The sequence below is a fragment of the Cynocephalus volans genome, chromosome 3 (assembly GCF_027409185.1).
Source record: "Cynocephalus volans isolate mCynVol1 chromosome 3, mCynVol1.pri, whole genome shotgun sequence".
Classification (NCBI taxonomy): Eukaryota; Metazoa; Chordata; class Mammalia; order Dermoptera; family Cynocephalidae; genus Cynocephalus; species Cynocephalus volans.
In genome coordinates, this window is record NC_084462.1 from 74,808,088 (window position 1) to 74,877,572 (window position 69,485).

The 69,485-nt window shown below is 50.6% G+C and overlaps 2 protein-coding genes and 1 non-coding gene across 3 annotated transcripts; 1 reads left to right on the top strand and 2 right to left on the bottom strand.

The window, feature by feature from the left end:
- Positions 1 to 9,679: 9,679 nt before the first annotated feature.
- PLEKHO2 (pleckstrin homology domain containing O2) lies at positions 9,680 to 32,925 on the bottom strand. Its single transcript, XM_063090624.1, has 6 exons — positions 32,825 to 32,925; positions 26,573 to 26,722; positions 22,227 to 22,343; positions 16,938 to 17,042; positions 15,371 to 15,469; positions 9,680 to 12,652 (listed from the first exon to the last, which is right to left on the bottom strand). The coding sequence occupies exons 1-6, from the start codon at positions 32,834 to 32,836 to the stop codon at positions 11,651 to 11,653; spliced, it is 1,485 nt and encodes a 494-aa protein (XP_062946694.1). The 5' UTR covers positions 32,837 to 32,925; the 3' UTR covers positions 9,680 to 11,650.
- An 8,779-nt stretch (positions 32,926 to 41,704) lies between these two features.
- Positions 41,705 to 49,440, top strand: PIF1 (PIF1 5'-to-3' DNA helicase). Its single transcript, XM_063091511.1, has 13 exons — positions 41,705 to 41,731; positions 42,432 to 43,020; positions 44,143 to 44,275; positions 44,359 to 44,484; positions 44,591 to 44,744; positions 44,840 to 44,954; positions 45,033 to 45,139; positions 46,540 to 46,679; positions 46,969 to 47,075; positions 47,933 to 48,020; positions 48,188 to 48,333; positions 48,980 to 49,171; positions 49,381 to 49,440. The coding sequence occupies exons 2-13, from the start codon at positions 42,463 to 42,465 to the stop codon at positions 49,438 to 49,440; spliced, it is 1,926 nt and encodes a 641-aa protein (XP_062947581.1). The 5' UTR covers positions 41,705 to 41,731; positions 42,432 to 42,462.
- Positions 49,441 to 51,559: 2,119 nt separating this feature from the next.
- Positions 51,560 to 51,685, bottom strand: LOC134374402 (small nucleolar RNA SNORA68). The gene has a single exon (XR_010023251.1). It is a non-coding gene; the product is annotated as a small nucleolar RNA SNORA68 (small nucleolar RNA).
- Positions 51,686 to 69,485: the final 17,800 nt, after the last annotated feature.

A 69,485-nucleotide genomic window follows, 5' to 3' on the forward strand; every position in this document is an offset into this window, starting at 1 on the left:
TTCTTTTTTTTTTTAAAGATGACCGGTAAGGGGATCTTAACCGTTGACTTGGTGTTGTCAGCACCACGCTCTCCCAAGTGAGCCACGGGCCGGTCCCAGAGTCTCATCTTGAATCTGGCTGGGAGTTTGAAATGAGCCACCCCAGCCCCAAACCCCACACAGGAAATTGACTGGAGAAGCATTGGGGCTCTTGGAGACTTGCTTCTGCTTTAGATGTGATTAACCAGTTTGTCTTAGCAACCATTGTGGAGTCAAGAGGGCAACAGCAGGATGAAACCTGTTTCTGAGGAGGAAAACCGGGAGAGGTGGATACCCTACTGCAGGGCAGAGGAGGGCACATTCAAACCATGGGCTGGCATGGAGGCCTGGAGTGTGTCCTGCTGCAGTCATGTGGGGTTTAACACCAGGAGACCTGGATTTCACACCTGGCCCTCCCTCACCCACACTGTGTGCCTGTGGGGAGGTCACTGGTCATCTCTGGGCCTACGTTTCCTGTCTGTAATAGGCCTGCAGTAATCCCCAGCTCAGCAGGGTCTTAGGAGGATTAGTGGGTTCACAGGACACAGAAAAGCCTGCAGTTGAGTTGGGGGTGGGGTGGGGTACCCAGCCTCTGTGCTGCCACCCAGCACTTGTGTAGGCTTCCTGCATGTCTACCTCCTGGTTGGACTAACTCCTGCAAGGAGAGCAGAGCCCTCCCACCTTGTACTCATGACACGGGGCGCCTGTGGGCGTTCACCATATGTACTGGCTGAATGGAAGGAGGGAGTGCAGTACACCTGTAATTATTATTCCAGAACTTGCACTGTGGCAGGGCCAGAAGCCCAGGGAGTTCCCTTTCTCCCTGTGAGGCTGTGATCCCACATCTGCATTTGTGTTGTTTTCAGATATTTCACTTAGCTTTCCCCTGTGAGGTCACAGAAAACTCCAGCCCCAGCCCGCAGCTGCCCCTGTGTCTGGGAGTGTTTCATCTGCCCCTTCCATCATCTGTAAAACAGAAATAATAATTCAACCGACGGCCTGGCAGATGTATGTTCAGCTTGACAAGAAAATGCCAAATTGTTTTCCAGAGTGGTCATGACAATTTTTAATCCCAACAGCTGTGTATAAGAGATCCCATGGTCCATACCATTCTCCACCTTTGTATTATCAAACTTTTAAACTTTTGCCAAGCAAATGGATAAAAAATGATATTCATTATGGTGCTTATTTGGATTTCCCTGAATGTTAATGAGGCTGAGCATGTCTTCACATTTGTTAGCTACATATGTTTTCCCCTCAGTGAAATGCCTATTCATATCTTTTGTTCATTTTTCTATTGTACTATCTTTCTGTTAATTTGATTTGTAGGAGTTTTCTCTCTATATATTTTTATATATTTTTTTTTAATACTAATTCTTTATATACTCTATTAAATAATCTTCTCCCAGTTTTAGCCTTGTCTTTTCACGCTATTCAAGTTCTTTTGATGGGAAGAAATTCTTAATTTTAATGAAGCAACAAATCAGAAAGATATTTGCCTAATTGTGTGTTTGTTCATTTGGGGGTTTTTTTTGGCAGCTGGCCAATATGGGGATCCAAACCCTTGACCTTGGCATTACCAGCATCATGCTCTAAACAAGTGAGCTAACAGGCCATCCCTATCTACCTCTTTTTCTAAAAGGATTTAACCTTTAACTTTTGAGTTATTGATCCATCTAGAGTTAATTTTTTATATATGGTGTGAGGTAAGGATTTCTTTCTTTTCTTTTCCATATGGATAACCAAATTTTCTGGCTCCATTTATTGAACAGTCTGAAGTTTTTTTTTTCTTTTTTTTTCCTTTTTCTTTTTCTTTCTTTCTTTTTTTTTGTTCTGGACCCAATCTTAACTGGATCTTGAGGGGCAGGGCAAAAATTTGAAGTTTGTCAGCACTACGCTCTCCCAAGTGAGCACAGGGATCCGAATCCATGGCCTTGGTGTTATCAAAAAATTTGAAGTTTGACTGACGCAGAATTCTCTATTAGCCTAACCAAGGACTTTCTGAGGGACTCACAACCAAAAAGGCTAGAGACAAAAGCAGCTCCAGCCTGCCTCTGAGCTCAGCATTGACTATTTTATTAATAGATGTAACATGTATACGAAGGGTCTTCAAAGCATTCATAGAAAGATTCGTATTACCTTTTAAATCTGTTTTTCCACAGACTTTTTGAAGTAACATTGTATGTATGTATATGCAAATAATAATCACATAGTACTGAAAAGTGTCAAATAAAAAGTTAAATTCTTCCACCTCCAGAACCACTGCCCAGAGGTAACCACTTTAATAGTGAATAATTTTTAGCTCTTATGAATCCTTTCCTTGCCTGCAAATAATACACTCATGCCTCTATTTCTTGATTTATCAATTCTAGAATAATTCTAGTTCCTTTTCTGCGAGAAAAGTTAGTTTTCTTACATCTGCCCCATCTCTCCTTCCTTTTTACCCATTCCCAATATTAGATCTTTTTTAAAAATTACCACTGAATATTCTGCCAAATCCTGAAGTTGCTGCTACAGCTGTACTTCAGGAAGTCCAGTCCTGTGAGGCTGCCACCCGCCCACCTCCCCCTCTCAAGCAGGGGGACGTCAGACAGGACACTTTCCATCACCCTGTTTCCTGATTCCAGGCATCAACATTGAGCTGGACAGGAGGAAAACAGCCTTTTGGTGTCTGGAGCTTTTCCCAACAACTGTGCAAATGACAGGACTGAACTTGTTTCCTGCATGGGAACAGGGTGGGAGAAGAATGCTTTCAGGGGATTCGGGCTTGTTAATGTCCTGCCACAGGCTCCCTGTGTGACCTTGGGCAAGTTCCTTCCCTTGTCTCTCCATCTGTAAAATGCAGGTTACTGAGATCCCTCCCACCTTAGACTTTCTGTGGTAAGAGTTACAGAGAGGGGACTCTAGGGAGAACTTTCTGGAAAAGAGTAGAAAAGGCTCTCCTGAGAGACCATGTGATAATCCAATGGTAATAATAATAATGATCCTATTTAATCCTCAAAGCATTTAACAGATGAGATAATTAAGGATCAGAGAGGATAGGCAACTTGGCAAAGTTCACAGGGCTGAAAGGTCTGTGTCACCAATCCAATCCAATCTGTTACCTAGTACTGTTGAAGAACTTGGCTATTTGAAAATGCTGGAAAACTCAAGGGTCCCTCTGGGCCTCTAGAAACAGGTTGGAAGTCAGGAGCTTAACCCTTCCTGAGCTCATGGAGACCCTGCCTCCCAGAGCCCCTACAGGGACTGACCCTGGCCCAGGCCCGATGGGTGATTCTGAGACAAGTTCCTCCCAGGGGTTTTTCCATAGCCTGGGAAGGTCAGGGGCTGTTTGGCCTCAGGAGACCTTTGTTCACCCACAGTGAGGACCCCAGACAGTTCAGAATGGTTTGGAAACTGTTTCTCTCCCAAGCCCTACCCAGAGACAGAGCTGTTCACATACTCCCGATCCCACTGACCAGCACACTCTCAGCCGCACCACACCCTGGGGACTCTGGGGACCCACAGGCCTCAGGCTCAGCATGGCCTGGCACTGGTCACAGCTAGGGCAGGCCTGCTTCCCTTCAGACCCAAGGCCACAGGCTGGGAAGGAAACGGAGGTGGGAGGGGCCCAGAAATGCTGACTGGGCTAGAGGGCTGCCTGGGAGGAGACAGAAAGGCCCAGCCAGGCTCCCTGGGCAAAGCCAGTAAAGCCACCAAGTCATCTCTGTGATTCAGGGCCCAAGGTCCTCACTTTGGCTTGTGGCCAGGAGGCTGGGGGGAGACTCCTGAATGGGTCACACTGTAGGCAAGGGACCAAACCAGAACCTGGCCTTGGCTGCCCGAGCTATAGGACTTTTTCCCTCACCAGCAGCCAAGGAGGTGTCTGGTGGGCAAAGAAATGCCTATATCTTAAACAAGCCTCTTCCCTGAAGCCCCAGACTGGGGCTCTGAGCTTCAGAGCTGAACATCAAGAAATGAGTAAAACAAAGGGACACAAACAAAACAAAGTCTCTTTGCTTTTGCATGAGGAAAGGAGCCCCACCAAGCTGGACAAATCTGCCTAGGTCTGAGCTGCAGTTGAACAATCCTGACAGTGTGGCCTACCAGGGACAGGTGTTTTGCATGTCCACTGTGACTAGTCCACTCATCCTATACCCTGTCCCAGTTGTGACAAAGAGACTATAAATTGTCCATCTAGGTCAGGGCTTCTCAACCTCCGCACTACCAACATTTGGGGCCAGATGTTGTGTGGGGCTGTCCTGTGCATTGCAGGATGTTTAGCAGCATTTCTGGCCTCCACCCACCAAACTCCAGTATCAACAGCCCCAGTCGTGACAAAAGAAAATATCTCCAGACACTGACAAATGTCCTCTGAAGGGCAGTATCACCCCCGGATGAGAACCACTGCTCTAGATCCATTCTTCCCTTTTTCTTTAGTGTTTTGGTTTTCAGCTGGAACATAGGCATCAGGAAAAAAGCCCAGCAAGCTGCAGGACATTTACGGCTAGGTGCGGCCCTGTGGCTAGGATCTAGCCAATGAGATGCAGGCAAGAGTGCACCCTCCGGGAAGCACTTTCTTTAAAGGGAAGGTGCACATCCTTATTCCCCTTCTCCCTTCCCACTGGTTACAGCAAAAGTGCATGGCCGGAGCTGAGTTACCTCATGGGTCAGGAAGTCGAAGTTAAGTGCTAATATGGCAGAACAGAAAGAGAGAAGGAGATCGGGTCACAGAAGACCATGGAGCTGCCATGATACAGATGCCTCTACTGCTGGACTTAATTCACACAAAAGAGAAATGAACTTGTGTCCCTCTTATCCCAGCCTAACTCCCCAGAGCCTAGGTTTAGCCTCTGATGACCTTTCCTGACACCATGGCATCTTGTCAGTCACAGTCGAATCTAATCCTGAGTAACATACAAGACATCACTCAGCTATGCTTGAGGCTTCAATCACCCCTCATCTAGAAGCCCATGACTGTCAGATTTGCCCCACTCAGCTCTGGCAGTTCTCTTAGACCCTTCCACATGGCCACCATCCTCTCCCCATCCTGCTCCTCCCCCAGGGCTCCTCATCTCAGGAAAGGGCACCCCACAGCCCAGAACTCTGTTAGTCATCTCTGACTTCCTTTCCTCCTACTCCATGTCTCCCACATCCACAATGCTCCCAAAGCCCCATTCTGCCCCCTAAATAGAATCTTCCTCTCTACTCCAGCCCCAATGCTACTGTCCCAGTTCAGATCCTCACCACTCCCCACCTGGCCCACTGTAACCACCTCCTAACTGGTCTCCCTGGCACTAGTCTCCACCCCACAGCCTGTGCCGCCCTCCTTAAAACTCTCCCAGAACTCCCCTTGGGCTCTAGGGCAAGGCCTGAGCCTTCTGGGTGAACATCACAACACTCTGCCTTCTCCCACCTTATTTTCTAGTCCCCCACCCCTTCTTTAGCACCTCCTCCTACAGGATGCTACACAAAGTATTTGCCACAGCTCTGGTAACACGCTGTTATTCTCTGTTCCCTCTGTCTCAAATATCCTGTGTGGTAAACTCTTACTCCTCCTTCAAGGTCCAGGCAAAGGTCACCTCCTCCATGAGGCCTTGACTGATTCCTCCAGCAAAAGCAGCCTGCTGATCTCTGCTCTGTGCTGCCACAGAACTTTCCTGCCTAACATAGAACTTGCCCCACTGTATTTACCGAGTCAGGGTGTCTGTCCCCTTGACTGGCAGTGAGAAACTTGGGGAAGAATTACATTTTATTGTACTTGGAATCCATGGCCCCTAATGTGATGTTGGCACAGAGTAGGTGTCCAACACACAACATGAGTATCACCCATTTACTAAGCCCTTACCACGTGCCAGGCTCTGTGCTGGACGCTTTGTCTAAATTATCTCATTTTATCCTCAAAATTCCCCTGCCAGTAGAGATTATCTCCCCTGAGAGATGAGACTGAGATTCAGAGAGGCTGAGCAGCTGCTCCAGGCCACACAGCTGATGCACAGCCGTGTCAGAGGCCAATTTTCTATATGCCACATCCGGTTCTCCCTTGGGATCTGGCCTCATGCACTGCCAACCCCAGACGTGGTCTCCAGCGAAGCACCAATCCCCAGAACTAACTAGACCTGGGCATGGAAAAAGCCCTTTGTCCTTCATTCAGCTAATAAGTTGGGATTTCTTAAAAAGGACTTTTAATAGGAAATCAAAGAAAAGCCCAACACATGTACACACATATATTTTTAACAAAACAGATGGTCAAGTTCAGGTTCTCCATCTCTGAGCTGTTACCTCCTCCTCTCTAAAACTAGCAGGTGAGAATAGATGGTCTCAAAGATCCTTATCAGTCCCATGTTTAGTTTTCAGATGGACAGTGGGCTAGTAAATTTTGTTGGGGAGGGCAGTACCATAGGGACACAGGCTCTGGGAGGAAGAGGACAGGGTGGTGCTGCAAGCTGACCAGCTGCCACCCAAGTCCCCTTTATGAACTTGATCTTAGAGGTCCAAAGGGAGAGAGGAAAGGCTTGCCTAAAAGCCTCCTTGTGCCTCCTCTCCCAGGCCCTCTGATGGCCCTGCCCAGTGTGAGCGTGGGGCTAGAGCCAGATAGGCCTACAAGACGGGAGTACAGACCTGCGTGCTTCGTGCTGAGTCATGAAGGGTCCTGTCCCCTCACTTGGCCTCAGTTTGTGCATCTTCCTTTCTGTGTGCCACCCCTCCTGGGCCCTGCCCAGCCCCTCCCTGTCCCTCCTGCCAGTGGGACTCTCTGGAAAGCCCCCGCTCAATGCCACTAACACAGGAAGACAAGTGGGGAGGCCTGGTGGGCAAGTTCCTGTGGAGGCTCAAACTCTCAGCTATAGCCCGTGGAGCCTGTCATTTCCCTTCCCCCCCCAGCGGGGGAGTTTCATCACAGCTGAGTTGTTGACCTTATAAGGGAAAGGCCTCTGAGCCTCTCCCTGGGGCCCTGGCTGGCTGGTGGAGAGCCAGGCCCAGCCAGGCCGCAGGGTATCCTCCAGGTGCCAGGAAAGGTGGGGATGCCCCAAGCACGAAATCCCTGGGTTAAGTCTCTATCTGAAGTCACAGACTCTCCAGAGAAATAGCAGGAAGCAGTCAGTTGTGGCCCCAGGCCAGGACCCTAGGGGGTCAAACTCAGGTCCTGACACTACACATTGGTCTACTAGGCAAGATGCTTAAGCCTCAGTTTTCTAATCCATAAAATGGAGCAAACATTATACCTTCTTCGTGAGGTCACTGTGATGACAAGGAGACCAACAGGCCTGGCAGGTAGTGGGTGCTCTGTGAAGCCAGGCTGCTGGAGCTTAGTGATCATTTTCTATGAGGCAGGCTGTGGGCTAAGTGTTCCACAGCAACCCTGTGAAGGAGAGCAAATCGGTCCATTTCACAGGAAAAACTGAGCTAGTTTGCCCAAGGTCACTCATGGGGTTTGAATCTAGGTGTTTCTGCCTCCAAGTCTAAGGTCATGTTTTTTCTACTTACACCCTGCTGTTTCCTCCAGGAATTTTGTTTTTTAATAAAATGATGACAACAGGGAGGAATTTCTGCCATCACTTCTCCACCCTCCGTGTTCCATCATAGAGTCTCCTCAGTCGCAAAACCTCCACTCGGGTGAGTTCATGTGGTCTTTCCTGACAGCCCATTTGCCTGGGACATGAGAGTAGGGGCAGGGGAGGCAGGAAAGAAGGACTTGGAGGGCACAAAACATAGGGGCTCCAGAGACACAGGATGCTTCCAGGACCCAGACAATCTGGGTGCCCCTTCTCTACCAGGCCCTCCCCCTCTGTCCTGGGTCCTTTCTGAAGGTGGCCACTTTGCGGTTTGCAAAACCCTGCACTATAACTACTCACAGGACTTTGGGCCACTGAGATAGCTCAGAGAAGGCAGGCTTGCCTTCTCTGCACAGGACTCCAACCTCCAAGACCAGAGGGAAAGAAACCTTACCACATCCTTCCTCTGCCCTGTGTCGGGCCACCAACACCATCTCAGCAGCTGTTCCCTTCGAAGTGGCCCTCCAGAGGGGACCTAGTTCTTGGGTTGGGGTTGAGGGGACACTCCCATCAACAGACTCCTCTCAGATGAACGGACCTGTGAAGGTGAAGTGATTTGCCTGAGGTCCCCAGCTTCTGCAGGCCACTCACTCAGTATGGCTGTCACATGCCAGGCCAATGGCAGGGGAATTCAGGAGGGACACAAGGGTCATAGCTACAATTGATAGGCCCTGGGTCAGGTGCTTCCTGTTGTGATGGCCACTGGGCCTGGCCAGTGACGCTCACAGAGGGGAGGAAGGGAGCCAGCCTTCGGTGAGCACTGCAGTGCTCTCCCACACAGGGGAGTGAGGGCACTGTTGTCCCCTTTTGTGGGTGAGGAGACAGAGGTTTCCTGAGACTGACACTCACCTGATGCCCGTAGGTGCAATTTGAACCTTGGCAGCCTGACTTGGAGCTCTGCCCACTTGCCTAGGGTCTTCCCAAGAGTGCTCAGAGAAGCCCCGGGGTTCTTCTGAGATGTGTCAGAGGGCCAGGCTCACTCCTAACTGGGACCAGGCTTTGAGGATAAAATAATGGCTGGAATCATCATTTCAGAGCCATTATAGGAAATGCCTGTACAGTAAGAACCATCAATGGGTACAAGTCTGGGGGAAATTGTGTTGAGGTGCAACATATTTGGGCATGGTGTTTAGATGTCTCCTACAGATTGATTAGTAGTTACAAGAGAAAAGAAAATTATGCAGTAGAAAAATCAGACCCCTTGCTCAGGTGATCAAAATGACCACCACCAATGAGGAGCACATGGATGTCGTATGTCTCCAGATGTGATACCCTGAGGAGGACCCAATGTCACCCATGCAGTTTTCTGGCTGAGAACCCATAACCTCAATTTAATCATGAGGAAACTTCAGACAAACCCCAAACAAGGAATGGTCTACTCGAAAAGAGGACTGTATTCTTAAAAAATGCCAATGTCATGAAAGAAAGGCTGTGGAAATGTTTCAGATTAAAGGAGACTAAGGAAAGATGACAACTGTATGCAATACCAAACCCTAACTGGAGGAAAATCACTAACGCACGTTATTGGGTCAAATGACTAAACCGGAATATGAATAAACCGCTGTATTGATGATAAATTTACTGATGTTGATAGATGTACTACGCTTACATGAGAGAAAGTTTTCATTGTCTTATCTTTTGAAAACTTTCTTTTTGCATGTACACATACATTTATTTCTGAATTATTGGAAAGTTAGTTATCATGGTCCCTTACCCCTAAATACGTCAGTGTGTATTTCCTAAAAATAAGTGTATATATGTGTTCTGTACTATTCTTATTCTTGCAACTTTTCTCTAAATTTGATATTATTTCCAAATAAAAAGTTTTCAAAAACTGTAAAGCATTTTTCCTTATGAGATCTCCCCAGCCTGCAGAAACACTGGAGGGCGGGGGGTGAAATTGGAAGGGTCTGGCTGAGTTTAGCAAGGATGGAGCACTGGGAACAGCCAATGCCCCCAGCCCAACCTATGGAAAGGGGGTCTAGGACCGAGTTTGGGGGACTGGTGATGCCACTGACCAGATGTCACCTACCCTCTGCTCCCTGGCGGCCAGCTTTGGAGCTGGCCTCCACACCAACAAACAGGCTTGGCACAATGAAGTTCCATAAAAAGGGATTTATTGCCAAACTTCAAGAAAGGCGCTTCATCAGCAGAAGACACTGAATGCCATCCTCCTCAAGGGGGCACGCAAGGCAGCCCCTGCCTATTCCCGTGCCCCTTTCCCCTCCCCTGAAGCCGGCTTCCCCCTTGGGGCCCAGGTTACTAAGGCCTGGGGATCCCATGGGAACCAATGGCATTTAGCCACATAAGTGGCCCCAGAACTACCTGCCCAGCCTGGTCACTTGAGAGAGGAAGAAACTGAGGCTCTAATTCCTGGAAGTAAGTGACCTGGCCAAAGCCCCAGACAGCCCTGGCAGCTGGTGGAGGAAGGCTGTTCCCTAAGGAAAGAGGGCAGGGATCATGTGGCTGTGGGTACCTGATGCCATTCTCGCTCTTGTACTGGAGACAGATGAAGGAAAAGGCAGACCGTGGCATGAGAACCCAGTTTGTCCAAGGAGTGTGGTCTGGGGAGACTGAGGGGTCCTCAGAAGCCATGGCATTGATGCTCACTACTGTCCCTGCCTGGTGCAGGCCAGAGCAGACATCTGCCCCTCCTGAACCCTGCCCACCACCCCCAAGAACAAAGTGACAGTACAGTAATGAAGGCATTGACCTGCACTGGCAGGCCTCAGTGGGCATGACTGGTGATTGGAAATGGGCACAATGGGCAGAAAGGCCAGGGCATGCTGCTGTGACCCTCCAGTCTCTTTCAGTAAACAAAAGTGCACATGCAGAAACCTCCTGGGCAGGTCCTGCTGGAGGCTGCTCCCACCCCCACAGGTCCCAGGGAGAATGTCTGGGTGTGGGGGCTCTGCCCTCAGTCCAGCTGCTGCAGCGGGGTGGACACTGGATGTGCTCCCAGAGCCAGGGACAATGGGGGACAGGAGGAGGAAAGAGGACCAGGGCACAGGAATGGACCAGGACAAGGAAAGGAAAAAATGCTCCTTCCTCTAGGAAGTTAAGGAGGAGCCACCCATCTGGGGCCCGAACCAGAGGGATGGAGGGAAGAGCAAAGTGGTTTCAGAACCCAACATACACCCATCAGCATTTGAAGAAATGATGGTGACACTGGACCTGTTTAGGCTGAAGAGGAACCACAGAGACCCAGCTAAATCCCACCTGGGAGACACAGAAGTTGGGGGGATTCTCTTCTGAAGGTTGATTTATCACAGGTTTTTCTGAGTTTGACACTCGGGCCACTCTGAGGTTTGCCTCTTCAGGAATGTGCAAGGCTGGACCCAAGGTGGTCCAGGGGCAGGTACAAGACTAGGAGACCCTTCGAGTCCCTCTTCTGCCCTGGAATCCTCCAGCTCTAAGCCCTCTAATCATAGCTCACCAGAGAGGAAGGGACTGCAGGAAATGCCCTGGTTTTGCAGAAAAGCAAACAGACCCAGAGAGGGGCCACAGAGCAGATGGCCTCCTCCCACAGATGCTTTCCATCTGCCTCAAGAGGCCCTAGCAGGGTCCAGGTTTCACCCAGCTGAGGTACGAACCTATAGCCTGGACCCAAGGCCTCTGCAGCTACTTGGAATAGGTGGGAGGGGGCTGGCTATGGGGCTGCCTCTGCCATGAGGCTCTCTGCTTGGGAATATCGGACGGAAATGGGGACTGTAGGGAGGCTCAGCTGTGCTCTATTCAGAAGTCAAGAATGTAAACTACTGGAGGTGGGGAGCAGAGATGATGCCACCCCCAGAAACCCCAAGTGCTGCACCAAAGCCCTGCAGCAGTTTGGAACAACCTCACAAGCACGTAGGTCCCAAGAGTGTGCTCCCAGACCAAGCCCAGAGCTCAGGGGATGGGCCAGAGAGCCAGACAATGGCCCTGGGTGGCACCTGGCACCACTGGCCAGGGCAGTGCAGGAAAAACACCAGGAGTCTCTTCAGGTCAAACCCTGACATGCCCAATGGTCCATCTACAGCCTGAGCAGAAGGACCTTTCTCAGCAGGGCTGGGCTTTGATGGACAGGTGGCCAGGAGGGACCTCACCCCATCCCAGCAGGCCTAGGGTGCACTTCTCCTGTAGAGGGTTGCCAGCTCCTTCCGCTTCTCCCTCAGCCCAGGTGCTTCCTGGCTCAGCTCTCCCAAATCTCGCATTTCCTGCAGGACCTGGGTGGCCTGCCTCAGCTGCTCCACAGCCTGGCTGAGCAAAGTCTTGGCACTCACAGGGGCCGGCTCACTGCTCAGCACCTTGTTCAACAGTTTCTCTGTCTGTTCTGAGGCCACCTTCACCTCCAGCTGAGCCCGATACAGCCGTTCCCTGGGCTGCCTTGGATGCCGGGGGCCTTCCCCAAACAGGTCTCCAAGGGAAGAGCAGCGCGGATGGAGCTGAGGTGGCAGTTCCCAGAGGGGCTGTGCTGAGGATGTGGCCACATCCTTTGGGGGAGTTCCTGGGATGCCTGCAGCTTGGGATAGCTTGGCAGGCTCAGGACTGTCATCGACGCCATTCACTGAAACCTGCGCTGAGCCTGGGGCAGAGGTCTCAGGGGCCCGAGGATTCTGGACTGGCCCAGAAGCCTCCATCCCACTCATGCAGGTTTTCAGTTTCTCTGATAAGATCTTAGGCGGAGGTGTAGGGGGCTTCCCACCCTCCCTGGGGACAGCCTCAGAAGTCTCCAAATGGGGTACCTGGGACGGTTCTGCTCTCTCTGGAGCAGAGGGCTCCTCGGGGCTGGGGTTTTCCCAGCTCACCTTCAGTCTGTCAGGCAGGATGCTGTTGGGGGGCTGCTCAGAACCACTGTCCTCCCCTGCTGGGGTCTCTGAGTCCCCTTGGCTCTCAGGGTGGGCCTCAGGGCTTGCTGAGACAGGGGTTGGGGTTCTCTGCATGCTGTCACCAAGGCTGGTTGTCTCGGGCACAGGGGAAGGCTTGGCAGGAGGCATGGGGGGCCGGGGTGTCTCCCGGGGCTGGGCTGCACTGACATCATTGCTTGGGGCAAACACGGGTGGCCCACTATCCGGAACATCGAGGTCCAGGCGCAGAAGCCCGTCAGAAGCCGCACTTGCGACCTGGTGGGGGGACAGCATATGGGTGTCATCTTGACTGACTGACCATTGGGTCAGGTGTGCCCACCTACAAGCATTCTCAAGCTCTCCTCGCCAGGCTGCCCAGGTCCCCAGTCCCCCGCCCCCTACATTCTCTGCTTTGGCTTCCAAGGCTACTGGATCTGAAGCTGGAGTATCCTGATGAATCCTCCCCTCTCCCTCACCCCAGAATTCCCTGTTTTGGAGTCATAGGCCAGGAAGTCAGAGCCAGGGTGTCCTCTCGGAGTCCCAGCCTGGTTTCTTCCAGCTGGTGAGAGAGACCACTCTTTTTAGTAGCAACTGTGATGGCTTGAGTGGCAGGGGACGTGGCTCCAGCCCTGTTTCTGACCCCTACCTAGCTGTATGGCCTTGGGAAGGTCGCTCCTCTGCAACCCACCCACCCCCAGCATGCCCAGGATCCCCACAGCCAAATGATGACAGGACAAGGAGTCAAATACAGGTCTCCCGAGTTGTCTCAAGCTCACTCGCTTCTGCTTGCCCTTCCTGGAGACCTGTCTGATCTGCCAGCCCCTCTCCAGCCCCTGCTCAGCTGCTCAGCAGCCTGTGCCTGCTCTCCTCGCATCATCAGATGTAGTCTCAGAGCACAGTTGACTGCCAGAGGAGAACAGCCACACCAAGCAGGCAACTGTCCCCCACCCCCGACAAGCTCCAGGCACCTGCGGGGACACCCAGCAGCCCCACAGTCATGGGGACCCTCCCAGACGCCCCGGAGCAGGACTGGGCAGGTGGCTTTTCCAAGATCTTTCAGATGGTTAGGGTCCTGGCTGGGATTCTCACTCCCTTTTACATGTACCAATGATCTGACATATGCTTCAGTCACTGGGGACCACCACAGAGACACCCCCCAACACACACACACGCACACACACACTGGGGACCACCACAGAGACACCCCTCCAACAGACACACACATGTACACGCACACACACACACACACACACACACGCACACACTGGGGACCACCACAGAGACACCCCCCGACACACACGCACACGTGCACACACACACACGCGCACACACACACACACGCACACACACTGGGGACCACCACAGAGACACCCCCCGACACACACACACACGCACACGTGCACACACACACGCGCGCACACACACACGCACACACACTGGGGACCACCACAGAGACACCCCCCGACACACACACACACGTGCACACACACACACACACACACACACACACACACACACACGCACACACTGGGGACCACCACAGAGACACCCCCCCAACAGACACACACAGAGCTCCCTCCCAGAACTCTCCTCACAGGGCCCTTCCCTCCAAGGCCGGCCCTGCCCCAGCCTCCGCCCTCAGGCATTCCTTTTCTCTCTGGCCACTTCGATCCTTCCCTCTGCAGGCTCCTTTCCCTCAGCTGACAGACAGGAACAGGCTGCCTCTTCTCAAAAACAAACCCTCTGATGACCTTGGGTCCTTCCCTCCCATGATACCCTCTTCCCTCCAGCTACCCCAGCTCTGCACCCCACGACAGCCCTGAGCTGACTCCTCTTAGAAAATCTGCTGCAAAGGTCACCACCTGCCTGTTCCTTAGTGTTGCCCTTGTGACTTGCGGCTGCCAAGCTGGCTGGTGGCCCCTGGGTCCTGTGCCCATCTCTCTCTGGCTTCCTCTTCCTTGGCTCCTTGCTGGCTGCCCCCCTCCAACCCTCACACACAGCATTTGCTGAGGTTCTTTCCTGACTTCCAAAACCTCTCCCCTCATCAGCTCTACTGGCCTGAAAAAGGCTCCTCCCTTCCCCCTCCCCCTTGCACATACCTCCTCCCAAACTCCCTGTGCTCAGAGCCTCCATTCGCCCAGCCTCCGGGCTTGGGCTCCTCTGACAGCCTTCCTTCTCTGTCCAGTCCCCATATTCAAACAGAATCCCAGGTGGCTCTTGCTTCCCAATGTCTCCCCATCCCCTTTTCATCCCCTCCTGGACCCTGGAAGGCCCGCCTCCCTCCTCTCCTTCTCCACCCCCCCCACCTTTCCCTCTCTCAACCCAACCCACCTTACCCAGGGCCTCACACTGACCGCCACGATGCTCCCTTCCATCCTGTTCCCAGCTCCTGACTTCAAGACCTCTACAATTTCCTCCCCCAAACCCCACCTTCCTAGACCAATCTCCCAAGCTCTCAGCACACCTTGAACCGTCCTGTCCCGTGACTCCACTCACACCATTCCCTCCACTGGGAATACCCCACTCCAAGTCTGCCAACAGAAATCTTTCCTGTCCTCCAAGGGTCAGTTCAGATGCCAGTGGCTCCTTGTGGTCCCTCTTGTCCTGACCTCCCAGGGCCCTCCTCTAGTACAAAAACTAGACACAGCTCTGCCTGGGACAGTGTGTGGACAGGTCTGTTCTCCAGCTGGAGATTGAGCTCTGAGGGACAGGGACTAGTCTCATGGTCCTCAGTTTCCCTCTGGCACCAACTCTGGCTAAGAACTGTTTGTGGAATCAATGAATGAAAAAGGCTACGTATGGGCTCAGGGACATCTACATCCTGAGCACATATAACACAGGTGCCTCCATCACACTTCCTGCATACCACTCAGGAAGCCCCAACACCCAGTGTCCTCAGGAAAGCAGTAGCCCCGAGCCTGGCTGCCACATTAAGGAGCTGGGGTCCCAGGCTCACCTGACCTCCCACTGTCTGAGCTGGGGAAAAGGCCTTACCTCCTTCAGGTGGACTCTCGTTGGTGGCCGGCGCCGTTGGCCCCCCCGCACCCGGTCCCGGGTCACATGCTCTAGGGCACAGCTCTTGTCTACCTTTACCTGAGAAGGAGAGGAAACCAGGTCAGCCCCCACTAGGCCTCAGAGAGAGAGAGAAATACACAGGCATCAACCTGACTCAGAGGCATGGTCAGCGCCCCACCATTCTCTCTCTTTGAGGAGTCTCCCTGGTTCTCTCCATGTCCCTGCACTGCCACTGGCGGTCTCTCTGCAGAGCCTGAGGCTCTCCCTCTCCCTGCAGCTGCCCTCCTTGCCTCAGTCTTCCTGGTCGAATATGGGTTATCAGTCCTTGCTCCTCAGTCTACTGCAAATATATAAGCAACCCTGAGGCAGCTTTGGGGCTCAGTGGGAGGAGGGGAGAGAAGATAGCCCACAATTCCCTGGCAGAAAAGGTCTGTCCTGGCCTCTGCCACTCTCCCAGGATCCCTGGGGATAGCCCAGGCAAGAGCAGGAACTTTGCCCTTGGGCCTGGGTGTCTGGAGGGCAGCATCTCCTCTCTGAGGGGAAGGAAAGGGAGTCAGGAGTAGCTGGGAAGCCCCAGAGTAAGACTCATATAGAAAATCTGGACTCTAAACCCTGGAGTGGCCTGTCCCTATGATGGGGAGTAGAGTCTCAGGCCCACCTGGGGGGCCAACTCTCTCTGCTCTTCAGTAGGAGTGGACCCTGCTCTGCCCAGACTGTGGGCTAAGGCCCAGCCACGGCTCCTGGCCTTCCCCAATCGCCACATTATGTCCCATCCTCCCTCTCCCGCAAAATGGGAACACTTTCCCTAGGTAGCGAAGGGCTGAGCATGACACCTTGTTACATAGGACACAACATAGGAGCCATGGGCTGGGAGTCAGGGAACCTGAGGGTTAAGAGGGAAGTTGCTTGGGAAGGTTCACTCCCCTCAAGCCTCAGTCTTCCGCAATCCAAGAAGACTCTCCAGGTGGCCCTCATGTCCATTTTAGCGCAAATAGCTAAAGATCCATGATGTCAAAAACAAATCCTTTCTAGGATATCCTGGCCCCATGGGACACCCTGCCTGCCCCAAGCCTGATCGTGGTCACTGTTGCTATAGTCACCACTACACACAGGGAGCTGAGATCTGCAGGGCCAAGGGTCACTGCAGACAGACAAGGAGGCCTAGGACTGGGAGTCAGCCTGGCTGGACTTGATGGGCAAACTGAAAAAGGAGCTCTCTACAGCCCTCTCCAGCCTGGACCCACAAGCTGTTGTCAGCTGAGGCTGGGGTGGAAACGATGCGCAGCTGCCACCAGTTAAATTCTACCCCGCCACTTACCTGCTTTTTAATTTAAGACAAGTTACTTAATTTCCTTATGCCTCAGTTTCATCTATAAAATGCAACGCCACCACCTACTTTGAGGGGCTATTGTGACAACAGCAGATGCCCCAACATTTGTAGCAGTGACATAATTGAGGGGTAATCAGGGACGAGGTGGGGCAGGGTCCTCTCCTAGTTCACACACGGTGGAGAAGGGGACATAGAGTCCACAGGACTGCACTGTACCTCATCAAAAGCCTTGTTCTTGCCTCGGTTGATCCCTTCATTGAGAGCTTTGATCCAGGATTCCTTCTCCTCCCCACTGGGAGCCTGAAATTTGATGTCACTGACCTGTGGAGGAGATAAGTGGGATGGACAGCATTAAGAGGGCTCATATTTGGGGTCTTACTTCCCACCCCAGATCCTAAAGTCAAACCAAAATGACCCCTAGAACAGGTCTGACACCAGGCTTAAGGGCAAGGGAGGAGAAAGATCCAGCAGAGAAGGGGCTCTGCCCCAGCATGCAGCTGCCAGAGGCTTGGATGAGAATCAGCCTTGCACTGTGGAAACAGCCCAGATCTGGTCCCACTCCACTGGACTCCTCCAGGTCAGCTGCCTGATCTCTGGGCTTCAGTTTTCTTAGTAAAGTAAGAACAGTCTCAGTCTACAGCCACACCAGGCTGAGTATAATGACAGAAGTGACAGACATGAGGGCCCACTGGACCCAGGGCCACCCTCAGCTCCCTACTGAGTCCCACGTCCAGCCCTGGCCCCAACTAAAAATATTTCTGGACTCCTAAAGCCCCAGGGTCTCCTTTCTGGCTTTCAATCATGGACTGTAAAAGAGAAAGGCATTGTGGGGGTCAATTCCAATCTCATTATACAGATGAAGAAACTGAGGCTCAGCAGATGGGATGGAATTCGGCCAAAGTGACCTATAGTACATCCCAGGACTCCTGACTCCCCACTCTACACCTGACCATCTCAGGCAGGAGCTCTGAGCTCCTATGTTAGAATCAGAGGGCAGCTCAGAGAGGCCTGTCCCCTCCAGGCCCAACAGACAGCCAGGAAATGAGAGGAAGGAGGAAGGCCATGCAAACTGAGGGGCTGCCTGGTGTGGCAGACAGAATAGCAGAGCTCTGAGCTGGACAGTCCACCACTGACAGCTGTCTGAGCCTCAGTTTCCTTATCTGTAAAGGAGAATACCTCCACAACCTGCCTCAAAGAGCCATGAAGATTAAAAAATAATGTATCCAATTTGTGTATCCATGTTTATAGCAGCATTATTCATAATAGCTAAAATGTGAAAGCAACCCAAGTGTCCATCGATGGATGAATGGATAAGCAAAAAGTGGAGTATGCATACAACAGAATATTACTACTCAGGGCTGGCCAGTTAGTGCACTTGGTTAGTGCATGGTGCTGATAACACCAAGGTCAAGGGTTCAGATCCCCATACTGGCCAGCCACCAACACAAAATAAAAACAGAAATATTACTCAGTAGCCTTAAAAAGGAAGGAAATTGTGACACATGCTATGACATGGATGAACCTTGAGGACATTATGCTAAATTAGATAAGCCAGTCACAAAAAAGACAAAGACTGCCTGATTCCACCTATATGAGGTACCCAGAGTAATCAAACTGATAGAGACATAAGTAGAATGGTGGGTTCCAGGGGCTGTGGGGAGGGAGAATGGGGCATTATTGCTTAATAGGTAGAGTCTCAGTTTTACAAGATAAAAAGAGTTAGGGAGATGGTGGTGATGGGAGCAGAACATCATGAATGTATTTAATACCACTGAACTACTCTTAAAAATGGTTAACATGGTAAATTTTACGTTATGTGTATTTGGCCACAATTTTTAAAAATTGGGGAAAAAAAGATGTATCTAAAGTGCTGATGGGGCCGGCCCATGGCTCATTCAGGAGAGTGTGGTGCTGATAACACCAAGGCCATGGGTTCAGATCCCATATAGGGATGGCCGGTTAGCTCACTGGGTGAGCGTGGTGCTGACAACACCAAGTCAAGGGTTAAGATACCCTTACCGGTCATCTTTAAAAAAAATAATAATAATAAATAAAATAAAGTGCTGAATCTGCAGCTGAGCAAAGTGAATGCTCAGGAATAGGAATAACACCGCTGCCTTCCTTTTGGACAAAACAGTCCCAGTTTCCTCATCTGTAAAATGGAATGACACTGCCTACTATAAAGCAATGCTGAGGTTAAAATTAAATATGATGAAAGCCAGGGCCTGGCGCATAGTAGATACTCAGTAAACAGTTACTGAATGAATGAGCCAATAAATGAATGAACCGGCTCAAGGTTCCTTCCCTTGCCCTGGTGTTGGGCCGCTGCCTCCTCTTTGACCTCAAGATGTCCTAGTTCTTTGCTGGCGGTCGCCAGCCTGCCCATCCCCCACCCTGGTGTTAGATGGCGCCCTCCCTCCCGCCACTCTCCCGATTATGTAACACTGCAGCAGTCGCCTGGCCCCTCAGCATCCTCATTATATAACTTCCTCCTGGCGGCTGCTGCTGCCTCCTCTCATACAGGGCCCTGGGTCCCACCCACTCCCCAATGCCAGACACAGCCAAATGTTCATTTGCATGACCAGGGTAAATTCGATCCTGGCAGCAAATCTGCAGTTAAGTCAGAAACCCAGGGCACCCTGGCAACTGTCTCTCAGTCTAGCCATCAGGGCTACTGGGGGCTCAGGGAGAGACCACACTGCACCCAGGGTCTGCAAAGGCCACCCAGTCCTGTGATGGGAACTGCCAAGCAGGGGGTGTGGAGCCAGCCTCTCTGACCCCAGCTGTTGCTCCTGTTCACAGGCTGCAAGCTGGGGGGCCCCCTGCCTGGTGCAGAACTTAGCATCCCAGAGAGCTTGAGAAGCACACAATTGAGCTCAGTAGCCAATGGAACAAGAGAGGAGCAGAGCAAGAGCCTGGGAGTCAGATCGCCAAGTTCTGCTCCCTCCACTATTCTGGGCCTCAAAGGGACAAGAACAGAACACTTGGACCCAACTCAAGCTTCGGCCCCTTCCCCACTGGCCAGCCCACCTGAAGCAGACTGCAGGGAGGGTGGTGGCCTCTGACAGCTTCTGCTACCCTGGGAGAGAAACAGCTTCAGGGAAGACCTACTACAATGCTGGCCAAAGGGCTCCCATAGGTTATATGGGACCCAGCCCCACCAAACATTCCACAAGGATGATCAGAATAGGAACAATTAGAATCCAAGAAACTACACCTCTGGCCCTACCCCCACCTGCCTACTGAAGAGCCACAGGCTGCACAGGTCACACCACAAGTCATTCCAAGAAGTTACAGGGCCATAGGCCCTGCTAGGAGCTTAGATGCCACAAAGACTGGCAACAGAATAGGCCGACAAGGCCTGGGAAAGGGGGAAGGACAAAATGGCAGAGAGGAAAAAGGGTGGAGGAAAAAGAGGAGGCAGGAAAGAGGAAAGGGCCAAGCTGGCCAAGACCGGCAGGGCGGCAAGGCCCAGCAGTGGCCACCCCGCTTCCTGGCAGCGTCCGCCTGTGACCTCATGGGCAGGGGTGTGGAGATGGAGAGGCAGGGGGAGAGGGGTATGCAAGACACTGGAGTCTTTGTTTATTTGATTAGAGGGGAAAAAAAGGCGGCCTCAGGACCAGACAGCCGGGGTCATGTGACCTCCCTGAAGGCTGGAGGCCTCACTGAGGATGGGGAACACCCAGAGTGATAAGAAGGGAGGGTGACAGGATGGAGGGGGATGTGGTGCTCTGGGCCAGGGCCACCATCTGACCTCTGGAGAGCCCCCACTCTCTGGGTGAGCTCCTGGGGTGGTGAGGGTCAAGGGCCCTTGAGCTGGAACCAGGGTGTGTTGTTCTACCCTGCAGCCCCCACTTGCTCCACAGCACTATCTCCTGATTGATTGTCCTGATCCCAGAGTCACCCAGAGCCAACCTGAACTCTTGGCAGGGCTGGGGGCTGGGAGGGAGGGTGTTGGACGAAGCAGCGGAGAATACAGCTGCACAAACAGGCCTCTCTGAAGTGATGTCCCACCCTGAGCTGGGCCCGACCCACCTAGTCTACCACCAGCTGATTCTCAGAGCTGGCTAAGGGAGGTGGCCCACAGAGCAGCACTGGAAGAGGACAGAGGGAAGACACCCTTCCACACCACATCCACATAAACACACTAGGAGACACACACCCAGACAGACCCACGGCCAGGCAAATACTCACCTGCCTATAAAGAAGTGCACATATAGGCCAGACAAATAGGGTCAGACCTTCACATGAAATGCACTTTGCATCTCTCTCAAACACACATACAGCACCCACTCAGAGAGGAAGCGGGCTCCAGACCAGGTAAGGGTACCAGGGCATGAAAGACCACAGTGTGACTCTCCTTGTCCTCAAAGATCCCTAAGCAGGAGATGTCAAGTGAAACCTGGGCCCAGCCCCATGAACCCTCATGACACTATAAATCTGCCCCTACTGGGGTACATCCTCCAACTCCCCAGTATCAGAGCTCCACAGCCCCCTCCACTGTTGTCTTGCTTCTTTGTCCCCACCCCTTGCAGAGTAGGACAAAGGGTTAATGAGTAAAGCATCATGGTCTCCTCCAAGGTCCAGGGCCCTGGGGATCACAGAGGACTGGATTCCTGGCCCCTAGAGCTAAGGCAGAAACAGAATGGCTTCCAGTAGGCCCAGACCAGACCTGCTCCCCAACCCCCAGCCTCTGTGACTCAGCCCACTCTTCAAGGCTCCATGTGACATGCAGAGGACAGGGCAAGGCGTGGCCCAGCTGGTGCTGTACACGCCAGCCTCCAATCTGAACTCCCTCCTGACATCTGTGAAACTACACCATGTGTCAACACCCACTCCACTCCCTGCTAGAGAAAAGTGGTGCAAACAGCAGACTTCATCTGTACACACAGCATGTCTCAGGGAAAGAAGCTCAAAGGCAAGAGACCTTCCCCAGCTGCAGCTGAGAAAGGAAAGTGCAAGGGAGAGAAGCTGGGGGCTGCAGGCCTTCAAGCCCCAAGTCCAAGATGGAGAGCAGGAGGGGTGGCCCACCCAGGAAGGCCTGGGATGAAGGGGAAGCCAGACCCTCCCTTCTGCCCCAGACTTCATCATAGAGTCGGAGGACTGGTGGGATGGAGGCCTTATCCATAGCTCTCCTGCCTCAGCCCTGGGCCTCCTGTGTCCAAGGTGTGGGGGAGGCCATGGCCCCCACCTCCCAAAGACTACTTTCCAATTGCCACCTGAGATGGAGGCCCCAGGGCCTGGAAAGAGGAGAAGGGAGCAGAGGTCTCTCAGCAGAACCCTAAGTACATCTGTTATCAACCAGGGGCTGGGAGACTCCGAGACCTTTTTAAATGAATAAAAGGTCCAACCTATGGCAGCCAATGGGTTTGAGCTCCAGCCCACGCTCAACAGGAAACCTACAGCAGCTTTGCAGTGCCCAGCCTACCTTAGCCCTCCAGGAGTGGTCTTCCCAAGCAGATCCTGGCCTGGAGGAAGGTCAGGTGGCAGCAGGCATCTCCCTACCTTGTTCCCTGGGGATCGAAGCAAGATAAAACGGTGTTTCCGCTTGAGGAGCGCTCGAAGGTCCTGGCACTTCTCGTAGCTGCCCAGCTCCACTGTCTCCACACACTTCTGCTCGTCCTGGGGAGGGAAACAGTGGGGACCTAAGCTGGTGAGAGCTAGATCCACTAACACTCTCAACCACCCAGGCCGTGCCGCCGACCCAGATCCCACTCAGTGAGGTCATCACTGGGTCAGAGGGAAGACCTCAGGCTGCCAGTCAATCACCAAGAGGATGTATCAGACCCTGGCAGGTAGACAATGCTCAATGCATGCTGGCTGGAGAAATGCCTTCAGGGCTCACCAGCCAAATGAGAAATGGGCATATAGCCCAGAGGTGGGTATATGCCTAAGGGCTGAGTACAGTGTGCATAAGGCCAGAGGAAACAGAGAAGGTGAAGAGACTCAGAAAAGTGTGCCTGGGGTTCTGTGAAGGCCCATAGGCCAGGCAGAGACTTGTGAAAGAGGTAGCCTGGAAGAGGGATGCAGGATGTCATAAATGGCGGGGGGGAGGAGGGTAGAAATTTTCCAGGAAGAGCCAGAGGGAAGTGTGAACAAGGCCCATGAGGGGTTACATACCCCACCTTCAGCACAGTGATTCTGAGTTGGCTCCCCAACTTGGAATCTTCCTCAGCTGAACCCTGGATTGGGAGAGTGGCCCCCTCACCCTAGGCTGTAGGCCATCAACAATGGAGAGGGCAAGGGCTCCTTCAAGAGCATCCTACCCCACCCCAGCCCCAGACTGCCACTCTGAGGCCTCATCATTAGAAGGGCCAGCAGCAGGGACAATGCCCAGCCTCTTCCAGCCATCCCTGGACACCAGCCAGGCTGCCTTCCTGACCGCCAGCCCTGACACTTGAGTGCTTTTTCCACTAGCTCTACCCATCAGGTGACTCTCCTGCAAGCTGCCTGGGACAAGCTCCTCCTCAACAGTGGTCAACTGGTCCCTCTTCCAAGTGAGACCCACTGGAACACCTTCGTCGCTGTGGCACACTCTCATCCTGGAGAGTCCAAAGAAGCCAAAGAAGACCATTTGGGGCATGGGAGGGTACCCTGGAGACCAGCCAGGAAACTCCTGTTGATGTCCAACAGCAAGAAACCTGACACTGAGTGAGCATTATTGCAGCCCTGATTCTCCTGAGCCTCACAATAACCCTGAAAGTCTACAGCCTCAGTATCTACTCATTTTGTAGATGGAGAGAATGAGGCCTGGAGGTGAAGTGATGTCCCCTAGAGGCACAGACCCAAATACAAGGGGCAAGACCCAACTGAAACCCACATCCTCTGACTCCCAGGCCGGGCTCTTTCCAGCACACTGCCCTCCTAACCAGAGCCAATGGCTTGATCAGTATCTTATCAATAGGTTGCCCTACACCAGTGGTCCTCCAAGTGTGGCACCTGGACTGGCAGCATCAGCACCACCTGAGAACTTGTTAGAAATGCAAATTCTCGGGCCCCATCCCAACTGAATCATAAACTTACAAAAACGGGCCTGGCAATATGAGTTTTAATTAGCCCTCCAGGTGCTCTGGGCCTTGGTGCTCTCCCTCCTCTGAGGTCATCTCTTACTACTGGGGGCACGCAAACATCTACAAGCACCTGCCACGTGCAGGCACCCAACTAGGTGCTAAGGGCCAGAGCCCAGTCATGGGGAAGCATAGTCCTAACTCCCTGCTTTGCCATCTCTCTCTACCCCATTCTCTGTGGGTCTGCTCTCCTTTCTGTTCCCCCCATAATCCCTTACAAGAAGCAGCCCTCAAGAGGGACATACACAGGACCGGTTTGGTGGAACGAGTGCCAGACCCAGAGTGAGATCTCAGGAAGTCTCCTCCTGCCTGGGCAGCCAGAGAAGGGAAGCTGTCTGGGGAAGGAGCCTACTCCAGAAAGAGCAGCTCACCTGCCCTGTGTCTACAGGCCTCCCCCAACTGGACAACCACTGGTCTGCATGCAACCTCCTCTGCCTGGGTCCATCTCTACCACCCAGCTCCCCATAGCTGTCTGTCCTGGATCTCATCTCCTCCCGAAACGCTGAATCATCCCAGGGCTTCTGCAGCTCAGATAAACCAGCAGGCACTGGGCGGGAGCAGCATCTTTGGAATGTCAGCATTTCTGACAGTGAACAGCCAAGAGCCATTCGCACTTGCCTAGTTCCTTACAACAGAAAGGAATTGAGCAAATAAGCATTTCTCAATTCCTATCCCTGGACCAAGCTCCCCCACCCCCAAGTGCTAAGTTCTTGAAATTACATTTAGGTATTTAACAGTGACTTTTTTTTTAAAAGAGCGTGATTTGGGTTTTTCACGTTGGGGGGATGAGAAATCCTTCCTATTTTCCAGCCGTGGCCAGATGTGGACAGGCAATCCAGGACAAGTCTGTCAGTGCCTGAGGGGCAGACAACTGAGAGCCTGTCACTCAACTCTTGTGGCAGCTGGCACTGGAGGAAGCTGTGACAACCTCCTTATTTATAAAAACATCTCCCTGCTGCCATATTCCCAACTATGACACATCCTAATTTGGTGTGAGCAGCAGTACAGAACATCTGAGGGGCTGTCTCTTTTGACATTCTCATCCTCTTGCCCTCTTCCCACTGCTGCTCTGACACCCCCAACTCATGAGCCTGGGGACTCAGGCAGGACAGGCAAGGTGCTTCTCAAAGGCAGCTCCTTTAAACACTCAGATCCAGGTTGCCCAATCTTTCTTGGCCTGGAACAAATATGAATTAGCCAAGCTACCCTGAGGCAGGCTGAGAGAGGCTGATGAGGAAGAGAGGAAGGTCGCTCATCCTTCTGCCCCCAGGCCAGTTCTTCCCTGTGTGTAAGCGGTCTTCAAAAAGTTCATGGAAAGGGCCGGCCCGTGGGGAGAGTACGGTGCTGATAACACCAAGGCCCCGGGTTCGGATCCCATATACAGATGGCCGGTTCGCTCACTGGCTGAGCGTGGTGCTCACAACACCAAGTCAAGGGTTTAGATCCCCTTACCGGTCATCTTTTAAAAAAAAAAAAAGTTCATGGAAAGATTCCCATTATCTTTTTCTTTTTCTTTTTTGGTGGCTGGCCGTCCCTTGACCTTGGTGTTACAATAGCATACTCTAACCAACTGAGCTAACCAGACAGCCAGCATTGTCTTTTAATTCCATTTTTCCATGAACTTTTTTTTTCTTTTTTTGACAGCTGGCCGGTAGGAGGATCCAAACCCTTGACCTTGGTGTTACAACAACATACTCTAACCAACTGAGCTAACCTGCCAGCCCTCCATGAACTTCTTAAAGTATCTTCGTATTTTTTTTTAAGTACCTTTATATTTCATCTGCCAAAGGCATATAGTGACACCCCATTTTCAGTGGATGGCCACTCAGACAGCCTCAACCCCTCAACACAAACAGTAACATCTACAAAGAAAAACCACCTCTCCTCCTCACCTCTCTCCTAGAGCTTTATTGACTCTCAGCAAATTCACACAATTTTAGCATCCCTGGTTGTCCAAATCCCAAGCCTACTGAAACTAGATGTGAGAACTGTTGGAGGCACAAGGACCACAGAAGTGGCAACTGACAGGTTGATGTTAAAGAAGAAGAAAAGCTGAAAAGTACAGTCTGGCAGTACCAGGAACAGTCTGATAAGGGACTCCGAACCATCAGGGAAAGATTCAATTTAGGCTGGCACCCACTGTTGAAGGAGGCAGAGAATTTTTAACATATTTTAGAGAATTTCCATCAAAAATAAGATTTGGAGTTTACTTGCTGGTGTCTCTTTGTGGAAAGAGCACTGGATTTAGTTCTAGATCTGACTCTGTATGTAAACACTCACTATGAGATGGTAAACAGTTATTTTGCCACCCTGAGTCTCACTACCCTCTCCTGTAAAATGTAACACGATGACCACTCTTATGGAGTAATTGTGAATGTCATAAGAGAGGTACATAAGAGCTCCAAAAAGTATAAGTGCCAATTACTATTTCTACTACTACTGCTGAATGGAGCAGGCTTCAGTTTTCTAGAACATTCACGTATATGGAACCTTGCCCAGGGACAGGAAGTTATGGTGTATGGGTGTACAGTTGAGGAGACTTGCACAATAGATGTACGTTTCGCTCAAAAAGCCTCTCATCCAGGAACCCTAGATTTGCCTGTAGAAGTATCTCCCCCATACTGTGAACAGACACCTAGAGATTAGGCAATCAAGGCTGCACAGTGTGTCAAAAGTGGAGCAGGTCTTCCAGCCCCAGTCCTGGAGTCCTCCTGCTGGCCTGAGCTGTCCTCACTTTGTGCCCTGCCCCAGAACCCCCAAACCTAGGGCCAAGCAGGTCCTCACCTCATTCTCGTAGACCAGCAGCTGGGCCTGGCAGAGGAGCAGATAGCGGTCTTTCCAGAAACCCAGGAGGCCCCCACTGCTCTTCTTGATCCAGCCAGCCTTGTCCGCTGTCCGTGCTCCCTGAGGCTTCTCACTGCCCTCCTTCACGCCCTGTAAGACAGCAGCAGGACATGTCATGAGAGCTGCTACCATGGGGCCACACAGTCCACAGGCCACATAAGAGATGTGTCCCGGTGCTGGGTACCTAATAACATCATCCTATGTGAGTTTCCCCCCAACCCCCAAGGCAGATATTCCTAATTCAGTATCAGAAATAATAATAGTAGTAATAGCAACAGCCTCCTTATATGAAGCCACTGTATTATGTTTTATGCACATAGTCGTCTCATTTAACTCTTACAACTATCCTCCAAGGGGGCAGCATCACTATCCACGTCACAGTAAACTAAAGCTCACAGATGACTTGCTAAAGTCACTCAGCTAGAGAGAGCCAGAACTCAAAGCAGATCTCTCTGACCCCATGCTCTTCCGACTCCACAGTTTGCCTCCATGTGTTTATCCAACCAGTCAACTAATGTCCTGAGTGCTTAGGTCATGGAGGAATGGAAGTAACGCAGACTCCACCCACACAGAGTCACGGTGTGGGGGAGGAGCTGAACAAATCAATACCCAGACATAAACACATTAACCAGTGGGAATGCTATGAAGGAAAGAACAGGGGGTAACGAGAAGACAGTGGGGGACCTGGTCCAGGTTAGGGTGGCCCAGAAAGGCCTCCCAGAAGAGAGGACACTTAAGCAGAATCAGCAGGATGGCAAGAGTCAGGCAGGCTGAATGTCAATCTGTCTCTACCCCCACCCTACAGAACCCACTCTGCAGCCCGTGCTTCCTGTCCCAGAGCAGGTGGCTCTTGTGTCCTTATCACCACAGTGGGCAGTACTTCAGGGCGGCCATCCCTCTGGTGAGGGTTCCAGGGACTCTGTCTCCAACCACAGCCTGGTACAGGAGTTAAATTCGAGCCCTTCTCCTGGACCCACCTGGAGCCTCAAGGACAGCCACTGACGTCTTGTGCCCTATCAATGACCTGCTTGGTTAGCTGGGCACCAGGTACATGCCTACCAGCTGGGATTGGGTTCACCTCTGGGTCCCCAGCACCCAGCCCTGTTCTTTTACGCATAATGGGTGCTCAAGAAATATCTGTGGGGCCGAGCCCGTGGCGCACTTGGTAGAGTGCTGCGCTGGCAGCGCGGCGACGCTCCAGCTGCGGGTTCGGATCCTATATAGGACTGACCGGTGCACTCACTGGCTGAGTGCCGGTCACGAAAAAACGACAAAAAAAAAAAATAAATAAATAAAATAAATGGCCAGCTCCTGGCAGTGTTCTAAAAAAAAAAGAAAAAGAAAAAAAAAAAAGAAATATCTGTGAAGTGAAAATAAAAATACACCCAATTTGCTAACCACTTTGCTTCAGTGACTGGTACCCAGAGTAGTGAGTGTAAAGGGGAGTGTGGAAGAAAGGGAGTCAAGAGCATGTCAGAATCTAGAGGATGCTAGAAGGAAATTAGTAGAGACTAATTTTGACTAACTTAAAATCTACATAAAATTCAAAAAAGGGGCACGCCTCTCCCCAGGGATCCCCTGTGGCCACAGCTGCCTTTAGAAGGACAAGCCCAGACAGGTTACAAGGGTGGTGAGCTATCAGGAGCTGGGCAGGGCTGGCTCCCCTGCTCTCTATCACAGCAGGGGAGCACCAGTCTGATTCTCACTGTGTCCCACCCTGCCTTGAATTGCACACTCTGGTGGAAGGGAGTCTGGACTTGGGAGCCCAAGTCATGCAGACCAGAGGCAAACCACTTAACCTGTCTAAGCCTCAGTTTCTTCATCTGTAAAATCGAGACATTAACAGTAGAAATTGTAAGGAGTATAATTCCATGAGGACAGGGAATTTTGTTTTGTTTACTGCTGTATCCCCAGTGCCTAGACAGTAGCTGGCACACAATAAGTGCTCAATAAATGTTTGCTGCTGAATAAAGAAAAGGCATATAAAGCAGCTGCTAGGATACTCTAAACTTAGTAAAAGGTAGCTGTCATCATTGTTAATGTTGTTGTCACTGCCACCTCTAGTTCTCAGTGACCCTCTCCCTGGGCCTAGTTCCCAATTCAAGAAAAGGCCTTTCTGGACTACAGCTGTTGGCCTCAGATCTCTAGGAGCTCCAGGAATACGGAGTGCCCCCTCAGGGTCTTTCCCTAACTTACAGATGGCAAAAGAAATGGGGAAGTGGGATGGTCCCAATGGTCTTCCCGGATGCAGGAATGAGGAAGTGGGAGGCTTGCCTACACACCAGTTATGAGCCACCCTATCCAAGGGAAGAGGGGCTTCAGGGCCCTTTGACAAGAATAAGGAGGCTTTTCCTTCCTATCATGCACCCAACTTCCCCTCCTTACATCAATACTGAGGCCCTATGTTCAGCCCCCATGAGCTATGTGACCCCTAGGGTTCTAATCCTCTTAGTGACCCCTGCAGGCTATCAACAGGCCCAGGACTGGAAGAGAAGAACTGGGAAAACCCACCCCCACATTTCACACACTCACACTTCTCTACCAGCAAATACAGCACTGCTGGCGACCTCCTAGGCCCTCCGTGCCCTGGATGGGCAGACTCTTCGTCTTTCTTCAACAATACGGTGGGGACTGTGGAGTGTGAAGCTGCTGCCGATCTCCCACTTCAGAGCTCCAAGCTCGCCTCTTGCTTTGCAGGTGGCCCACTCACCACCCTGTGGGATCTCACACCCTTTTCTAAACCCCTTCCACTTGTGACCTCCCCTGCCTGCCTCATACACTGTCTGATCCATGAAAACTTCCTACCAGCTGGAAACTCCCTGGGGGCAAGGCTGGCACCTTGTGCCTTGATCACCATCACCTCTGGGCTAGGTATAGCACACCAGTGCCCAACAAATACCATGACTGGATTTGCTAGAGAAGCAAGACCACGGCCTTCAAGGATGGGTGGGACCAGGGTGGGACTAGGCGGGATGGCACTTTGGAATGGAGGAGAGGATGACTGAGGGGCTGCTTTTGATGTAAACCAAAGCCTAGCCAGGGCAAGAGCCACCCAGGGGAAGCATGGCTAGAGGCCAGGGTCCTATTTGCCTCCACCCTCCACCCAGCCCCCTTCCCTGCCCCTCAGACCCTCTCCCCACCAGGGGGCCTGGCTATGCTCCAGTAAGTTTTAATAAGGGGCCCCTCCCCTTGGCAAGGTTCACAGGAGAGGTTTTGTCTTGCTCAGCCCAGTTTTTTGGCCTTTTCTCCTCACTGACCAGCTGACCACTGTTCTGTTTTGCCCTTTCCCTTCTCATCCATCCTCACCTAGGCCCTCTACTGCCACTGTGAGCAGCACCTGAGGCACCTCTGGCACCAGCCTGACTCCCCTTTGCCTAACACGGGAGGGTGTCTGGGTTGATCATTAAAAAAAAAAAAAAAAAAAGCCAGGTCACCCCAACCCTGTACATAGAAAGAGAAAACCACCACATAGGTTATGACAGAGAGACCAGCAGAAGAAACCTTGCTGGCACCTCATATCACAGGCAGCTTATGACAACCTTTGCCTTGTGATTAAATCCAATGATGTTCTGACCAAACTCTACTAAGAACTGACCATGTCAGAGCCCTGTGACAGGGCATTCAGAGAGATTCAGAGGCACAGGCTCGGCCCTGAGGGAACGTCCAGTCTGATGGGGGTAACACAGACCCTGGATAAGGGAAGTCCCCAGTCTGGAGGGTGGGTGGGCATCCCTTGCTTGAGAGGGCTGAGACATAGCACTTACTCAAAGCGATCCCCCAGTCCTAGCTCTCTGGCGGGGTAAAGGATAAGGGTTACTTTGGAAAGCTCTTGCAGAAGGCAGGGTTTGGGTAGGGCACTGAGAATGAGAAGAGACACACACCATGGCAGTGCAGTTCAGAGAGGGCAAGAGATCAGCCCAACATCACAAAACCAGTACTGGGACAGGACCCTGCCCTGCCTGTCTCTAGATGGGTGAGGGCAGGTGGGCAACCTGGAGCCAATGGAGGCTGAGCCAGGGAAAGGCATACTGCTGGAGGGCAGGGGGGAAGAGCCCCAAGGCAGAGACAGGAAAGCCTAGGTCCAGGGTTCCAAACTTTACCCCAGAGGCAGCAACAATACCCCATTGATATCTGCAGTTTTGAAAGTTTTTGCACATACATTTCTGGGTCACTCACCCCTCTCATTTCACAGATAGGGAAACTGAGACCCAAAGAAGACATGTGGGCAGATGTCCAATGCCCAGACCAGCACTTCTTCACCGAGCCCCAGCCTGTCAGAGACTACCAACCCACTACACAGAGGAGATTACTGAGGCTGAGGGTGCTTGGTCCCAGGGTGGCTGGGGCACAGAGGACGCTCAAAGCTAGCCGAAGGGCTAAAAGCCATGTGGAAGTGAGGTGATATTATGATCTGGGGTCATGGGGCACAGCAGGTGACTGTGATCTAAGAGGTGTTTTAGAGAAACAAAGACCGGCACTGGGGCCTAGAGAAACAAAAGGAAGCTACTGGGAGAAGTGGGAGGAAAGGAGAGTTAGGGATGCCAAAGGGGAGGGAAGGGATAGGGAGCCCTTGGCTGTGTGGGTGAGGCTTGTAGTGGGTGAGGGTAGGGAGAGACAGAAGAGAGTAAAGTAGGCAAGACTTTAAACAGCCCAGGTATTCAGAGAACTTTTGGCATCTGGGAGTCAGAAAGCAGCAGTGTTAGAGATTCAGGACCAGAGGGAGCACAGGGCTGGGCTGGGCCCAGGAGGCCCCAGGAGAACTTCCCTTAATCGGTGGCCAGAGCAAGATCAGGCGATGGAGTAATCCCGACCCACAACCTCTGGGAGAAGGGGAGGGGCCAAAGCCTGAGAGCCCAGCTCTGGCAGTAGGGGCCTGGGGCAAACAGCAGCCCCACCTTTGACAGCAAGAAAGAAATCACAGCAAATCACAATGTCCTGATTTTGTCCCCAACCTCCACCCACTCTGAGAGAAGGGGCCACAATCATACTGTCAGGCCTGGGGGAGGAGACCAGACCCTATATTTCACAGAAGAGGAAACAGAGGCTATGAGGGGAAGTGACTTATCTACCATCCCACAGAAATACAGGTCCTGGCCTGAAAGGAACCCTGACAAACAGTCTAGCTGCTCCTGGACAGTGGCTGCTGTAAGTAGAGACATGGGCACTGAGAGGGTCTCAGGCAGCCTTGTCTACCCAGGACTCCCCAGATGGCCAATTGTCCCAAGAAAGAGAGCTTCCCCTTTCCTCTCCACCCACCCAGGCAAAGACACATCCCCTTCCCTTGGACTGGGAGGGGCAGAAACTGGAACCCTCTCAGGGGATAAGAAGATAGATCTAGCAGTCCCCTCCTAACTTATTCATTCCACAGGCATACATCAAGCACTTGCTGTGTGCTGGACTCCTGGATGGGGCTGCTGGAAGAACTGAGTTTGCAAGCAAAGGGCACAGGTCAGAATGCCTGACCCCACCTCAGACCAAGAGTGTCCTGAGGATGTAAAGGGAGACTTAAGGGGCACTGCTGGTCCAGCCCTCAGCTCCTCTGGGAGTTATCCCTCCCAAGGATATGGGCAAGGCAGGGGCCAGGATCAGGCCCTAGGTGAGCCTGATCCTTGGGCTACAGTGGCCTCAGACAGATGTGGGGTAGGGGAGAGAACAGGGAGAAAGGCAACTCACGAGGACTTATACAAGGGAGAAAAAAGCAACTTCTCCAGTCCTCCTGCCACCAAAGCACGGTCACGGCCTCAAATTCCTTGAGACAGGGGTCTCAAAACCTACACACCACCGCCCCCCACAAACACGCACACAGGCTGCCCCCTTAGGATCCAACCTGACTAGCAAGGGAAACTAACGGTAACCGGGGTTCGAGCCCAGCAACCCAGGCCACTTTCAGCAAGTCATCAAACTCGCCAGAGCCTCAGTCTCCCCGTCTATCCAATGGGAACAATAACAGCCACTATACCCCACAGTTGGTGAGGAAAGCCAGAGATAACGAAGGAGGAGGACGCGGTCTGCGAAGTGCCCGACGAAGATCCCTACCCGCCCCGTCTGCCTGGGGCGGAGGCAACGGGGGGGAGGGGGTCCCGGGACCGGCGGGAGTGGGGCGGGCAGGAACCAGGGCCTGAGCCCGGGACCCCAACCCTGTGAGGGGCTCGAAGACCCCAGCCCAGCCCCCCCGCCGGGCCTGGCCCTTACCTCGTCCTCCATGGTGAGTCCGCTGAGGTCCGGCCGCTCTGCCGCTCACTCGCGGCGCTGTGCGGGCTCCGCCACCTCCATCCACGCCCGGCCGGGCGGCGGCTCTCCACGTTCTGTCCCGCCGGCCGCCGGGGGCCCAAGAAACTTCGGGGGGGCGGGGCCGGGGGCGGGGAGAGGCTTCCGGGAGCCGGGGCGGGGCCTGGGGAGGGGACTAGAGGGGCAAGGAGGCCCCGGCCTGGGGCGGGAAATGGGCGGGGCGGGGCCGGGACTGAACGGAGGAACCCGGGCGGAGCTGGAGCTGGAGGAAGAGGGCGGGACGGGGCGAAGGGAGGTTTCCCGGGCCCGCGGAGGGAGAGGGACTCGGAGCCAGGATAGACTACAGAGGAGGCGGGAGGAGAGGGAAGGGGCTTCCGGCTCAGAGGCGGAGGCGAGGGGTGCGGGAGGGGCCCGAGGGCGGGGCCGGGGTGGGGTGGACTGAGTGCTGGTGGCAGTGGTGGCTGGTACATCTGAGGTCTTCTGACCGAGTCGGCTGGGGTTCTGGGACTGGGCCAAACTGCCCTGGGATGGTAGCACAAAGATGTTCCTCTTTCCTCCCAGTCGCCGGGACAGATGCGATGGCCTGGTCCTCTTCTCCCTGTAACCTCTGGGTGGGGCCGGGAGCTCGGGTCGCTTTCCGGAGGGTCGTGTAACGGGAAGACCTGGGGCTGAGAGTCTGGACTCTGGGATCCCTTTGGTGGGAATGGGGGGTGGGGAAGGCCTGGCTCTCAGAGGTCCCCAAACGCAGGTTCTCCTGCCCTCCTTGGGCATCGCTCAACCCATCTCTGGTTCCATATCTGAGGATCGACCCCCTCCACCCCCGCCACTTCCAGCGGTGATTTTGCAGCCCTGACAATCTTGCTGGAGAGTGGAGTTGTAGGGACCCGCAGAGAATGGCTTTAGTTATACCGTGCGCCCTCCTTTTACACTGGAAAACAGAGGCACAGAGAGAGGAAGTGACTGGTACATTCCAGCCTCCATCACGTCCTTCCCCCCTTCCTCCCCCTCAGCTCTTCTGGTCAACCCTGCCCCATGCCACAGCAGGGAGAATTAAGTGCGTTTGGGATCAATGGTGACCTCTTTTGGCTCTGGCTGCCATAGCAGCAGTTTTGCCAGTTGACCAAGCTCTCCTTTTACTGCCTTCTGTCTGCCCTCAGGCTCCCAGGCCACTTCCAGCCCTGTGTGGAAAAGGGCAGTCAGGGGCCCCAGGGCTAGGGGGGAAGGAGATGGGGGCAACTTTTCCCTCATGCCTGGACCTGGGTTCCTTTATGTAAAGGGATGAAGAAAATCAAGCTTGAGGATCTGAGAAAGTGGGTGTATGCGCAACCTCTTGCAGACACCACATGGTTTTATTCCCTCAGTCTGCAGAACTGTGCAGCGTTGCACCCCATGCCTGAGGAAAATCAGATTCTACCTGCAGTAGATGTTACAACCCATTGCGGGGGGGAGGTGGGCACAGTGAGGTCAGGTCTGTTTTGATATTCAGCCAGCACCATCACTTTTGGGACTGAGCCTTGATATCCACTCTGGCCCATTTCCCCATCCAGCCCACGCTGGCCTTCTGATATTGCCTCTGCACCACATACACTTATTCGACACACTATTTGCCTTGACTATCGGGCCCTACACTAATGGCTGGGAGGTATGGCAGGGATCAGGGTTCCTCTCTACTGGGAGAGAAAGGTATGTAAACAGATGAGAATGGCATGTGTTAAATGTGAGAGTAAATGCTCAGAGGAGGAGCACCAAAACCAGGACAAAGAGGTAGTGGGACAGGCATTGTAGGCAGAGGACACAGTGTGCACAATGGCGCAGAGGCATGAAACGATGTAGTGTGTGTGTGTGTGTGTGTGTGTGTGTGTGTGTGTGTGTGTGTGTGTGTGTGTGTGTGTGTGTGTGTGTAAGGGGGGCCTTGTAGGTTGTGTTGAGAAGACCATATTATAACCTCAGGGCAGTGGGAAATCCTTGAAGGTTTCTGGCAGTAGAAGTGATGCTGTCTTGCATGTGCACCATTTAATCAATCAACAAAGTTTATTGAGTGCTTTTTGGGGAGGGGGGCAGCTGAGCTGTACAGAAATCCAACCCTTGAACTTGATGTTATCAGCATCACACTCTAACCAAGTGAGCTCACAGGCCAACCCTTACTGAGTGACTCTTAGGTGGGGGTGCTTTCCAATACATGATCATGGAATTGTCTATTTACTCAAAAGAGTTCAGGGAGCCTTTGTTATCTGCTCACTGTAATAAACTCTTCACATGTATCTCATTTAACCCTGACAAAAGTAGGTACCCATCCATGAAATAGATACAATTTTATCCTCGTTTTACAGATCGAGAATCCAAGGCTTGGAGAATTTAAATTACTTGGTTAAGGTCACTTGGCTGGATTCATACCCTGCCAGACTCTAGAGTTTATGCTCCCTACTAAATAACCTGTTTTGACAGCATTGTGTGATCAGACCACACAAGATTCTCCAGGTCCTGCCTTAGAGAGATGATGAACTAGTAGGAGGGTAGGCAAGTCCTGAGAAGGGCTTTGATAAAGAGCACAGTGTGTGATGAGAGTCCGCATTCTAGCAGGGCTAGCTGGATGGAAGTGGGGTGTGGAGGGAGATCAGGAAGAGGGAACATCTCACAAAAGTGAGAACTAGGGCCAGCCTGTGGCTCACTTGGGAGAGTGTGGTGCTGATAACACCAAGGCCACGGGTTTGGGTCCTATATAGGGATGGCCAGTTACCTCACTGGGTGAGTGTGGTGCTGACAACACCAAATCAAGGGTTAAGATCCCCTTACCGGTCATCTTTAAAAAAAAAAAAAAGTGAGAACTAATAGAACATTCTGACTTGTGAGAGAAACTAAGCAGTTTTTGTGTGGTCCTATGTCTGAAGGGTGTGTGGGGCGGGGGCAAGTTCTGTAAGATGCCACCAACGAGGCAACAGGAGCCAGAACTCTAGGGCCTAAGGGATTTGAAATTCCACCTGCAAGTAGCAGGGGGATATTGAAGCTTGAAACAGGGTGTAACACAATCTCATTTTCATTTTTTTTTCTTTTGGTGGCAGGCCGGTAAGGGGATCTGAATCCATGATCTTAGTGTTATAAGGCTGCGCTCTAACTAACTGAGCTAACGGGCCAGCCCCTCATTTTCATTTTACAAGCTCATTTTCATGACTGCTGTGTGCAGAAAAGAGTGACTAGGGCAAGAGACACACGAAAGTCCATTGGGTAGAAGACTGTTCCAGAAATCCAGGTTGGAGGTGGTGGAACCTGAACCAGGGCAGTGGTTATGAGGATGGTGGGGACAGACTAAAGACATAGAAAAGAGGTGGAGGGATCAGAACTTGGAGAGAGCAGTTTCATTATTCACTGATTCATCCATTTAAAAATATCTGTTCTGAGGGCTGGCTGGTTAGCTCGGTTGGTTAAAGTGGCCTTGTAACACCAAGGTCAAGGGTTGGGTTCCCCATACTGGCCAGCCTCCCCCCCCCCAAAAAAAAAACCAAAAACCCAAAAATCTGTTGAGAGTCTACCATGTAGATGGCACTGTTTTACTTCTTTGTTTAGTAGCTGGCCGGTAAGGGGATCTGAACCCTTGACCTTGGTGTTACAACATTACACTCTAATCAACTGAGCTAACTAACCAGCCCCAGGTGCTGTTTTAAACACAAGGGACAAAACCATAAACATGACAGGCATGATCCCTGCCCTCATGAAGCTGGAAGAAAAGGATGATAAGCAAGCAAATAAATGTAAACATGATAACAACTGAATGTGATAAGTTCTATCAAGGAAATAAACAGGTAATAAAATAGTAGAAGATAATAAAATAGTAACTCTTCTTTCCGAAGAGTGGATATTTCAGCTGAAACCTAAAAGAAAAAAAGGAAAAAATGGTTGGCCAGTTAGCCCAATTGGTTAGAGCGTGGTGTTATTATATCTATATCAAGAGTTTGGATCCCCACACTGGTCAGCCCAGCCGCCAAAAAAAAAAAAAAAAAAGAAAGAAAGAAAAGAAAAGAAAAGAAAAAGCATAATGAGCAAGGGAGAGTAGTAGACTTGCAGTCACAAGAAGCAAGAAGGAAGGGGGGAATTGGCAAGAACTCTGGATTTTATACATAGAGGAATAGCCTGGGGAGGCACTGAGGGCTTTTAACTAGAGAGAGGCAAAATCTGAGTTATATGTTTTAAAAGATTCTACCTGCTGCTGCTGTTAGGAGACTGGATTGTAGGGGGGTAGACTGGAAGCCTTGGAGAATAGACTGTAGGGGGGCAGAGGGGAAGGCAGAAATCCAGTGAAGTTGAGGAGACCACTGCTGTAATCCTGGGGATAGATGACAGGCTGCTAGCTCTAGGGTGTGGGCTGGGGATGAAGGGAAGTGGATAGATTCTTTGTTTTTGTTTTGTTTTTTCTTTTTCTTTTTTTTGGCGGCTGGCTGGTACAATGATTGAACCCTGACTGTGGTTATTATCAGCACCATGCTCTAACCAACTGAGCTAATCGGCCAGCCCTGAAGTGGATAGATTCAAAATACATTTTGGAGGCAGAAACAGCAGGTTTGGGTGGTGGATTGGATGTGGTAGATGAAGAAGGCATCAAGGATGTGGTGTGGGTTTTTAACTTGAGCCCAAAATGGTGATGCCATTTACTGAGATGATGAAGACAGAAGGAAAACGGGTATACATGGTATTGGGAAAGGAAATTAAAAGCTCTGTTTCAGAGAAAGTGAGTTTGGCATCCATGTGGAGATATGAGGAAGACAGATGGAGATAACTGGAGGGAAGAGGGGTAGTCTGGAGATACAATATTGGGAATGAGCATGTAGGTGATAATTAAGTCATGGGATTGAAAGAGACAGAAAAGAAAAACAATAAGGAAAAAAAGAAAAAGGGAGAGAGAGAAAGGACAGAAGGGAAAGAAAAGAAAGAAGAATCCTTGAGAGGTCTAATTGAGGAAGAAGTGTTAGCAAAGGAGACTAACACGGAGTAAGCTAGTAAAGTAGGAAAAAACGAGGAGAGTGATGTTGGAAGTTATGAGAAGAGAGAGTTTCGAGGAGGAAGTGGTCAGCTGTACGAGAGCGTCAAGAAAATGATTGTCCGCCGCTCAGCGATGAAGCAGTGCGAGGTGAAGTCGTGCTCTGGAAGCTGGAAGATCGCGGAACAAATACTCTTTCCTGTTAGGCTCCTCTACAAGACTGTCATTGTAAGCTTCAGGCTGCAATAAGCGGGAGGGCAAAAGCTTGGAGAGAAAGGATCTTAGGTGGAGGAGAGGGGCTCTTCTGAGTATCACATGAGATAACGCCAAAAATGCATTTTGTAAACAGCCTTGTGCTAATGTCATTGTTGTGATTAATGACCCAGGGATTAGACAGAGACTTCCCAGTGAGAGAGAGCAGTTAAGACGTGTGGAAGGGGTTCCCAAGGAGGAAACTTCATAATGAAGAAAATCCGTTCCTCCTGAGAGCTGGTCTCCAAATCAGGCTTTGGGTTAGGCGAGGAGATCACAGAGCAGCGTTGCATCTCATTCTAAATTGACCTCGCAGCGGCAGCAGCGAGCAGAGCACCGGCCGGATGCGGAGACCCGCCCAAAGCGGAAAGGGAGGAAGTCGGGCTCCAGATGTCAGGACTCCCTCTGGCTCCACCTCTCTCCTCCACCGGCCAATCAGGATCCAGTTGACAGGAAGGCGGCTCCCGGGCGAGGAGGAGGGCGGAGCCCGAGGACTGTTAATCCACCGCCAGGCGGAGACTGGTTACGCGTTCGATTCCTTTCCCTGTAAGGAGTGGCTGTTGCGCACCCAAAAACCTGAGTGGGCATTCCACCACTTTGGAAAAAGGCCTGGCAGTTTCATATAAAATTAAACATGCACCTACTCTATGACCCAGAATTTTTCACCTAGGTATTTGTTCAAATGAAATTAAAGCATAAATCCACAGGAAGATATTTATCAACATGAAAATGATAAACTGTAGTACATGCCTACAATGGAATAGCAGTCAGTGATAAAAAGGAACCAACTACTGAGACACAGAGCAACATGGATGAATCTCAAAATCATGGTGAATGAAAGAAGCCTTATGCAAAAGAATACATACTGTATAACTCCATTTATAAGTGTTAGAGCAGGGCCGGCCTGTGGCTCACTTGGGAGAGTGTGGTGCTGATAAAACCAAGGCCACGGGTTCGGATACTATATAGAGACGGCCGGTTAGCTCACTTGGGAGAGTGTGGTGCTGACAACACCAAGTCAAGGGTTAAGATCCTCTTACCAGTCATCTTTTAAAATAATAATAATAAATAAATAAATAAATAAAAAGATTCAGTGTATGTAAAAAATAAAAGATTTCATTGTATGTAAAGTTTACATTAAAAAGGTAAACATAGACTCTAGTTAATACTATGCATGCTAAAGTATTAGAATTGAAATGTAGTGATGTCTCGAAACTTCTAAATGTACAACAAAAAGATGATGCGTGAAGGAATGAATAGATGTATAGACGTGATAAAACAAATACAGCAGAATATTAATCCTAGAATGGCGGTAAGTATACGGGTATTCATAGTAAAATTCTTTCAACCTTTCTGTATATGCTTTAATATTTTCATAATAAAATGTTGGGGGTACCATGGTCTGAGAGGAGGGAGAAATGGTGAATTACTATCTAAATGGGTACAGAGTTTCTATGTGAGGTGAAAATTTTCCAAAACTAGGTTTTGGTGATGGTTATACATTTTGAATGTACTTGCCATGAATAGCACACTTAAAATAGTTAAAATGGTACATTTTAGGGCCGAGCCCGTGGCGCACTCGGTAGCGTGCTGCGCTAGCAGCGCGGCGACGCTCCCGCCGCGGGTTCGGATCCTATATAGGAATGGCCGATGCACTCACTGGCTGAGTGCCGGTCACGAAAAAGACAAAAAAAAAAAAAAAAAAAAAATGGTACATTTTATGTTATGTATTTAAAATGGTACATTTTATGTTATGTATTTTGCCACAATTAGAAAAAATGTGTGAAAGCCAAAAAAAACAAAGTTGGGGAAAATCCATTTTGGAAGTCCCTGTGCCTTCCCTAGAAGCAGTCTGGGGTACTGCACAGAGAGACGGGGGAAGGGAGCTGGCTGTTTGTAGGTGTCCTAGGCCCATTTGGAGCAGATGGCAGTGAGAAGAGAGAACACAGGCTTTGGAAACAGACCTGGGTTCATAATCCCAGCTCTTTCATTTCTAACTATGTGACTATTTGTTTCTTATTACTATTGCTGCTGTAAAAAATTACTACAAATATAGCGGCTTAAAATGACACAAATTTATTAATAACTAAATATGTTCCTTTTGGAGATTCTGGGGGATAATCCTTTTCCTTGCCTTTTCCAGTTTGTAGAGGCCTCCTGCATTGGTTGGCTTGGCTTGTGGCCTCTTCTTCATCTTCAAAGCCAGCTGTAATCTTCACACCTGTCTGTATTTCTCTCTCTCTAAACTCTGCTTCCTTTGCCACATCTTCTCTGACTCTCTTGTCTCCCTCTTTCCGATATAAGGACCCTCGTGCTTACATCAGACCCACCCAGATAACCAAGGATAATCTCCCCATCTCAAAATCCTTAATTTAGGGCTGGCCGGTTAGCTCAGTTGGTTAGAGTGTGGTGCTGATAACATCAAGTTTTGATCCCTGTACCAGCCAGCTGCTGCCCCCCATCCTTAATTTAATCATATCTGCAAAGACCCTTTTGCCAATGTAAAATAACACTCATAAATTCTAGGACACAGGGGCTGGCCCGTGGCTCACTCACGTGGCTGATAACACCAAGGCCACGGGTTCGGATCCCATATAGGGATGGCCGGTTAGCTCACTGGGTGAGCGTGGTGCTGACAACACCAAGTCAAGGGTTAAGATCCCCTTACCGGTCATCTTTGGAAAAAAAAGAAAAGAAAAATGAGGGTTGAGCTGACCGATTAGCTCAGTTGGTTAGAGTGCAGCCTTTTAACATTAAGGTCAATGGTTTGGATCCCCATACAGCCAGCCACCGAAAAAGAAATATGAAGGCAATTTAATTCATGGCGTATCTGTAAAATGAGGTAGGGGGACTCACCTGTAAGATCCCTTCCAGCTATGTAATTCCAACCCGCAATGAGCGAAAAAAGATAATTAAAAATAAATTCTAGTACTGACCAGACTCCAAAACAAAAAATAAATTCTCTTAGCATCCAGTGCAACAAGAGGGATAAGAATTCCTTGAAGACAGGTAGTCACACGCTTCCCTTGTACTCCCTAGGCACCTGGCACTGGTTCCTCACTCACAAGTCTCAACCGGGTGGGAAAAACAAATGTGTAAAATGACCCTTACAAAGGCAGAGAAGGGTGGTAATAGTTGGGGGACGGGGCAGTGGATTAGGCAGGTTTGGGTGGTCTACCCAGTAGTGGACAATGGTACCGTGAGTGGAAACAGGAGGGTGAAGGACCAGAGGAATCTCTTCCCCAAGGCCAAGGCCAGCTGCTGTGTGCAGGCTAAAGGAAAAAGGGTGTGCGTTGGAAGGATGGCTCCGAAAATAAATTTTCTGAGCCGGATTGGGTGACATTACACCACGCGCCGCCCAGCCGAAACCCCTGCCTCCTCCCACCACGCCCACTAGGCCATCGGACTTGGTGTGCTCGAACGATAAACCTCCTTTCTCTGGTGTGCAATTGGTACAGCCCAAGCTCCAGGAGTTGGAACCCAACGAAAGACACGCCCATTGCCACGCCCCTTCCTCTGACTGGCTGGGGAATTTAAAGCTCGGGCCGGTGATAGGGTAATTTTCTATCCCACTATTTGAAATCTCCTTGTTTCATAGCTTAGCCAGCAGGCTGGCTGTAATCGGCCTGTTCACCCAAGTACCGGCACAAGTGAGTGTCTGCCCGAGCCCCGAAGTGGGAGGCAGAGAGCCTGACTCTTCTAGGGGTCCCCGCCGGGAGGGTGCATATGACTGGGTCAGACGGAGGGAGCACGGATTCCCGGGCCCCAGGGTCCCCGGCGATTTCCCTAGCCAAATATTCTCCTCCCCGTCCCCACCTTGGGGGCGCCAGGGCATCGGAATCACGCTGACCCCGACTCTCACTAGGCGTTGTGGCTTATGAGGGGCAAGTTAATTTTCCTCTTCCAGCCTGTTTCTGCTTCTGTGCACGGGGAATATTAACACCTGCCAGGCTACATATAAGCCAGTGAACGTGCTTGGAAGGCAGTTCCCTTCCCATCTCCCCACGTGCGATTACCCTGCTTCCTGGGGAGAGGACCCTAAGGATTCCCGCACTGGAAAAAAAGCAGGCTTCTTTTCAGCGCAGGGACCCCTTTCTAATACGATCCTTGCAGGACAACGGAAGCCCCCAATCCTGCGTGCATTTCACACTGCCCAGCCGCTGCTCGGGAAACGGTTGTGAAGCAGAGTACATTTCCAAGAGTGGATTTTCGTCTAGCCCAGGGCTTTTTTTTTTTTTTTAACCGTCTCTGTGACCTCCTTCCGTTACCAGTGACAGCCTCCGGGCTCCCCATCACGGCCTCTATACTACCCATTATGTCCCCTGAATCCGCGTGACCCCTGTGCTCCAGGCCTCTTCGCAGACCTGCAAGGGCGGTGACGATGCTTTCGGGCACCGAGGCGGCGGCAGCGGAATGCGAGGACGCGGAGCTGCGGTGCCGCGTGGCTGTGGAGGAGCTGAGCCCGGGCGGACAGCCGCGAAGGCGCCAGGCCCTGCGCACGGCGGAGCTGAGCTTAGGTCGTAACGAGCGCCGCGAGTTGATGCTGCGGCTGCAGGCGCCAGGGCCCTCGTGGCGGCCGCGCTGCTTCCCCCTGCGCGCCGCGCGCCTCTTCACGCGCTTCGCGGCCGCCGGGCGCAGCACGCTACGGCTCCCCGCCCTCGGCGCTCCCGGGTCCGGCGCGGTGCAGCTGCTGCTCTCCGACTGCCCCCCGGACCGCCTGCGCCGCTTCCTGCGCACGCTGCGCCTCAAGCTGGCCGCCGCCCCGGGACCCGGACCGGCCTCAGCCCGCGCGCAGCTGCTCAGCCCGCGGCCCCGCGACTTCGTCACCATCAGCCCCGTGCAGCCCGAGGAGCTGCGGCATGCGGCGGCCACCCGGGTTCCGGACACCACGCCGATGAAGAAGTCCGCAGAGCCCCGGACGAGGGCCGAGCCCAGCAAGGTGAGGACAGGAAAGGGGGGACGTCGTTGGGCGTGGGTGCGTCACTTTTTTTTTTTTTTTTTTAAGATGACCGGTAAGGGGATCTTAACCCTTGGCTTGGTGTTGTCAGCACCACACTCTCCCAAGAGAGCTAACCGGCCATCCCTATATGGGATCCGAACCCGTGGCCTTGATGTTATCAGCACCGCACTCCCGTGTGAGCCACGGGCCGGCCCCATCGTCACTCTTTAAGATGGCAGAGGAGACCGAGGAGGTCCAAGGTTGGGGGGAAGACGGTGCGTATTTGAGGGGACCGCTGGTTATCTCACAGGAGATGCCCATGGGACATGTAAGTATGAGAGAGATGTGGGATTTGTGCCTGCGCTTCTCACAGTGAGTGTAATCCCAGAGACTGGGTAAGTGAGAGAAAAGGAAACATGGGCCCAGGCCACATTAAAAGAGAAAGCAGAGGACCAGACTTCAGAAGGAAAAGTAGGAGAATGTAGTGGGCCTGGAGGAGAGAAGCTTTTGGAGAAAACGAAGTGGTCAGCAGTGTCAGATGATAGGGGTGCAGTCTGGTGGGTCTCACAATGTTTGTGGATCACGAACCACAGGAATTTGAGAGTAAAAGAAGCAGAGAATGGGGCAAGAAGGGGCCCTGGCTACGCACGGTTTTGCTTGGGTGTTTGAGGTGAGAGAGGCGGGTCTGTGACAGGAAGAGAAGTGAGAAGGAAAGTTGGGTGACAGGAAGGGAAATGTTAGGCAATCAAGGGTAGGGAGCTGAGAGAGGATCCAGACCCCACACACTGGGCACCTTCAGGGCACAAGGAGAGACCTAGATCCCAAAAGTTGCTGGCAAGATCTCCAGGTGAACCAGGGCTGGCAGGTGAACTCACTTGATTAGAATGTTCGCTCTAACACCAAGGTCAAGGGTTCTGATCACCATACTGGCCAGCTGCGCCCCCTCAAAAAAAAAAAAAAAAAAAGATCTCTTGGTGAACCAAGGCTGACCAAGGGCTCCAAGGTGTGAAGCCAGCAGAGAAACAAAGGGCTATCAGACCTAGCATTGCACATGGGCCACGAAGGGTGGGAGCAATGCCTAGGGGGTGGGAGGAGGTCCTGAGGCAGCCTTGTCCCCCTCAGGAAGCCCCAAAGTGGCCCCTACCTGTGAAGAGGCTGAGCTTGCCCCCAACCAAGCCACAGCTTTCTGAAGAACAGGCTGCTGTGCTGCAGGTCGTCCTGAAAGGCCAGAGCATTTTCTTCACTGGGAGTGCAGGTAATAGGGGCAGAGTGTGGGCAAGGGGACAGTGGTGGGATGGGATGGGGGATCAGGTGGCCCTGACTTTGCCCACTGCCCAGGGACAGGGAAATCATACCTACTGAAGCGTATCCTGGGCTCACTGCCCCCCACGGGCACTGTGGCCACTGCCAGCACTGGGGTGGCAGCCTGCCATATTGGGGGCACCACCCTCCATGCCTTTGCGGGTAAGTGGGAACCCCTGGGTCTTGAGCCAGGTCTGTGGGAAGGGAGGGAGAGGTCAGGGTTGAGGGGGCTGGGGGCTCAGCCCAGGCTGAATAGTGTCACTCACAGGCATAGGTTCAGGCCAGGCTCCCCTGGCCCAGTGTGTGGCCCTAGCCCAGCAGCCAGGCGTGCGGCAGGGCTGGCTGAGCTGCCAGCGGCTGGTCATTGACGAAATCTCCATGGTGGAGGCAGACCTGTTTGACAAGCTAGAGGCTGTGGCCAGGTCAGCATGTGCAATGAGTGAGAGCTGAGTTCTGCTGGACTTCAGTGTGGAACCCTCCCACCCCAACCCCTAAAACACCCCATGCTCCTCTCCAGAGCTGTCCGGCAGCAGAACAAGCCATTTGGCGGGATCCAGCTCATCATCTGTGGGGACTTCCTGCAGCTGCCACCCGTGACCAAGGGCTCCCAGCGCCCGCAGTTCTGCTTCCAGGTACTACTTCACTGCTGGCCCTGCCCTCCACAGGGGTCTGCTCTGCTCCCTAACCCACCCCCACCCCATCCCCACCAGGCCAAGAGCTGGAGGAGGTGTGTGCCAGTGACGCTGGAGCTGACCGAGGTGTGGAGGCAGGCAGACCAGACCTTCATCTCTCTGCTGCAAGCTGTGAGGCTGGGCAGGTGAGCCCTGGTGGATAGAGAAGGGGCTACAGAATGAAGATCCAAATGTGGGGCAGAGTGGAGCACAGGGACCCAGTGAAGCAGGAGAAACATATGTCCTCAGGAGCAAGCAGTCAGTAAAGAAGAGGAGCCTTGAGCAGGACACTGGGCAGCTCAGGACAGACTTTAGTCAAGAGCTTCCTGGCTGGCCCCATAGGAAACAGTCACTCTATGGGTGCTGGGACTCAGCCTCCGTCAGGGTTAGGTCTCTGAGCACAGGGGTTGGCACAGAATAGGTGTCAGGAAAGGGAGAATAGATAGATGGACACAAAGGAGGAATTCAGAGATGTTAGCACCCCCATTTTATAGATGCAGAAACTGGGGGTCAAAGTCATGGCCAGTAACTGAACCCAGGTCTGACTGTAAAACCCAAGTTCTTTCTGCTCTTAGGGCCCATAGGGCCACTTGATAGGGGAGGGGAGGTTGCAGACATGATCTCTCTCCAACTAGGAGGAAAGGTTGAAATGCCATGGCTTCTCTAATGTGAGAGTGCAGGGGCTGGCCAGCTAGTTCAGTTGGTTACAGTGCAGCCTTGTAACGCCAATGTCAAGGGTCAGATCCCCTGATGGCCAGCTGCCTCCACCCACCCCCCAAAAAAGTGGGAGAGCAAAGGAGGCCAGGAAGGCAGAAGATATGGGCCAGAACTGAAAGACAGCCCAGACAGGGATGGGACCAGGACAGGGGAGTGGCTGTGACGGGCTTTCTATGCCTTGAGACCCCTGACACAGTCATGGGAGGCAAGTAGGAAAGGGTGCAGCACACACCAGCTCATGGGGGGGACAGGAGGAAGGATGAGTGGCAGAGCAGAAAGAGATGATTGCAAGCTGGTCCCCTCCTCCCACCCGAGTTGCTGCTGCACCCAAGCTTCCGTGTAGAGGAAGGCTTGAGATTAGGGAAAATAGAAACAGATTAGGTTTTTCACCCAAGGCAGCAGGCAAATGGCCAGAAGATTGTATCCTGGAAGTGGATCTGACTACAGGGTAGCCAGTATTATAGGGTATCAGCATCAGCCCCTTGTCTGGGTCCTGCAAGCCAATGGCCTATGCTCATTCATCACATCCAGCTTCCTCAGGAGCATTATGGGGGGGGGGGGGTCGGGGAGGAGAGGGCAGCATGGGGAAGGGTGTTTGCCCATGATCATGGCCCAGCACCCCCGCATCCCTGGGCTCATTCCCCATGTCTTCTGGGGCCCAAGTGAGGAAGGGACAGTTGGCCAGCCTGGGAGCCAGCAAATCTTACCCTGGTGCCTTTCTCCAGTCCCAAGGCCTGATCCATGGCTCACTTCTTGGACCACACTGTACATGTTCCTCACCTTCCCTGGTGTTCAGGTGGGCTCTGCCCTGACAGCCTAGCCCCCACAGGTGCTCAGATGACGTGACCCGCCAGCTCCGGGCCACAGCTGCTCACAAGGTGGGACGAGACGGGATTGTGGCCACAAGACTCTGCACTCACCAGGATGACGTGGCCCTGACCAACGAGATGCAGCTGCAGGAGCTGCCAGGTGAGCAGGGAGCAGGGATGAGCAAGACCAGCTGGGAGGGGCCATCAGGGAGGTGTGGCCCCCAGGCAGCCTGGGCCCTTAGGGTCATTTGGATATCTAGGCCCCCAACTTCTGTGGCCGTACATTTGCCACGATAACTGTGACTTTGAGAGGTGTGGTGAATTGATTCCAAAGCCTCTCTAGGCCTGAGCTGCCCCCACTCCACCCCCCAGTGCCTGGTCTAACAGCTGTTTTTGGAAACTGAGATACGAGCCAATGATTTGTAATCTGTTTGCCCAATTCTTTCCAGGTGAAGTACATAGCTTTGAGGCTGTAGACAGCCACCCTGAGCTATCCCGGACCCTGGATGCCCAGTGTCCTGCTAGCCAGCTCCTTCAGTTAAAGCTGGGGGCTCAGGTAAGTGGGAAGCAGGGTCTAGACCCTAGAGCTTGGGCTGTCTTACATGGCCTCCCCGATCCTTACCCCTCTTTTGGCCACTCTGCAGCCAGTGGGCCCAGTTGTGACCACACCAAAACCCTCCTACCTCCTGTTTCCACCACCTTCCTGTCTTCACCTTTCCCCTGCCCTCCTCATCCTAAACCTGGAGCTCCTCAAGCAGTGTTGCTTTGGTCAAGTCCCTTTCACTTGCTGAAGCTCTGTTCCTGCACCTCTAAACTGGGGAGTGAAATACCTACCCCACATGGCTGTCTTCTGTAGTACGAGGGAACTTTAAAAAGTTTATGGAAAAACGGAATTAAAAAATATACAAACTTTCATGAACTTTTTGAAGCACCTTTGTATACCTTATAGATGTGAGACAGTTTTGATTCATTCTATGATATGGAGGGAGGGAGGGATGGGAGACATTCCTCAGGGTCCAAAGGGCACCACAGGGGAAAATGCAGGCACAGTGTGGCTGAGAGAAGGGTGCCAGGACCTAAGTGCCATCCCTCAAGATTTGTGGCCCACATACATGCTCCACAACAGATCTGATCATTTTCAAAGCCCTGCAACATAGGTTACCTTACCTATCTTTACCACATCCTTCTGGGGCAAACTGTGCAAATGTTACCCCCTTTGACACAAGGGGAAACTGAGACACAAGGGAAAGCTTGTCCCAGGGGTCACAGTCAGCCATTGACAGAGCTAAGGATTGGGACTCAGTGACCCTCCATGACAGCCCCCTGCCCTCAGCCTCCAAGAACAGTGACTGCTGGTGATGAGGCCAGGCGTGGGGCAGGGCTGCTCTCCATGCCTCCAATTCTCCTTTGCAGGTGATGCTGGTGAAGAACTTAGCAGTGTCTCGGGGCCTGGTGAATGGTGCCCGAGGGGTGGTGGTTGGGTTCGAGGCGGAAGGGAGAGGTAAGTGATGGCGGGCAGTGGCAGCCCTTCTGCTTGGGCTTGCAGCAGGGTCTCAGGATTAGTGGGAGGAGGAAAAGGCTAAGACGGAAAGACCCAAAGGCCCCTGCTCCTCACCTCTGAGCCCTGAGGTCGACCTGAAAGGTCCTTTTTCTCCACGCTTTCCTCAGGGCTGCCCCAGGTGCGGTTCCTGTGTGGAGTCACTGAGGTCATCCGCGTTGACCGCTGGACAGTGCAGGCCACAGGGGGCCAGTTCCTCAGCCGGCAGCAGCTGCCCCTCCAGCTGGCCTGGGCAATATCCATCCACAAGAGCCAGGTGACCATCAGTGCAAGGAGTGAGGACAGTGCAGGGCAGACTGGACAGGATGTGCCTGGGGCATACTGGGGGGAGGGGGTTGTCTTGAGGCTTTATGGGGTTGAGCTTGCCCTGGATGGAAAGTTCCAGACCAAGAATATAATAAACCTTTCTTTAGTGAATTTCCCAGCCTTCCTCCTTCTCTCCCTTTCCTGGACACATTTATTTCCCCTCTGCCATTTCCTGCCCTGCTGTTTTCTGAACCACTACCAGAAACGTTAAATTTAATCCCTACAACTGTATAAAGTATAGATGTAATAATCATTTCTGTTTCACAGAGGAGAACACCAAGGCTCAGAGAGGTTAAGGAACTTGTCTAAGGTCACATAGCTAGTGAATGGCAGAGCCAGGATTCAGTTTCATGTCTGTCTGACTCAGAGCCTGAGCTCTTTCCTTTCACCCCATCTCTCAACTTTTATCCTGAACTTGTGTCTCCTGGTCCCCCTCCTCAGAAAACCATCTGCTGTCAGGCTCTCCCTCTGCCTCGAGACTCTCTGGGCTAGGCAAGGAGATTCCAGGGCAGTAACTGGGCTGATGGAGGGTCAGGCTCTTGGGCGCAAGGGACTTCAGGCTAAGCTGGCTCCATTTCTGTCCCTCCATCCCCCAGGGCATGTCCCTGGATTGTGTGGAGATTTCCCTGGGCCGTGTGTTTGCCAGTGGCCAGGCTTATGTGGCCCTTTCTCGGGCCCGCAGCCTGCAGGGCTTACGTGTGCTGGACTTTGACCCCATGGTGGTTCGCTGTGACCCCCGTGTGCTGCACTTCTATGCCACCCTGCGACAGGGCAGGGGCCTCAGCCTGGTAAGAGTGAGTCACGTGATGGCGGGCCCTGTGGCCATGGGCAGGCTGGGAGCTAGGTCAGAGGGAAGCCCCAGGAGGACCTTGGGATGGGGGCAGCAGAGCCCTCTACTGGCTCCTTTGGGGGCGGGAGCAAGGAGATGCTAGTCCCCAGGCTGTGGCTCTGGGGAACAGCACAAGACCATGACTGGGCTTCTTTAACTCTGATCCAGGAGTCCCCAAATGATGATGAAGCAGCCTCAGACCAGGAGAACATGGACCCAAACCTCTGAGCTCCAGCTGCAAAGAGAAAACAAAGGGTGGTCTCCCCACCCTCCTGTTCCCTAGTGGGCCAGGGCCCCAGGGAATAGCTGCGGAAGGGCAGCCAGTGTTTTTTCTCCGTTCTTTAGGGGCTTTCAGACTCCTGGCAGGGTTAAAGGTAGAGTGCTTCCCTCCCACTTACCAGCTGTGCCTCAGCTCTCCCCCTTTGCCCTGGGTAAGCTGCTTCCAAGGCCAGAAGTAACCCTTTCTGTGCCAGCTGGGAATGGGCCTGTGTGTGGTGGCACCTGGTGTCAGAGGACAAAGCTCTCTGCGAGGGCTGGACATGAGGCCACACAGTCCTAAACACCGCTCCCTTTGAGCTGCAGAAGGGAGAAACAGTGAAGATAGGTGATCTGGGAGCAGCACCAGTGTTTCCAGTCAGGGACCTGGGAGGGACTCAGGCCAGGTAGGTATAGGCCCAAGACAGAGAATGGAACTTGGTATCTCCACGGCTAGGCTGAGCCTAGCACAGCCCAGAACAAACACCCTTCTGAGCCTAACCTGAGAATATACATTGCAAAAGGTGCACCCATATTTTAAGCTGCTTTTTTGATAGAGAAATAGTGTTTAAGGGCATTGAAATGGATATTCTGAGGTTGTATTTTTTTAGGATAAATAAACTTGTGATTGCGTAAAAACTGTCTCCTCTCTCTCCCTCTCTCATGCACGTGCACACAGGTGTTTGTTCATGCCACAACAGCTGAGATCACAGCACCCTTATGTGAGGTTTTGTTAGTTTGGAAAGCTGAGTTACATGAGGTTGGTGACTAACAGTCAAATCCAAGTGAGTCGCCATCACCCAGTAGTCAGGCAAGGACACACTAGAGAATTCATGTGGTGAGAAATGCAACCGGGCTTGCTGCAACATCAGAAGAATGCTGGGGGCCTGGGTTGAAACTTTCTCAGTTTGATCCTTGCTGGGGCTCCAAGTTTGTACATTCTGATGGGGAAGGAATCATCAGCAAACTAATTTTAGTTTATCAGAAAGCCTGATGGTGGATCCCCATACCGGCCAGCCATCAAAACAAAAAAGCCTGATGGAAATTGCTCAGGGGTCCTCATAGGCTAGTTAAAACTAAGGTTCTCTGCTTATGAGCAAAAAGGTTTCAATTCTGGGTGGTAGTAGAGGGTACAGTGGAGACATTAGGAAACACAAAATCTGGGTGCTCAAAGGCACTTATCCCTGTCTCCCACAAGCCAGCAGAGATCCCAGTGCCCAGTGAATGGGTGCTCAGGAAGTGTCTGGTTAACTGGTAGAGACCACTGACATGGGGGCTCGGTTCTGTGACGGTTCAGAGGGGCTCTGAGCTCAGACTTTCCCTGTGGGCTTCGTGGAGGAGGCAGGGAAGATGCCTGTGAAGAATTTGACCTATTACAGCTCAGGAGACAGACCTCGCTTTCCATCCTGATTTTGCCACTCGCCAACTGTGTGACTTTAGGCAGGTTACACAATCTGTCTGAGAGGCTTTGCTCACCTATAAAGTTCAGGTAGTAACTGTTCCTTTCACATAGGCTTGTCAGAAAGGCCAACACATGGCAGGAACTTCATCAGTAGCTGTTAACATTTATGACCGTAATGATCATCACTGAGATGTCTGTCGAGCACAGTCCTGTCTGGCTCCTACACTGGCTCCTTTGGCAGACAAAATGTAGAGGCTCAAAGGGGTGCCAGCCTGGCCCCGGGGCCCAGGATGACCCCTGCCTGTCAGGCTCTCTTGCCACCACCTTTTCTGACCTTGAGGAGTTGATTATTTCTTAAACTGTGATCCCTTTTCTCTGCCTTGAACAGAAGACACTCTTACAAGCAGAAGCCAAGTCCACAAGGTGACCTACCCCCTCCCAACAAGTGAGCAACCAGGGGGTCTTTAAGTGTGGTGCCATTCATGAGTCAGTATGTTCCCAGTCTGCCTGCAGAACACAGCTTTCCTCCCAAGTCCAGCTGTGAGCAGGTCATGTCAAGGACCTGCCCTCAGGGCACTTACCATCTGGATGCACCTTGCTTCTTTCACTCTTTCCTTACACTTAACACATAGATTGGGGATCATCCAGTTCAGCACAGGTAGCACTGTCTCATGTTTTCTTTTTTGCACAAGAAGTGCAGAATTCACTTTGAGGGGCACAACCACGGCCCCCCAAAGGTGACAAGATCTCTTGCTATTTGCACCTCTGTTGAAACCACTGCTACAAGGAACAGTGATTCTTAGGTTTCTGTGTGGTCTCATGTTTTCTAACAGTGCTGTAACCTTTGGGGTTCTTGGAGGGAAATAGGAGAAACTGATGTAGAATAATTTAAACAGGAAAGTTAGATAATGGAAGGCTCATCCTCAGAACCAACATGAAGTCCAGAAAACTAGGCTTGGAAACAAATAGAGGCCAGGGAGGCTAGAACCACTGGCAGGTGAGCTGGGAGCAGCCAGGCCAGGAGGACCTCTGCAGCCATCACTGGACACCGAGCACAGCCACCAGGGGAAGGAGCTCTGCACTCTGCTGCCTCCTCCCTCACTCAGCCTGGACCTAAAGGCGAGCATGTGGCTGGTTGACCTGGTCTCCAGCGCAGGTCCTGCAGCCACTGGCAAGAGGCAGCATGTGCCATGAAGGTGCAAGAGGGACTGGTGCTTCTGCCTGGAGGTGAATCTCCCATCATCCCTCAGTGCCCACTGGGATCTGCAGCTGAGGGTAGTGAGCAATTTACAAGTTGTTCTCCCCCTAGAATGAGGCAGATCTCCCAGTACCGACAGACCTGGCTCAGCTGTTTTTGTGTCCCCACAGCACTCAGCATGATGATTTTATTTTATTTTTTTTTAAAGATAACCAGTAAGGTGATCTTAACCCTTGATTTGGTGTTGTCAGCACCACGCTCTCCCAAGTGAGCTAACTGGCCATCCCTATATAGGGAACCAAACCCATGGCCTTGGTGCTATCAGCACTGCACTATCCCAAGTGAGCCACGGGCCGGCCCTAGCATGATGATTTTAGAAAGTAGAGACTTCATAAAATGGTTGATAAACGAAAGAAGGCATAGACTGTGGCAGGTCCCCTGGGAGGCAGGAAATGTTTACTCCCATTATGCAGATGAGGCAGCTGGGGCCAGTGGCAGAGCTGGAGCTAGAACCCTGTGCCCTCCCTTGGTCTTCTCCGAGCTGTCCAAAGGGAAAAAGATGTGGGAGGGGACCTTGAGAGGCTAAGAGGGACTGGTAAAGTGCCCACAGCCTGGGTGGTGGGCATGACCCTATCCTTTCTGAGGTCCTGGTATATTTTTCTCACCCCCACTGGGCCAATGGTCATACTCAGACCCCCAGATCCCAGAGCAGCCAAGCCCTCCCATTCCCCCAGCACCACATACCACAGACCACTAGGTGGCGCCAAGTGGTCATTCGGTCCCTTCCCAGGAACCTGGCAGATCCTTTGTCTCCGTCTGCGCCTGGGTGGGGCTTGTGGACTCCTCAGGAGCTGGGGCTGAGTTAGTGAGGAGCCGGGGAAGTTCCTTTGTTAAGAAACTTCTATCAGGTATCTGTTGAGTGCCTCGTGGTTTGTGTTCTTTAGACCTCTTGCTTCCTTCTTACAGTAATCCTTATAGGAGGAGGGATGATTGTCATCATTTGATGGAGAGAGAAACCTAAACTTTGTGAGGTTAGGTGACTTGGCCTGGGCCGCACTGCAAGCCGGGTCTGGAACCCAAGTCCCAGATACAGGGTCCTGGGGTTTTGGCAAAGTGAGCAGAGAGCCCTGAAGCCTGATTCCTGCGTTTAAATACTGGTTCCACCATGTCTAACTGAGTGACCTTGAAGGTTTTGCTTAGATCTTCAGACTCATTAGTGAAATGGTGATAACAGCCAATTGATGGAGTTAGGACAGCTAAAGAGCTGGGGGTGGGGCCAGGTAAACCTTCAAGGTTAGCTGTTATTTGCCTTTTATTCTCACCTGAAAGGCCTACACCCCCCCCACCCCCCTCCCTCTAGAGTAGCCTCCAGGGAATAACAAAAAGAGTTAACAACAGCTCAGAGTGGATGAATGCCCTCGTTCACAAAGCCTTCCTCCCATCTAGCCTCCTGGAGGATCCTAGCAGTGCCCACCCACTGTGCGGAAGGGGACGCTGAAGTCTTGCCCCCTCTGCTTCCCCCAACAAACATGAGGTCCTCGCCGTGGTCAGTCAGTGTGTCTGTCATAACCACCCTCTTCTTTCCTCTGCGCACTTTCCTATGAGAGCAGGAGCTTGAGACCTTGTTTACAGAGGAGGAGACTAAGCCTCACAGAAGGTGGGTGGCCCAAGGTTACATGGCTGTAAATGGCAGAGCCAGGGTGGGCACCCAGGTGTCTGAGGCCTCCACTTGGAGTTCCGGGCCTTCGCAAAAAGGATCAAATGTGGGATGCTTCCTTGCCCCCTAGCTTTGTCCCTGAAGCCCCACATGCAAGACTCCATTTCTTTAGGATTCTAAGAGCTTCACTTGCTGAGAGACAAAGGGCCAGGAGGTGCCTCCTGAGTCAGGCCAACTGCAAGGGGCGGGGCTTGGATGGCTTGGAAGGTGCCCCTGAACAGGAAGTGGAACCCCAGGTGCCAGACAAGCCCTGTGCTGGTGCAAGAGGAAGACAGACGGCCAGCCCACCTCCTTCTCTTGGACTCTCCCCCATGGCTGCAGCCCCTCCTTCAGCCTCCAGGCAGATGCCCGGCCCTGGGGTGCCCCTCACTTCCCTCCCCAAGCCGGTGTTGGGTTCAGTAAGCAGAGCCCCGCTCACCTGGGAGGGTGCGGAGGGCATCCAGTTACAAGCTGGGGCTGGGAGGCCAGGCAGGGACAACCCAGGGCAGGAGCCAAAGGCCTGGGGACTGGTGGTGGGGGCAGGTGTCAGGGGGAGGCCCCATGGTCTGGACTCCTTGCCTCCCCAAACACCCTTTTGCCACTCCTGGGGACTGTGGCAGAAAGGCTACGGCATCCACCCACAGTTTGGAACTGTGCTTGACACACTGTAAAGGGCTGTGCACACCCCTGGGGAAGTTGTTCTCTCTCAGCTCCACTCCTTTCTCTCCTCCACCCAGAGCAGCCTCCTCCCCCGCCCCTCACCCTGGGCCCTGGCACAGCACTCTATGCCCATTTACGGCAAATCTCCTGATCTTTTAAATAACATCTTATTGTGGAGAAGGCAAGCAGGGCCTGAGCTCAGGGAAAGGAAGAGGGAGCCCCAAATATCCCATGAGAGGGTGGGGTGGGGAAGAGCAGGGATGGATGAGGAGCAGATATGCAATCTTCCCTCCCAAAGTGAGCCCGGGGAAGGTCCTTGTCCCCCCCCACCAGCCTCCCATTTGGTCCCCTCACTGCACAGGCCCTGGACTGGCTTAAACCCCTCTAGAGGGGCTGGGACACTTCCAGAATGCTACAGTACAGCCTTTGCAGGGTGGAAGGATGGGGATTAATGCCGGTCCCAGGGCATGGGGATGAATGCTTGAGCGAAGAAGGGGCACAACCAAGGTGACCAGCAAGGGGAGTGGGGGGGAGTGGGAGGGTGTGGGGTAGGACCGACATCTGACCTCAGTCCGCCTGACACAGCCTGCCCAGTGCAAAGAATAAAACACAACTGCTATTTGGTTTTAGAAAATTAACTCAGGCCTGGCAAGTCAACTCAGTTGGTTAGAGAATGGTGTTACAACACCAAGGTCAATGGTTTGGATCCCCATACTTGCCAGCTGCCAAAAAAAAAAAAAAAAAAAAGAGAAGAAAATTAGTTAACTCAGAGAGGCCAAGAGACCTGCCTAGGGCCACACAGCTAGAGTGAAAGGGTCTGAAATCCAGGCAGGCAGGCTCCAAGTTTAATGCTTTCTCCCCTTCCCAGCCTGGTCTCCTTGTGCCTGGGGCTGTATGCAACACATGACAGTGACTCTCATCAGGGACCAGGAATCATTCAAAGCCCCCCTCGAATAGCTTCCTCTGCCTGCATAGCTCCCAGGCTGGGTCTCTGCCTCCCTCCTCTTTTCTCCAGGCCCACCAGACCTGCCTTCCCCTTCTCCTGGCTCCCCTGCCCAGGCTTGCCCTTCTGCTCCCCATCTTCTTTCTCTCTCCCTTCCCCTCTTCTTAGTCTTTCCCCCAGGTGGCCAGCTCCCCAGCCTCTCGTCTCAGCATCTCTAATCTCCCTGTGGTCCTCACATGACTGGGACACCCTCTCCAGGGTTCAGAAAGACAGTCAGGGATCTTTTACAGATCATGTTGCCTCCTCAGGACCAGGCGCTCACTCCTCAGGCATGTGAGCTCCAGCAGACTGGCGACACCCCTGTGTCAGGCTGGACTAGGGGGTGGGGGACCAGAGTGAGAAAGAAGCCCTAGCCTGGCCTTCCTCTGGTTACTTAGAGTTGAAAGAGCCATAGCGTTCAGTTGGTGCAATGCCTCATATCATAGATGAGCAAACTGTGGCCCAGGGAACGGGAGGGAAGGTCCTGGGTCCCACAGTGAGACAGAAGCTGAGCTGGTTCTGACTGGGACCCCTGATATCCTCAGGTGGCAGCTTGATCCCTGGGGGAGGAGGGTCTATCTATTATAGGAGGAAATTCAGTCACTTTCATTGCCCCTGTGTCAGTGTGTGTATGTATGTGGGGGTGGGGGTGTCAACATGGGGGTGAGCTCTGTGTTTAGTGGGCATGTCCTTGAGCTTCTCAGGTCTTTCTAGCCTGGCTCTACCATTCACCTCTTGTGTGCCCTTGAGCAAATCCCTTTCCCTTTTTGTGCCTCAGTTTCCTCATCTTACATGAGGAAACTGAGGTCCAAACTTGGATAGATGGTCTTTGAGATCCCTTCTGGCTCAGATCTGCATCTCCCATCAACCCAGCCCCATCTTCCCAGTCCTCTGTTTCCAGGCTCCTGTCCTGGCCCAAGCCTGCCTCCTAGTCCACTGAGATTGCTCCAATAGTCTCTGGCCTCCCCTCTCTTCCCCTCTGATAAACCACTCCACCTACTGCCCAGGTGACATCCTGAGGCTTGAGAACCTTCCATGGCTCCCCACACCCTCCTCAGAATTGTCCACCTCATCACAGGGCATTCAGCACATCCTGCCTGCAGTCTTGGCCCCTGGGATCAGTTCCTCATGTGCCAAGTGGTGATGACAACCCCCGACTTGGAGCGCTGTGGTGTGGACACACAGTGGGGCACACCCAAAGCACTTGGAAAATTCTGGATGGCTTACCACTATTCCCAGCTTCTCTATGCTGGAGAGGCTGTCCACCCCCACTCTCCTTCATCCAACTTGGCTAGGTCCTCCAAGGCTTAGTTCAAGTCCCACCCCCTCCAGTTCCCCTTTGTGGTCCTATAAGAGGTGACCTCCCCATCTGGAGATCCTACAGGGCTGGACTTCTACTTGCCTGCCTCCATCTGCAGCTTCTACCATCCTGTGGGGACACAGAATTGGGGGCTCCTAGAGAACCAGCAGGCAGGACTTGCTGAGGAGATGGCTGGGTCTGTGGGCTCACTCCCACAGGGGCCTACCCCTTCCTTCTCCTAGGGCTGTGTTTTGTTTTGTTTTGTTTTTCTTTTGGCAGCTGGCCTGTACTGGGATCCGAATCCTTGACCTTGGTGTTATAACACCACGCTCTAACCAACTGAGCTAACTGGCTAGCCTGGGGCCGTGTTTTTGACATGGGATTATCTTTGACCTTCAGAAACATCCTCACTGCCAACTTTAAAAAAGCTCAGAGTTGGGCCTCAGGGCAGACTCTCAGCTTGATGTTTTTATCAGCATCTCGCTCTAACCAACTGAGCAACAGGCCAGCCCTCAGCTGCAGGTTTTAGACCCTCTCTCACTCTGTTTCATGATGACCAAATGAACTCTCAGATACCTTCCCCAAGGGCCTAGGAAGGAATAGCTGGCAGGAAATGCAAGTGATTAGAAGAGACTGCTAAGAGGGGCTCCAGTTAGCTCAGTTGGTTAGAGTGTGGTGGTGTAACACCAAGATCAAGGGTTCAGATCCCTGTACTGGCCGGCTGCCAAAATAAATTTTAAAAAAAGAAGAGACTGCTAAGGGAAAAGAAGCCAGAGCCTACAAGTTTGGAGACTTTTCCCTCTAGGGTCTAAAGACTGTTTTAGCCATTTACTAGTTATAGGACCTTGGTGAGGTCACTTAATGTCTTCAAGGCTCAGTTTCCTCATCAGTAAAATGGGGATAATGATATCTATGTCATCCCACGACACAAGAATTAAATGATGTATGCAAAGTGCTTAGCTCAAGTCCTGGTACCTCATAAATGCACAAAAATGGCAGCTATAGTTCTTATTGAAGACAGACTGATCAAGGCCCCCAGTTGACAGGGGGCGTGGGTGGGGGAAGCACTGTCAGGAAGTAGGGAGGCACCAATGCACAGGTTGCTTAGCCAGAGGTAGGCAGATGCTTAGAAGCTGGAGTAAAAACAAAGTCCCAAGCACGGTACTAAGTTGTCTGCATATATTATTTTATTTAAATCTCAGTTTCTTCCTCTGTCAAAAGTAGGGGTTTGGAACAGTTGCTTCCCAAGTCCTTTCCAGTCCAGTTAGTAATTGTAGAATGTTTTAAGTTTACAAATTACTTTTCTCTTTATAGAGCTGACCTCTAGTTCTGTCAGTGGTTTTTGTTTGTTGGTTTGTTTTTGTTTTTGGCAAGTGGCCAATACAGGGATTGAACCCTGGACATTAGTGTTATCAGCACCATGCTCTAACCAACTGAGCTAACCAGCCAGCCCCGAGTGTTCTAATATCTGTCAATGGTCATAAAACTAGATCTGGGACTAAAACCAGGGAGATGGCCCTTTCTTTTCCCAGAGCTTAGTAGCAGACAGTTTTGAGAGGAGTGGGGGAGACTTTAAGGCCCACCAAAGGGCTAGGGAGGGACATGTCCCATGAAGGCAATTACTGCATCATGGAAGTTTGGCTCTGGATTCTTGCCAGCATCCGGTTCTATCTGGCTGTGCTGGGGCCCAGAGGCCTGGGTCTGGAACTCATCAGCCCCACCTGTCAGCCCTCCCCTGGCCGGCATACAGGGGCCTTTGGTTATCACTAAGGAGAGTGCAGCTGAGGCTGAGGCAAATGTGGCCTTAGTCCAGAGACCCGATATCCTGTCTCTGCTGGGGACCTCAGGGCAGAGAGCTGTGTTCCTATCAGCTAAACACCCCCAATTTGACTGAGCTCTGTTATGTGACAGGTACCATGAAGCATGCAAAGACCTCATTCATTCATTCATTCATTCATTCAATAAATATTATTGAACATCTATAGAGTGCCTGGCCTTGGACTGACTCCAGGGAATCAGATAAAATTCCTGCCTATATTCTAGTTGAAGGAGCTGTAAAGCTAAGTAGAAATGTTATGGGAAATAAAACAGAGAGAGATTCACTTTATGCAAGCACAATAAACATAAAGAAAACTACACCAAAGGGCTGGCTGGTTAGCTCAGTTTGTTAGAGTATGGTGCTGATAACACCAAGGTCCAGGGTTCAATTCATGTACTGGCCAGCCACCAAAAAACAAAAACAAAGAAACAAACAACAGAAAAAGAAACTATACCAAGGATAAAACTAAGAAAAAACTATACGTAAATGAATGAATAAAACTATACCAACTTATATCTAAGTCAAAAAAAATTTTTTGTCTTGCAAATTCTGTAGACAATAATCAACTTGTTTTTAAAAAGTGATGAAGACCTAAAAAAAGTTACAGAAAAAAAAATTATATACAAACAAAAATAAGAGTGACAGCAGATTTTCCATCAGAAACAATGCAAGTGATAAGACAGTGGAGCCACATCTTTAAAATACAGGAAAAACAAAAAACCATCAACCTCAAATTTTTTACCCAGGAAAAATATCTTTTAAAAATGAAAGTGACTCACTACTACATTTGACTAGTCTTAAAATAAAAATAAAAATAAGTGAAAGTGAGACCACACGGGATGACAAAAGGAAATTTGGGAATTTCACAGTTGTGTGGAAATTAAACAACACACTTCAAAATAACCAGTGATTCAAAGAACATATCACAGGGCCAGCCCGTGGCTCACTCGGGAGAGTGGGGTGCTGATAACACTAAGGCCACAGGTTCGGATCCTATATAGGGATGGCCAGTTGGCTCACTGGCTGAGCGTGGAGCTGACAACACCAAGCCAAGGGTTGAGATCTCCTTACCGGTCATCTTTAAAAAAAAAAACAAAGAACATATCACAAGGGAGGTTAGAAAATACTTTGAGGGTTGGCCAATTAATTCAGCTGGTTAGAGTGTGGTGCTGGTAACACCAAGGCCAAGGGTTTGGATACCTCTATTGGCCAGCTTCCAAAAAAAAAAAAAAAAGTAATCTACAGATGATTTACATTTAAAAATGTAATCTAGGGGGCCGGCCTGTGGCTCACTCGGTAGAGTGTGGTGCTGATAACACCAAGGCCACAGGTTCGGATCCTATATAGGGATGGCCGGTTTGCTCACTGGCTGAGCGTGGTGCTGACAACACCAAGCCAAGGGTTGAGATCCCCTTACCGGTCATCTTTTAAAAAAAAAAAAAATGTAATCTAGGGATGACTGTATTATAAAAGAAGAAATACATCATGTCAATAACTTAACCTTCCACCTTAAGACACAAAACAAGAGCAAACTAAATCTAAAGTAAACAAAAATAAAGATAAAAAAGAGATAAATTTAAAAAAGAATAAAACCAAACAAAAATTTTTAAAAGGACTAAATCTAAAGTAAGCAGAGGTAAGGAAATCTTAAAGATTAGAATGGACATCAATGAAATAGAGAATAGGAAAATAGAGAAAAATCAATATACCAAAAGCTGATTCTTTGAAAAGATCAACAAAATTGACAAACCTTTAGCTAGACTGACCAAGAAAAAAAATAGAGGAGATTCAAATGATTAACATCACAAATAAGAGAGAATATTATTACTAACTTTACAGAAATAAAAAGAATTATAAAAAAAGTACTGTGAATAATCATATGCCAATAAGTTAGATAGCTTAGATGAAATAGACAAATTTCTAGAAAGAAATAACTGTCAAAACTGACTTAAGAACAGACAGTCTATGGAAATTAAATAGTTTTGCAAAAAAAAAGAATAAACAATCTGTACAGATTTTTTAACAAGAGTATGAAATAGTAATCAAAAAATTACCCACAGCCCAGATGATTTCCCTGACAAAACCTACCAAATATTTAAAGAAGAATTAATACCAATTTTTCACAAACAGAAAACAGAAGAGAAGGGAACACTTGTCAACTCATTCTGTTGGGTTAGTATTTCCCTGATACCTAAACCAGACAAAGACATCACAATGGCAGAACTATATCTCTTAAGATGATGGACACAAAAATCTTCAACATGATACTAGCAAACCAAATTCAGCAGCATATATAAAAAAGAATTATACCATGATCAAGTGGACTTTAACCCAGGAATGCAAGGTTGGTTTAACACCCAAAAATCAATTAATGCAATAAACCTTACCAATAGAATAAAAAATAAAAACAACATGGTTATCTCAATAGATGCAAACAAACAAACAAACAAACAAAAAAACCATTTGACAAAACCCAAAACCCATTCAGGATTAAAAAATAAAATAAATGATAGGGCTGGCCCGTGCCTCACTTGGGAGAGTGTGGTGCTGACAACACCAAGGCCATGGGTTCGGATCCCATATAGGGATGGCCGGTTTGCTCACTGGCTGAGCGTGGTGCTAACAACACCAAGCCAAGGGCTGAGATCCCCTTACCGGTCATCTTTAAAAAAAAAAAAAAAAAAATCACTCAGGGCTGGCCAGTTAGCTCAGTTGGTTAGAATATGGCGTTATAACACCAAAGTCAAGGGTTCAGATCCCCATGCTGGGTAGCAGCCAAAAAAAAGATAAAACACTCAACAAATTAGGCATAGAAAGGAACTTCCTCAGGCTGGCTGATTATCTCAGATAGTTAGAGCATGGTGTTTCAACACCAGGGTCATGGGTTCAGATCCCCACACCAGCCAGCTGCCCCTCCCTCTGCCAAAAAGAAAGGAATTTCCTCAAACTGATAAAAGGCATCTATGAAAAAATTCACAGCTAACATCATACTTACTGGTGAAAGACTTGACACTTTCCTCCTAAGATCAGGAACAAGACAAGGATGTGTGCTCTCACTGCTTCTATTCAACATGGTACTAGAGATTCTAGTCAGGGCTGGCCAGTTAGGTCAGTTGGTTAGAGCATGGTGTTATACCACCAAGGTCAAAGGTTTGGATCCCCACTCTAGCCAGTTGCCAAGAACAAACAAAAAAAATCTACCCAGGGCATTTAGGCAAGAAATAGAAATAAACCACATCAAAATTAAAAAAAAATTTTTTTTTAAGAAATAAAACACATCGATATTGGAAAGAGGTAAAATTATCTATATTTGCAGATGACATGATCTTGTATATAAAAAAGACAAACAAACAAACAAAAAAACTATTAGATTAGCTCACTTGGTTAGAGCATGGTGCTGATAACATGGAGGACAAGGGTTTGGTTCCTTTTACCAGCCAGTCACCAAAAAAAAAAAAAAAAAAGACTATTAGAACTAATAAAGGAGTTAAGCAAGGTTGCAAGATTCAAGATCAATATATAAAAATCAATATTAAGGGCCGGCCCGTGGCTCACTCGGGAGAGCGTGGTGCTGACAACACCAAGTCAAGGGTTAAGATCCCCTTACCAGTCATCTTTAAAAAAATAAATAAATAAAAATAAAAATCAATTTTATTTCTGTACACAAACGAACATTCTGAAAATAAAATTAAGAAAACAATTCTGTTTATAATACTATTAAAAAGAATGAAATACTTAGGGGCCGGCTTGTGGCTCACTCGGGAGAGTGCGGTGCTGATAACACCAAGGCCACGGGTTCGGATCCCATATAGGGGTGGCCGGTTTGCTCACTGGGTGAGCGTGGTGCTGACAACACCAAGTCAAGGGTTAAGATCCCCTTACCGGTCATCTTTAAAAAAAAAAAAAAAAAGAATGAAATACTTAGAAATAAATTTTAAAAAGGAGTACAAAACTTATACTCTGAAAACACTGTTGGAAGAAATTAAAGAAGATCTAAACAAATGGAAAGGTGCTGGCCCGTTAGCTTAGTTGGTTAGAGTGCAGCCTTATAACACCAAAGTCACAGGTTCAGATCCCCGTATCGGCTAGCCACCTAAAAAATAAAAACAAATAAATAAATGGGAAAAAATCTCATGTTCATGGATTCAGAGACTCAAATATTGTTAGGGTAGCAATACTTCCCAAATTGATCTATAGATTCAATGCAATTCCAAACAAAATCCCAGCTGATGTCATTGTAGAAATTACCAAGCTGATGCTAAAACTCATACAGAATTGTAAGGGACCCAGAATAGCCAAAACAATCTAAAAAGAGGGCTGGTGGTTAGCTCACTTAGGCAAAGAGTGGTGTTGGTAAAACCACGGTCAAGGGTTTGGTTCCCTGTACTGCCTAGCTGCCAAAATAAATAAATAAATAAAATAATAATAATAAAAAGAACTCTTCCAACTCAATAATGAAAAGACAAATAAACCAATCGAAAATTGGGCAAAGAATATGAATAGACATTTCCCCAAAGAAGATATATAAATGGTCAGTAAGTATGAAAAGATACTTAACACCATTAGTAAAATCTTTATGACAATACATTTGACAACTTTGATGAAATGGACAAATTCATTAATAAAAGATGGAGAGTATGAAAGTTCACTCAAGAAAAAACAAATAACCTAAATAGCCTTCTATTAAAGAAAGTGAATTCATTGTCGAAAGGATAATCTTTTCAACGAATGATGCTAGAACAATTGGATATTCATACACATGAAAAAATGAAGTTTGATCAGTACCTTGCACTATATACCAAAATTAACTCCAAATAGATGACAGACCTAAATGTAAAACTATAATACTACAGACACTTATTAGAATTTCTAAAATTAAGACTATCACCAAATTAAGTGAGGTCTGTTGAGGATGGTAAGCAACTAGAACTTTCATATACTGCTGGTGGGAATGTAAAACAGCGTAACCACTTTGGAAAACAGTTCAGCAGTTTCTTTTTTGTGTGTGTCTTTTTCGTGACCGAGCGTCGCTGCACTCCCAGCGCCGCACTCTCCCGAGCGCGCCACGGGCTCGGCTCCAGTTCAGCAGTTTTTTAAGAAGTTAAGCATAGCATACACCTACCATATAACCCAGCCATTCCACTCTTAGATATTTATCCCAAAGAAATAAAAGCATATGTCCACACAAAGAGTTATACAAGAATGTTCACAGCAGCTTTATTTGTAATAGCCAAAACCCAAATGTCCATTAACAGATGAATGGTAAACAACTTGTGGTATAGTAATTGATTGCCACTCAGCAACAGAAAAGGAACGATCTATTAAGACAGAGAACAATAGGGGGCTAGACGGTTAGCTCACTTGGTTAGAGTGTGGTGCTGATAACACCATGGTCAAGGGTTCAGATCCCCTTACCAGCCAGCCGCAAAAAAAAAAAAAAATATATATATATATATATATGTAATATATATATATATATATAAAATATGGATGAATTTCAAAATATTTGATGACTGAAAGAAGACCAAAAAAAAAAAAAAGTACATATTGTGACTTCATTTATGTAAAATTCTTGAAATATAGTGACTAAAAGCAATTCAGTTGTTGCCTAGGGTGAGGGTCAGGAAAGAGTTGGGCAGGAGGAAACTTTTGTAAAGAAGGGGCAGAAAGAAACTTTGGTGGGTGATGGATATGTTTATTATCATGATTGTGATGATGGTTTCACAAGTGTGTATTTATGTCAAAGCTTATCAAATTGCATACTTTCTATATGCACAGTTTATTATATGCCAATTACTCCTCAATAAATTTGTTTAAGACATGATTATAAGGTGGTATATGTGATGTGGTGTCTTTGCTGCTAACTTGCTATGTGACCCCAGGCATGTTGGTAAGCTTTTCCAAGACTTAGTTATTTTTTCTGTAAAGGTCAGGAAGTAATAGAAACAACAAGTGCTGATTTAAGCCAAAAAGGAAATTTATTGGAAGAAAGCTAAGGTGGCCCCAGTAACCGAAGGGCAGCAAGCTGTGTGGGGGAGAGAGGAAGGCGGGGAGTGGAAGATGCCCCAGAAAGTAGAGACCTGCAGGGTCCCAGGAAGTCTTTTTTTTTTTTTTTTAAAGATGACTGGCAAGGGGATTTTAATCCTTTTTTTTTTTGGATTTCAATCCTTGACTTGGTGCTATCAGCACCGCACTCTCCCAAGTGAGGCATGGGCTGGCCCCAGGAAGCCTTCTGTGTCTATCCCTTGTCTTTGCTTCTCTGATCATTGGATTTTCCTGTCTCCCCCTGTACACGGTAGAAAAGGAAAGCTGCTAGCTTCTGAGTATTGCATGTTATAGGTTTAATCACTGAGAAAGATGCTGAACTGACTCCCTGCCAATCCCAGGCCCAAGTGTAAATTCTCAGGAAAAGACCTTATTGGCCTACCTGGATTAAGGACTCCACCATGTACCAAGGTACCACAGTCAGGGAGCAGAACCACATAGTATGAACATGGCTGGTCTTGCACCGTACCCATGGAGGATGGGACAAGTGCTAGGAAGGTTCTGGGTGGACAGACCACAAGGCAACCACCACAAAGTGGGGAGTCAGGAGATACAAAGATGCTGGCTGGAATCAGGAGACCTGTCCCGTGCTATACTCAGAATCATGCCTCTTGATCTGGGCAGCGGGTATATGTGAGGTTCAGGTGAGCAGCAGTGGGAGATTAGTAGGGGAAGAAATCACCTCTGGGTGGGCAGTCTGGGAGGCCTTCGTGGAAGAGATGACAGGTCTACGAGAAAAGTTATGCCTTGCATTTGTGTGGCCTGCAAAGTTGACTAAGTGATTTCCCATCTTCTCAACCTCTCCTCTGGAATTCGCATTATCACACCCTGCTTTGCACAGCTGGGGAAACTGCCAGCTGGAGGCACCGAGTGACTTGTCCAAGTTCACGCGGCTTGGCAGGGCACGATGTGAACTCCACTGTTTGACTCCAGAGTCTTGACTTGTTCCCTTTACAAAGCTGACTCCAAAGAAGGGAAGGTTAGTTGGTGAATGTTTGGAAGGAATTGAAAAGGGTGAGAAGAGGGCCGGCCTATGGCTCACTCGGGAGAGTGTGGTGCTGATAATACCAAGGCCACAGGTTTGGATCCCTACATAGGGATGGCCAGTTGCTCACTGGTTGAGTGTGGTGCTGACAACACCAAGCCAAGGGTTAAGATCCCCTTACTGGTCATCTTTTAAAAAAAAAAAGGAAAGGGTGAGAAGGAGTTGAGGGAGCATCTCTGAGCTCTTCTGCACAAAAGTTGTCCTGCTCTCAACCCCAGCTCCAGGCACCCCTCTCCTGACCTCTAGTCCTGCAGCTCCAACAGCTTGCAAGATCTCAGACTCAAACTATGAACTTATTAGAGTCCTGCAGAATGTCAAAGAAACCTCCAGACTCACATCAACTACCTGAAGAAAATAACACAATAAAAATCATGTATACGGCTGCTGCCTATACTGAGGCCGTGAGCTGAGTGTGTAACACACAGTACCACATTTCACCTTCACACATGCTGTGAGGTAGAAATATTACTATCTCCCTCTTACAGATAGTTTTATTTATTGCCCAAGGTTATATAGCTGAAAAGTGATGATCTACCCGATGGCAAATTAACTGTTATCACCCTGCAAAATTATTTTCTTCTCTCAACCTACCTGTTTCTACCAGGGGCACAACAAATCCCCTAGGCCTGAGACCCTGCCATTTCCCCTGGCTTCAGTGTCTCAGGACAAACAGCAACCTTGAGAGAGTTGGAGGCTTAGGAAGGGTGGCAGGCTAGGCTGGGCAGTGCACACAGAGGTGGCAGAAGGAAAAGGGGACTTGTCTCCTTCATCTGCTAACCATGGACTTGATGTTGCTAAATCCTCACTGTTTTCTGTTGGCTGGCTGGTAAGGCGATCCAATCCGAACCCTTGACCTTCATGTTACAAGGCTGCACTCCAACCAACTGAGCTAACCAGCCATCCCAAACCCTAACTTTTAATCCTGACTTTCCAGAATTGCCAGATTGTATGCTGTGGAGGTTAAGAGCCAAGAGTGGAGGTCAGTGACACTGGTTCCAGGTTCAGCTTCCCTACTTTCTTGTTCTGTGATCTTGGGGCAGCTTCTAAACCTCTCTGAACTGCAGCGTCCTCATCCTGAAAACAGAGACAGCCAGAGCCCTGGCGGCCCTCAGGGACTTAACAGGGCTAACCAGAGCAGCCTCATTCTAGCAAAGTTTTGTGCCTAAATGAGGTCGGGACAGCATATGGAATAGAGCTAAACAGGTCTCTTTCTCCCAGGTTCTTTCTGAGCCTTTCACATGCTAATGCGTACTGTGAACTTTCCAGAGTACTGCAGAGGTGGGAGGGGAGGAATGCAGCCTCCCAAACTTACTTCCTGCAGCACCTACCACATCTCCCTCAGAGAAGACAGCCACTGCCTGCCACTCTGGGCAGTCTTTTCTGCCCCAATCTCTCCTCAGCCCCAGCCTACAATTTCAATCTGCCTAAGACAGATTTCCTACCATATCCGGACACATAGCAGGTCCAAAATGACTGCCTCTCCTCCACTTTCCTCCAGGCCCTGCCCCAGCACCCTCTGCCCAGATCCCAGACCCCCGCCACCTACCTCCTACAAAGCTCGGGCAGGCCCTGTGCTTCCTCTCTCCACCCCTAAGGCCCTGCAGTCATCCTGTTCTGATGACCCTTGGTCTAGCTCCCACCAGGGCCTAAGCCCAGTTCTTACCTTACTCCTGAATGTTACTTTCTGTTTGCCTGACACTACAGCGCAACCAGGCCCTGTATACCCAGAGTTTTCCCACACCCATGTCCTTTCCTCTGCCCAGAATGTTTCCAAATACCCATCTTCAGGGTCCAGCTCCGGTGCAGTGATCTTGCTGAAGACTGCAAGTGGCCTTTCCTTCCCCTTGGGCATAATTCTTTGTGCTTGAGGCTGCTTCATCAATAGCAGGATCCAATGTAGTCTTTAGTATACAGTAGATGTCCCACAAATATTTGTAGTTGGAAACGGTGAGTCTAATCCAACTCCCTCATCTTACAGTAGAGGCAAAGTTGAAGGGATGAGCTTGATCCACTACCACCAGCCAGAAGACAGGGCTCCTGTAGTGCTCCTCCCCAAGCTAGGCTTTTTTGGCCATTCACTTTGGGAAGGAAGTCCCCCGGGAGCAACTTGGCCATGTTTCCCTGGGAAGACGGCTGTCCACAGCTCATGCTGCAGACTCGGGAAGAGGTCGGATGATGGCCTTCTGTCAGCCAGCCCTTCGGCCACTGTCCCACACTACAACCATCTACTCCAGGAAGTCTCTGGTTCCTGCTCTTATCTCTCAGAGCCTTCCTGCCAGCCATTCCAAAATTCCTAGCACCTCTACCACCTGGCCACTGTCTGAGGAAGAAGGGGCCTTAGGGATTATCGCTCAGGGGGTTCACAAAGTCCTCAGAGAGTTTTTAAACCATGTCCCTCAGCTGTGCTCACAACTCTCATGCATCTGTGTCTGTGCAGATTTCTGGAGTAAGCACCTGTCTCACTGGGAGTCCAAGACCCAAATGAAATAAAGGACAATTTATCTGTCCAGTCCCTCATTATAAAGGAGTCAATACATACTACGACTCTTATACCTGTAAGTGGCACAACTCTCAAAGGCATGGGTTGGCCCACGCCTGTTTTGTAAATAAAGTTTTACTGGAACACAGCCACACCCTCTTGTTTTTGTAGTCTATGGCTGCTTTCCTAGCATAGCTACAAGGGTAGGGTTGCAACTGTGTGGCTCACAAAGTCCGTTAAGGTTGGCTGCCGTCATGATGATGATAGATGAGGCACGCAGTGAATAATCTGGGACTTGAGTCTGTGTCTCTGTTCAAGGCTTTTGTAATGCCTCTCTGCCTCTCTTCTTCACTCACCTTTAACACACAGTGTCACTCACTCATTCAGCAAGGGCTCAGGCAGCTGCTGCTGCATCCTCCAGGCTGAGCTACAGTGGGGGAAGAGGGAAAAGAAACTGACCTTATGGCTTTGAGGCTTTGCAGGGTGACCTCACCCTGTCTACAGTGATCAGCCCTGTGTACCTTCGTGACCTCATCTCCCTCATTTGCTCCAGTCACACTGGCTTTTTTTTTGGTCTGTCAAATACAAATTTTCTTTCTACCTCAGGACCTTGCATATGCTGGTTTAGTGGGCTCTTTCTAGTCACTGAGGTCCCAGCTTAAATATTTATGACCCAATTAAGACTGCTGGTCTAAGCCACTCTTTATGCTTTACATGGCACTTACTACTATGTGAAATATTTTGTTTGTTCACTTGTTTTTGTTGGTCTTCCTGAATATAATGTAGGCTCCAGGAGGCAGGGGTTTCCATCTCATTCATTGCTGAAGCCCAATGCCTAGAACAGTGTCTGTTATAGTAGACATTTGTAGCACCCATTAACCATTTATTAATGAATGATATGACCTCTGGACAGGGCGTCAGGCAATATGGCTTCCCTTTCTGGCTCTGTTAACCCACTCACTGAGCCACATTTCCCTTCTCTGGGCCTCAGTTGCCCTCTATGTGAGAGTTGGATGAGAAGCCCCTAACCTTCTGGTTCGAACATTTTGTTTTGAAAGCACTTACTGGGGGCCTGCCACTGCAAGGTCTGGTGGTAATAGGTTATATTTGACTATGAGTCTCAGTCTCAGCCTAGCCAGGCCCTGGGGATATATGGGAAAGTCTCTACTGAGGACAGAAGGAATGAAAAAGGAGGAGGAAGGGAGACCTAGAATGAGGCTGCAGGGCCAGGCAGGGCTGGACAGACAGGGAAGGCTCTGCAGAGAGCTGCAGGCCAGGGGTCAGGGAGGAAGTGCTCAGAAAAGGGAGCAGATGAGGAAGAGGGAGTAAACCCTGCCTCTGAGAAGTGGGATTGGGATGACAGAAGAACCTCCTTCACTTTTAGCCTATGAG

Excerpts from the sequence above, each read along its gene's own strand:
- PLEKHO2 (XM_063090624.1), bottom strand. Across the intron at positions 22,344-26,572 it reads TGCTGGTCTACGAGAATGAG|GACGAGCAGAAGTGTGTGGA; the intron begins GTGAGGACCTGC and ends TTCCCTCCCCAG. Across the intron at positions 15,470-16,937 it reads AGAACAAGGCTTTTGATGAG|GTAAAGGTAGACAAGAGCTG; the intron begins GTACAGTGCAGT and ends TCTCCTTCTCAG.
- PIF1 (XM_063091511.1), top strand. The coding sequence starts at position 42,463 with ATGCTTTCGGGCACCGAGGCGGCGGCAGCGGAATGCGAGGACGCGGAG. Across the intron at positions 44,955-45,032 it reads GCCCGCAGTTCTGCTTCCAG|GCCAAGAGCTGGAGGAGGTG; the intron begins GTACTACTTCAC and ends CATCCCCACCAG. Across the intron at positions 48,334-48,979 it reads TATCCATCCACAAGAGCCAG|GGCATGTCCCTGGATTGTGT; the intron begins GTGACCATCAGT and ends TCCATCCCCCAG.